The sequence below is a fragment of the Pteronotus mesoamericanus genome, unplaced genomic scaffold (assembly GCF_021234165.1).
Source record: "Pteronotus mesoamericanus isolate MK-2021 breed Mesoamerican mustached bat unplaced genomic scaffold, CSHL_Meso_final contig_246, whole genome shotgun sequence".
NCBI classification, from domain to species: domain Eukaryota; kingdom Metazoa; phylum Chordata; class Mammalia; order Chiroptera; family Mormoopidae; genus Pteronotus; species Pteronotus mesoamericanus.
Genome location: NW_026555104.1, coordinates 8578156 through 8642212, shown reverse-complemented (window position 1 = coordinate 8642212; position 64057 = coordinate 8578156). Strand labels below are relative to the sequence as shown.

General features: G+C 46.1%; 2 protein-coding genes and 1 pseudogene across 2 annotated transcripts; all 3 read left to right on the top strand.

Annotated features, from left to right (window-relative positions):
• The first annotated feature begins 6132 nt into the window (after window positions 1–6132).
• On the top strand, window positions 6133–32299 carry ADAP2 (ArfGAP with dual PH domains 2). Its single transcript, XM_054573153.1, has 11 exons — window positions 6133–6226; window positions 7097–7227; window positions 8949–9040; window positions 12953–13032; window positions 13913–14025; window positions 21891–22037; window positions 24275–24358; window positions 27194–27256; window positions 28548–28625; window positions 29284–29512; window positions 30513–32299. Exons 1-11 carry the CDS (start codon window positions 6133–6135, stop codon window positions 30545–30547), a joined length of 1146 nt encoding a protein of 381 aa, XP_054429128.1. The 3' UTR covers window positions 30548–32299.
• A 10138-nt stretch (window positions 32300–42437) lies between these two features.
• RNF135 (ring finger protein 135) lies at window positions 42438–55426 on the top strand. The gene is made up of 5 exons (XM_054572935.1): window positions 42438–42806; window positions 45859–46002; window positions 48666–48813; window positions 53163–53240; window positions 54207–55426. The coding sequence occupies exons 1-5, from the start codon at window positions 42438–42440 to the stop codon at window positions 54734–54736; spliced, it is 1269 nt and encodes a 422-aa protein (XP_054428910.1). The 3' UTR covers window positions 54737–55426.
• Window positions 55427–55806: 380 nt separating this feature from the next.
• LOC129070133 (NADH dehydrogenase [ubiquinone] 1 alpha subcomplex subunit 5-like) lies at window positions 55807–56481 on the top strand (annotated as a pseudogene).
• The last annotated feature ends 7576 nt before the right edge of the window (window positions 56482–64057 follow it).

The following is a 64057-nucleotide window of genomic DNA, read 5'->3' as shown; positions in this document are numbered from 1 at the left end:
GGGCTGGGCAGGAGGGGCTGTAGAGGAGGAGGGAGTTGGAGAGGGGAAGGGTGTGGCTTAGAATTGGACAACTCTGTGCTCCAAGGAGCTGGGCAAAGCATACCCAGAGCTCATTACCACCCCAGGGCCTTTGCACTTGCTGTTCCGTTTCCCTGGGACGCTTTCCTTTCAGCTAGGTGTCCAGTTGGCAGGAACTCTTCCTTCAGATCTTTGCTTCAGTGTGTGGGGGAGCAGGGAAGATCTGCTTCTCCTCTTTGTTCTTCTGGCTGGTCAAATAATTAAAACAACATAAGAGAGATTAATAAGAGACAATAACCAAATTTAATTACATATGAATGTGCAGGGGTTCCATAAGAATATGGGGTCCAGGGACAAATTGGGCAGTTAAGGTTCCTACGCCATCTTGAGCTAAGGGGAAAGGGGGTTGTGGTGTGGGATTTCAGAGGGGAGGTAGGCAATGCCCATGGGGAGAGAACACAAATGCTTAGTAAACAAATGTTTGCTGGGCCATCTTTCACAACAGGATGGGGAGGGGACTTTGATTTACTGGGACTTGCCAGGTTCGTAATCACACCTGGTTCACATTACACCATAGTTTCCTGTGATGATATTTACCTGTGATGATAGGTCCCTTCCTGGAGCAGGTCCTCCAGAATTTTTTAGGCAGCTGGGGGAAGATCAAAAGTTATCTCATTTTTTTAAAATAACTAGTTTAAGATAATCAATATCCCAAGGAGGCATATTTTGGGGTGTCAAGCCCCACTCCCCTTTAAATATCACCTCTTCAGGGAGGGCTTCCTTGTTCTCCCTGTCAGAATAGTATCTCCCTTCCTTCTCTACCCCTTCATTCTGTTTTCCTTTGTAGCATTTATCACTCTGATACCGTACAGTATGTACATATATTTGTTTCTCTGTTCATTTTCTGTCTCCTCCACTTGAAGCTGAGCTGCACAGAGGGAGGACTGTGTGTTTTGTTAATTTTTGTTTATCCGCAGCACCCATAACAGTGCCTGGCACATAATCCGTGCCCCGTAAATATTTAATGAGTGAATGAATGAGTGAATGAACAAACACTTTGGCAGTATTCCAGTGCAGGGGTGGGGTCTGTCTGGGCTCTGAGCTGGCTCCTGTTGGAGACAAAGTGACATTGTGTATATAAACTAACGGGTAACCTCGATCAGATTCTCCCGCATGGCTGCTGGATTTTCTGCTGTTTCCCAGGCCTGCCTGTTATTTCTTTCCTTCAATAAGGGGAACCCTCTTGTGTTCCCAAGTGCTTTGACTTTCTTGTTTTATTTTTTTTTACCCATACTCATTTCTTTGTTATTTAGCAAATATTTCTCTAATCCCTGCTTCGTGGCAGGCAGGTGCTGGAAGAATGACAGAGGGCGCGGCTAACCTGGCCCTGTCCTCGTGAAGCCTAGAGGAGAAAGGGAGACCAGTAAACCAGTGAGCGATGCCAGTAGACTTTGGTGCTTGAAAATACAGCGTTCAAGAGGGGGAAAGCTTTGGACACAAAGATCCTCTTTACAGCATTAGGTATGACAGCAAAAAATCTGTCATAAGTTATATATGTCCAACAATAGCAGGGCTGTCATGGAACTCAAAAATGATCACATGGTCCAACAAGGAAATGTACATATCCTTGCAATATTACATGGCCATTAGAATTATGTCATGAAGCATCTATAATGATACAAGAGACATTGTAAAGAAAAAAAAAAAAAAAGCCCTGGCTGGCGTAGCTCAGTGGATTGAGTGCCGGTCTGCACACCAAAGAGTCACCCGTTCGATTCCCAGTCAGGGCACATGCCTGGGTTGCGGGCCAGGTCCCCAGCAGGGGGCACGCGAGAGGCAACCACCCACTGATGTTTCTCTCCCGCTCTTTCTCCCTCCTTTCCCTTCTGTCTAAACATAAATAAATAAAATCTTTAAAAAGATATAAAATTATATGAGACATATGGCCCCAATCACATATAAAAAGATGTATTAAAAAAACAGAAGGCAATTCCATGAAAATGTGAATGAAAATTGATGGTGAGACTGTTAAAAGCATAGTATTAGGTTGAACTGCACGCCGTTGCCATTACAGTGGAACCTCGGTTCTCAAACCTAGTTCCTTGCGGAAGGCTGCCCGAGAACAGAGTTGTTTGAGATGGACAACCTTCAAGCACCAAGGTTTGACTGCACTGTTTTTGTAAATCAGCTTCATGCATTTCAGCCTTATGCATTGATGGAAAGAGCCCAATGCAAACTGGGAGTTGAATCTCAGCTCAAATGTATGTATCATTTAGTATACATCATCTCAGCTGGGTAACCTTGGACAAATTTACTAAAATTCTCTCAGGGTCTCAGTTGCCTCATCTGCAAAATGGGTATAAAAATAACCTACACCTCATAATTGTATTTAAGGTTAAATGGAATAATGCATATAAGGGACCTGACTACAGCAATCCCTGAATAAATGTAGCTCTCATTGTGGACAGTGTGTCCACAATTAGATTTTTTTTAAAAAAATTCTGAAACTAACAGACAAGATTATATAAATTTTCAAAGGAGCTGTGTTCTATTCCCCTGGATGCTGAGCGCAGTCCAGGGCTAGGAATGTTATTGAAGGCTTTCCTCCAGCCCTGGCGCAGCTGGGCGCAGCTGCACGCAGACAGCAGTCCTGAGAGCGGGCCTGGATGTGTGTCCTCTGAGTGACCCTGGGGACTTTATTTAGAGAGGACAGTCTGTCCCAGGGCCCAGACGGCCCCTCACCCCAGCAGCTGTTGTATGGACTGAGCCTGCGAGGGAGGCTTCCTCAGCCCACGCTGTACCTCAGACACGGCCGCCGACCCCGGTGCTCAGCGTGCCCCTTGGGGAAAGCAGCCTTGGCCACAGTGCTCAGGTCTCTTCCCTTAAGAGCCGCTTCTGGTTCCTGAACACAGAGCTGAGCTCAGCTTTGGTCATGTCCCCATGAGCAGGCTACAGAGTTTCTCTTTGTGGTGATAAAGAAGTTTCAGAAATAGATCATGGTGATGGTTGCACAAGGTTGGGAATGTAATTAACTCCACTGGATTGTACACTTAAAAAATGGCCAATTTTATGTTCTAGAAATTTTACCACAATATATATGATTTTTAGTCCTCCCCTGAGGATATGTTTACTGATTTTAGAGAGAGAAGAAAGGAAAGAGAGAGAAACATCGATGTGAAAGAGAAACATTGATGGGTTGCTTCCTGTGGGCACACCGACAAGGAATCAAACCCGCAACCTAGGTATGTATCCTGACTGGGAATTGAACCTGGAACCTTTTTTGGTGTGTGAGACGACACTCCAACCGACTGAGCCACCCAGCCAGGGCACCACAATATTTTTAAAAATGAAAAAAAAAATCCAGAAATTGGGAGGACTAAAGGGAGAGCAGACTTGTCCTGTGGGGTTTGATGACATAACCTGGGACTGAGGAACGCACGTTAGGAGGACTGGGTTCAGGTCCCTGTCCCACCCCTTATCTGGTTCTGTGATGTTGGTAACTTCTCCTCTGAGGATACCATGCTGCCCTCGCCCAGCTGGCTGCCGCGGAACTCCAGCGTGATCAAATGGTGTGGAACTCTCTGTAACACACTGGATACGAAAGAAGGAAACAAAGAAACCTATCACAAGCAAAATACAGTAGGACGGTTTCTTTTCCTTTGCTCTGAGGATGCCTGAAATTCCTCCCACTTTAAGGCTTGGGATAAAGGATTGGAAGAAGGAAAACTAAAGGAATCTCTCAATCTCTGGCTCCTCATGGTGAAGGAGGTGCCACATTTTCCCATGGGTTGATATCCAGGACTGTGGGACTCAGGTGCCAGAGGAGAGCAACGCAGAGGGACAAAGGTACACAGACCTGGAGGGCTGGTGTGCCCGGGACCAGCCCCCAACTTTGGTTTTTCCCCAGCGTCTAGCAGCTGAGAAGTGGTACCCTTGGCCTCTCCTCTCTTTGTCCCCCTATGTCCCCTGCCCCCAGCCTTCATACTCTAGGACACTTTTCCCATCCTTCTCCTGGGAGATTTATTTCTGTCCCTTTTTTCATCTAAAGCAGCGGAAATGAATCATCTTTCAGGCTGTTTGGTAAACAACCCCATGCCCTCTGACTCTCCGGGCTCCCTCCCTGGTTTCTCTGGAGCCGCTCCTGGGCTAGCTCCCCACCCTCACCCTGGTAAGGCACTCCTGGCTGGTTATTCTTGGTAATGCCTCCACCCTGGGGAGGATGGAGATGGCCTACAGCATTCTGGACCATCCCACGAGCTGACCCGAGGGGCAGTGGAAGCAGGGAAGCCACCGTGTTTTGAGGGCTTTGTGTGCCATGTACTGGTACATCTTGATGACCCTGTGAGGTGGACCTTGCAATCCTCACTTTACAGGTGAGGAGTCTGAAGCTCAGGGAAGGGAAGTGACTTGCCCAAGGTCACACAGCTAGTGAGTGATGGAGCCAAGACTCAAAGCCGGGATTCCTGGACTCATCCCGGCATACTGAGCTGCCCTGTGTGTTTGCGTGTGTTTGCATGTGTGTTGAATTGGGAATACAGGCAAGTCAGCTACAACATCAGCTGCCAACCGTCAGGATGGAAACCTAACATCTGTGTACATTAAGCCACATGCGTATGATGGATGGGTGTTTACCTATAGAGGGGATGGCAAGTGTGTGCAGCGTGTATCTTACTAGAAGCCTATGGGTCACTGAGGATGGTGTCCAAGAGTGACAGGCATAGGGATTAGTAAAATGCCCATATTCAAGACCATCTCGGCCTTGCCCACACCTGCTCACACGTGCCCACACTTCACGATAAAACTGTTCAGCGGCGCCCTCCCGGAGCAGCTCAGTTGGTTGGAGCATCGTCCAGATGCCCCCGGTTACGGGTTACGGTTGGATCCCTGGTGAGGGTACAGACAAGAATCAACCAGTGAATTCATCAAGTGGGTGGAGCAACAGATCGAGGGGTGTGTGCGCGCGTCTGTGTGTCTTTGTGTCCGTGAGTCTCTCTCTCCCTCCTCCCCTTCCCTCTCTCCCTCTTCCCCTCCCTTTCTCCCTCCCTTCGTCTCTCTAAAAATCAGTAAATTAAAAAAAATAACTATTTAGGGGTGTCCACCTTGGTAAAACCGCACCTCCTGGTGAACACAGTCATGCAACCATTTATTGGGTTTCTAAAAATATGCAGGTACTATTTCCAGGAGCTATGTGGGATTCCAAAATAAAACTACTGACATCAGAATATCATTCCGCGGCTGATGTGGCTCAGTGGACTGAGCACTGGCTGGGAACCAGAAGGGCGCGGGTCTGATTCCGAGTCCGGGCACAGGCCTGGGTTGCGGGCCAGGTCCCCCCTCGGGGGCGTGTGAGGGGCAACCGTTGATGCGCCTGTCCCACGTCTATGTTTCTCTCCCTCTTTTTGTCCCTCCTTTCCCCTCTCTCTAAAAACAAATAAAATCTTTTTTTAAAAATGTGGGTGTGTGTTGGAGGGAGGAGGGACTTACGGAAATATATAAATAACTGTTGCAAAGTAGATAGAAGGTGCTCGGGATTACAGGGGTGGACGAATTCTACACCGGTGTTCCCGGCGGACCACAAACTGGAGTGATTCCTCGAGACTGGGTATCAAGGAAGGCTTCCTGAGGAAGTGGCATTTGAATGTCTCTAAGTCTCTAAGTAGATGTAAAAGTTACGTCAGTAGCATGCTTTCACAGAAGTTAGATTTTGTTTGATTTTCCAAGGAGTCCTGAGACGCAGGAGTACGTCTTTATTTCCTTCTCCAGAGGGGTAAACTGAGGCCTAGCGAGGTTGACTAGGTTGTCCATAGTTGCGCAGCTTGCAAGTGGCAGGCCAGTGCTTGATCTCGAGCCAATGTGACTCCAAGCCCTGCGCTCAGGTCCCTCCCCGCCGGTGCCCGCCTGGCTGGGAGCGGAGTCCGCGGAGCCCGGAGACGGCGGAGACGCGGCGAGGGAGGAGCGGGAAGTCGCGGAGGGGCGGGGCTGGCGGAGGCGCGGCTCCAGCAGGAGACGCCGGGGCTGCGTCCCTCTCCACCTGCCCCGCGAGCGCACAGGCCATGGGCAGCCGCGGGCCGGGGGGCGGTCCGGCTGAGCCCCGCTGAGCCCGCCGGGCCGGCCATGGGCGACCGCGAGCGCAACAAGAAGCGGCTGCTGGAGCTGCTGCGGGCGGCGGGCACGGGCAACGCGCACTGCGCCGATTGCGGGGCCGCGGGTAAGCGCGCGCGGCGCGGGCAGCCTGGGACGCGGAGCCCGACCCCAGCCCGCCAGACCCCACCTCCTCCCAGACCCGGTCGCGCCCCGGGCCCCGGCTGGACCCGGGTGTGACCCTCCGACAGCTTCGGAGCCAGGCCCCTGCCCACCCAGAGCGTGGATCTCCGACCCGCGCCTCTGCCCGCCCTCCCCGCCGCTCCCGCTCTGGACCCCGACGGACACTCTGTCCCGACCCGGGTACCTTACCATCCTGCTCACCTCCCCCGCCAGGCGCCCTACCCGCCCGGACCTCGGTCCCTGCCGCCACATCCCACACTCTCGGTCCTTGACATCCCACGCACCGAGGGTCCCCAGACCTCGCTCCGGTGCCCCCTGACGGTGCAGTGCCGCCTGCCCCAGGAGCCCCCCCGGGTCTTGCCACCTTACGGCTCGGCATCCTCCACCACTGCCGAGGTGATAGCCTGGTGGGAAATGTCAAATTCGCGTAGGGTCGTCTCCTGACTCAGTCTGGGAGCCAGACTTCCCCACCGCGGCTCCCCCGACGGGCGCCTCGGTGCCGGTCCCTCCGTCCGCCTTCCTCTCTCGGTTCCCCTGGAGTCCTGTGGCTTCGCACCCGCCTGGGCCTCTTGCCCGCATTCCCAGAACTCCTTCCAAGATCTTTATCCTGGTCGCCAACGTGCCGTGGCCGGTGGGATGCTGGTATTCGTAGTTCACCCGGGGTGGGGACACCACGAGAGAAGGGGTTCCCAGCATGGGCAGAGCTGGACATCGCCCCGGGAATCAAACACCGCCTCCCCCAGGGCGCCCAGTCTAGCTCTGGCCTCCTCGCCCCGCTCTCCACCGGTCCGGCTCCCGCCCTCTCGCCCCGCAGATCCCGACTGGGCTTCCTACAAGCTGGGCATCTTCATCTGTCTGAACTGCTCCGGTGTCCACCGAAACTTCCCAGACATCAGCAAAGTTAAATCCGTGAGACTTGACTTCTGGGACGACAGTATTGTGGAGGTAGCAAGGGGCACACGTGGAGAGCCTGGGGACAGCAAAGCTGGGGTGGAGGCAGTGGGCGGGGCGCTCCCATCTTACAGGGAAGGCAACGAAGGCCCAGAGAGGGCCAATAACTAGGGACAGAAAACACAGCCTGTTAGAGCTGTGGCTTAGACGGAGGAACTGAGTTCAAATCCTAGCTTTATCACTTGTTCATTTACAAGCTGTGAGGCCCCGAGCTTGTTATTGAACCCTAGGTGTGGACCCTCAGTTTCTACATCTGTATTACAGGGATGCCCCCCACCTCTGGACTCCACGTGCCCCCCCCCCCCAGCCCTCGCCCCCAGACCCAAGGCTGCTGTAAGGATGGAGGCCTGATGCAGGTGCAAAATAAGTAGTCCATTAACAGCTGCTGTTCTCATTAACTGAAGTCCTGGGCAGAAACAGAAACCTCCCTATTCAAGTGTCCTGAGTCTCTTCTCTCCCTCCAGCCCCACTAGCCAGGAAGGGGGCCGCTTGGCTTTCCTGACCTCCGGAGATGGCGGACACCTTCAGCCCTGAGGAAAAGACCAGTTTGGCCAGAAAACCTTCAGATGGCAGGCAGTTCTAAACTGTGCTGTTGGCTGAGGATGCCAAGGGCTGTTGGGGAAGCAGGCCCGTGGTCCCTGAGTGCCCCCTCTGTGCCAGGCACTGCGCGGGGCTGCTGGGTTAGACGTGTTACTCCTCCATTCAGCACCTAGTTGTTGGATGCCTACTATGTGCTGGGTATTAGGAGAGAGCATTGAGCAACGTAAAGTCTCTGCCCATGTGAAGCTTGCATGCTAGTGTTAGAAGGACAGGAAACCAGCAAACCAACCCATAAACCCAAGGGTTATTTATTTGTGCCGTTTAAGTCCCCAGCTACATTTTCTTCAGTTTTGCAGGTGAAACCCTGAAGCTCAGGGTTAAGTATTGCCAAAGGGTCCCTGGCACTCCATGAATAAGTGGCACACCTGGGATGTGAACCCTGCTCTTCTGGGACCCAAAGCCCATGCCAGTCCTGTGACACAGCCCAGTGGTCCACGGGGAGGAGAAGAGGGTTCACAGTGTTAACCTGATTTTTTTCCCACGCTGCCCTCACCCCAGATATGCCACTGGTGTTACTGAGTGCTGACCGCTGCTCAGGGCCACTCTTGGCACATGTGCCTCTGGGTCTCTCAGGTGTCGAAGGGCCACAGCGGTAACCCTGCACTAGTACTCTACGGGGCCACCCTCGACTTCCATCCTTCACCTGCATGTATCACCTGCAGCCTTGCAGGGACTGTTGCCGGGGGTCCCGGCCACCTGCGGAGGGGGTGGGAGAAAGAACATGAGCTTTGGAATTAGACAGGCCTGGGTTCAAATCCCAACTCTCCACTTACTAGCTGTGCCACCTTGGGCAAGTCACTTAACCTCTCTGAGCCTCAGTTTCCTTGTCTCTACAATGGGGATTGTCATATTAAAATGGCTAAGGGGGTCAAGTGAACTAACGTGTGGGAACTGTAATGGGCTCTGCCTCTCCGAGGCGCAGTCGTTACAGCACCCCCTCGCTCCAGGCTAGGGCTTTCCAGCAGCCTGGTGGCAGCCTGAGGGGAAGTGTCGAGCTCCTCTGGGACTGTCTCCTGACTCAGCATAGGAGCCAGTGAAAACGATGGCCTTCTGGGTGGTTTCATTTCACATTTTTCAAGTTCTAATGTTACCATCAAGTTGCTGTTGTTTTGCAGTTTATGTCCCACAACGGGAACCTCCGTGTGAAGGCCAAGTATGAAGCCAGAGTCCCTGCTTTCTACTACATCCCCCAGGCGAGCGACTGCCTGTGAGTGCTTGGTTTCCTGGTCCCAACCTTTGTCTGTAGTGGTCTCAGCTAAGGACCTGGGCAGCAGGTAGATCCAGGATAGTGTTTGGTGCTGTCATGGAGAACATACAAGACCTGGTTTAAGCCCTTCTCTGTCTTCATTGCTTGGGTTGTCATTACCACCCTCTGGGACCCAGTTTTCTTTTCTTTTCTTTTCTTTTCTTTTCTTTTCCTCTCCTAACCCGAGGACATTTTTTATCATTGTTTTTTGGAGAGAGAAAGGGAGAGAGAAACATTGATGCAAGGGAGGAGCATTCATTGGTTGTCTCCCACACACCCAGACTGAGGATTGTATGTGCCTGGACGGGGCACAAACCCACATCCCAGGCATGTGCCCTGACTGGGAATCGAAGCTGTAACCTTTTGGTTATAGAGCAATGCTCCAACCAACTGAGCCACACCAGCCGGGGCAGGACTCAGTTTTCATAGCTATGAAATGGGGCGTTTTCTTTATTATCTGCCCCATTTACCTCTGATGTTCTCACAGGTGGTGGCTAACTTGACAGAGAAGAGAAATGCTGGTGTTTCACTAAAACAAATGTATTCCAGCTATTTCCTGTGGAGTGTTATGCTTAGGGCTGTCCCAAAGCATAAATAATAACCCAGATCCCTAAATAATCCCTAAATAAAAACCATAAAAATAATAGGCTGCTAATATTTCTTGAGCTTTTCCTATATACCAGATCCTGTGCTACGTAATTATGTGCATTAATTTGTTTAATTCTCTCAACTACCCTATGAGATAAATACTGCTGCTATCCACATGATATAGGTAAAAAACCTGAGGCTTATAGAGGCGAAGCTGGAACTAGCCCATCTGACTCTGGGGCCTGGGTGGTTGAACCAAGGCATTGGGAAAATCCAATATAATGGGGGTGCGGAGAGGTCAGGCTGTATCTGTGAAGTAACAAGAGGGTTCAGTTCACCTGATCACTATAACGCTGGTACCTAGTGATCCCAGACCTCTGCAGGTTGCCTGAGCCTGAGCCTCTGTCCCAGAGATGCAGCCTCAGCACCGGGGCTGCTAGACAGCACCTGTGTAAGTGGGGAGAGGGCACCCCTCTGGGCAGATGCAACCTCATGGAGGCATGGCCTGCAGGAAGCAGGCTGCATTTCAGCTACCATTGTCCTCCAGCCTCCGCAGGATGCTTTTGGACAATGCACAAACTACATGACCATTCCTGGCGGCCCCCCGAGTCAAAGACCTCAGTTTTGTTCTTTGAGTCTACCACGACCTCGCTGTGAGAAGGTGGACAAGGTACCAAACCTCTCTGACCTCTGAAATTGAGTTAATGATGCCTACGTCATAACATGGTGGTGGATTAAATGAAATGATTTATGTAAAAATCTCATAAGCCATGTGAAATGCTAGTTTTAATTCATTTCTCAGTGTTGGCTTCAGAATTCTGCCTTCCTGGCTCAGCTGAGGGATGTGCCAGGCTCAACTCCAGAGGGCCTGATCATCTTTATTTTTTGAATTTTTAAAATGTATTTAATGATTCAGAGACACAGCAAGAGAGAGCGAGAAATCAGTTTGTTGTTCGACTCATTTGTGCATTCATTGGTTGATTTCTTGTATGTGCCCTGACCGGGGATCAAACCGGCAACCTTGGTGTATCAGGACAATGCTCTAGCCAACTGAGCTACCCAGCCAGTGCCTAGGACCTGATCATCTTGCCTCCCCTCTGCCACTCAGCCCTTTGGTCTGAGGGGAACGGAACAAGCACTTGGTGAGCATCTACTATGTGCTAGGCTTTCTGCCCATACTACACAGACACTACTTGTCACTATTACAGTAATAGCTCTGCCCTCTAACCCCTTTTAGCTAAATACTAATGGCCTCCACCCTCCAATTCTGAAAGTCCTCCAAATTCCCGACCTCTGAGGACCAGGATTGGGGGCCTCAGCCTCCGTTCTCTCCCACATTGCTGATCCTGTGGCTCAGGGTGTGCTTGGTGACTCTCCTCTATGTCCTGTGTGAGGACTGTGCATTAGATAGGATTCTTTTTTTTTTGTTTGTTTACTTTGGCTGTCAAATGATCTTTAGATGAAATATTTCCCTTTGTGGTTCTTAACTAGCCTGGCCTTCCACTGCACTGCTCCTGATGTCATCTCTGATGTCACAGGGTGGCAGCCATCAACATTGCAGCCCGTAGACTGGGCAGTCTCCAGGACCTATGTAATGATTCCAGAGAGTTCTCTAGTTAAAGATTGGTGCTGCATCTCTGGGGCAATGTTGACAATCTCATAAAAAGCGATATTTCCACTGTGCTCAATGTTTTCTTTCTGCCTCCTGGTGGCTCTTTGAGGACTTGGATGATCGGGGCAGAGGCAGGAGGCACGACCTCAGTCTGGGCCTGTCTCTCCTGAATGGTCAGTTTCACTGCAATCCTCAGACCTTCCCATCACCGGTTGCCTGGGCAATGTTATCGCGAACATTTTCTGGAGACAGACCCAGGGGGCCGATCTGGGGGGCCAGGGCAGACGTGAAGCTGGCTTCCTCACCGGCGCGCCTCAGGTGTATGACTTGGATCTCATCAGGGTCAAACTTCGGCAGTGGCCTGGTGGAGGCGGCTGGTGTTGGATGAACCTGGGTTCAGGACGACCAGAGAAAGTTGCACCTAAGCCTCCTTCAAGCGGAAAGCCAAAGAGCTAGATAGGACTCTTGATTGGAAGTGACAGAAACCCAGTTTAAACCAGCTTAGGAACAAGATGTATGGGTTCTGGGGATCAGACTGCAGGAGGGACAGAGGTAGAGTCACCCTAGAAAGGACAAGCCAGGACAAACATTGTCAGGCCCCTCAGACCCTCTGTGGCTCTCAGTCTTGCTTCTTTCTCTCCGCTAGGCTTCTCTCATGTAGCTCGAGCAAGACCCCATCTAGGTCCCAGCTCCAGCTCCCAGCTTGACCCCAGAGAGGGCTGCTAATTCATCCCTCTCTCAGTTTTGCTCCTTTTGGTTCACGCAGCCCTGGGCAGGGCTCTGACTGACCAGTTTGGGCCAGGTGCCCAGCTCAAGGTCATTCCCTGTGGTTGTGGGGGTGAGGTCATATATACCTTGGAACACATACCAGGAAACTGCGAGAGAGGAGCAAACAATTGAATGAAGTCCAGTCTTGGCTGCGTGGTTTTTCTGCAGGGTCATGAAAATCAATACCTTATTGGGCTAACATTAAACACCTACTATGTGCTGAGCATGGTGCTAGGTCCTTCATATATATTTAAACCTACCCTATGGGGTAAGTAGGTGTAATATTATCAGCATATTCCCCAAGTTCAGAGAAGTTAAGTAACTTGTTCTTGGTCACACAGTGGATAAATGGTAGAATGGGACCAGTCCCAGAGAGTTAGACCCCAAGACCACTGCTCTGTCCAGCATAGCATGCCCAGAGTTCATGGGCAGGGGACAGCAGGAGACTGCTGGGCTCTCCCGGCTTAAGCTAGGAGCATGCAGGCAGAGGTAGCAGTTAGGGATCCAGAGGAGCTGGTATTAGTCTCACCAACATAGAGGGCAGGGCCAAGGCTGGGGTTGGGATAGCCCAGTGGTTTTCGTACGGACCCCTGGGGGATATACTTACCCCAAGGAGACTGGCAGTGTGTGAAGACATTTTTGGGTATCACTCGAAAGGGAAGGCTGCCGGTAGCCAGGGGGTAGAGGCCAGAGTTGCAGCCAAACATCCTACAAAGCACAAGACAGCCCCGCAACAGAGTCACCTGGCCCAAATGTTACCAGTACCAAGGCTGAGAGGTGCTGGGGAACCCGAGCCCGCGGGAAGGCTGGGGCCGGGCTGCCCCGGCCCCCACTGCAGGGCCTGCGAGCGCTGCTGCAGGCAGAGATGCACCAGACCCAGCTGACCAGAGCTTCTCTCTTTTTAGGGTCTTAAAGGAACAATGGATTCGAGCTAAGTATGAGAGACAGGAATTTATGGCTGATGGGAAAACCATCTCACCCTCAGGTACAGTTCATTTTCATCATCTTTTGAGGTCTATGTTCCAGGGAGTCCTAGAAAGTACAGGGCCTGATTATTAGGACCAAGGCCCCACCAAGAGGTAGCTGCCGCCCTCGCTCCGGCCCCAGAGGCCCAGGTGTGGGCCCCTCCGCCTCTGGAGCGGCAGCACCTTAGTTGGTGGGGTTTTATGGGCTGAGTGGACAAGCAGCATATTTGTCTCAGCCCATTGCAGGGCCCCACGTGTGCAGAGTCAGTATCAGTTGCAGGCAGACCCACCCACCAGGACCACACCCCTGCTCCCTGCGCTGTAACCGCTGGCGGGGCACCGGCGCGGTGAGGTGCCTGGGCTGGATCTGTGCGAGGCACAGCCCCATCAGTGGCCCTGGGCCTACGGCAGCGTCTGCCCAGCTGCTCTCTGAGTCTAAGCTGACACTGACCCAGAGAGCAAAGCATACGAAACCACTCTTTGAGGGCCGGAGGCAGCCAGCGCTCAGCCCTACGAGGAGCATATGGTATTCTTCAGCCAGCAGGTGCCTGAGAGTCACTCATTCATTATTCCAGCCCTCTGGAGAGGGTCACTAGGCTGATGTCAGCATGAAGTCACTGGTGCAGTTTCTCAGCACTTAGGCTACTTAAAGGTTTACGGTGTTTCCTTAAGAAATAGCCAAGGAAAAGAGTTGGGGGGAGCCCAACTGAAGTCATAAGACTTTGTATTAGCCCCAGATAGGACCCCCGTGTCCTGTATCTGAAATAGCTAAGTTAGATTCGAGACATTTTCGCAACAGGTGGGAGGTTTATTTTACTCTGAGACTCTACAGAGTTTGTGAGCTTCTTGTTTGTCTTAAGGCTGTGGGTGTTCACTCTTTCCCGTTCCTCGGTGGCAAAGGTAACCGAGAAGGGTTCCTGTGGAAGCGTGGCAAGGACAACGCGCAGTTCCTGAGACGGAGGTTTGTCCTCTTGGCCAGGGAAGGCCTTCTGAAGTACTACACTAAAGAAGAGGTAAGAGGCCAGACCGGTGAGGGGTCTCGTCTCCTCCCTGAGCACCAGGCTCCCACCTCACTGGGGTCTTCATTTTGATCAATAGTGCTTTGTCTGTGGATGACCTCAGCCGCTGAGAGTTGGGCGCTGCATTCTATTTTTCCTTGGTTAGACAACCAACCCAGTCCACCAAAAAACACACCTTCCGTTCACTTAGAATGGGCTTAGACTGGTCATGATTAAGCCTTTGATGACCACTTGATTTTAATTCATTTCTTCATACACGTAAGAAATATTTGTTGAGCACCCCTGCTAGGTGTTATCACAGGCACGGGGGAGACAGTGATGAATGAAACCAAGCTCCTGTTCTCTTGGAGCTTTCATTCTAGTGGAAGGAGACAGGTGGTAATCAAAACATGCATCCGTTTGTGATGTGTCAGGTGTCAGTAAGTTCTAAGAAGTAAAACGAAAGGGTGAAGGGCTAGAGGATGCCAGGGGTGTGGCAGGGATGCTAACGCCAAGTGGTCAGGGAAGGCCTCTGTGGTAACATCGGGGCAGAGAACTGAGCAAGTGTGAACGACTCACGTAGCTACGTGGGGAGAAGGGGCAGTGGGAACAGTACGTACAGAGGCCCTGAGCGTGGTCCTGACTGGCAATCCGCCTGTGCGCTAGTTAGAAAAGATGGCGCTTCTCGGGGGGCACAGCCCCGGTACCCACGTCTAGACCAGCAGAGGCCTGGATTCCAGTGCTCACTTGTATGCTCAGCAGGGGCTTTGTGTTCGGTGCAGCCCTGGCCTGAGCTGCCAGTGTTCGGTGGGTCTTCAGGACATCGGGTAGGTCACAGTCACTGAAAGGACGGAGGGAGAGGAACTCAGCGAGTGGAGGACCTCGCAGGCCATGGCAAGACGTGCGATTTTTTTGGGAACAGTTTATTGAGACATAAATTCACATGCTATACAATTGACCCATTTAAAGTGTACAGGTAATGGCTTTTAGTAAGTTGCAGAACTGTGCAGCTATCACTACAATCTATTTTAGAACATTTTCATAACCACAAAAAGAAACCTCACACCAGGTCGCTGGGGTCCTTCACGTCGCTCCACTCCCTCGCAGTAGCAACCGCTACTCTATTTTCTGTCCCTGCAGATTGGCCTATTCTGGACATTTCATATAAACAGAATCATACAATATGTGGTCTTTTGTAACAGACTTCTTTCGTTTAGCATTATATTTCTAGGGTTCATTCATCTGGTAGCATGTATCAGTACCTCATTCCTTTTTATTCCATTGTATGGATATATCACATTTCATTTCTTCATTCATCGGTGGATGGACATTTGGGCTAGTTCCACTTTTTGATGAGTATGAATAATGCTGTTATGAATATTCATGTATAAGTGTTCACATGGACATATCTTTTCATTTTTCTTGGGTACATACCTAGTAGTAGACTTGCTGGGTCATATGGCAACTATGTTTAATCTTTTCAGGAACTGGCACACAGTTTTCCAGAGTGACTGCTTCATTTTATGTTCCCACCAGCAATGTATGAAGATTCCAAGTTCTCCACATTTTCACCAACACTTATTATTATGCCCTTTTGATTATAGCCATCTGAGTGCGTGTAATGTAGTATCTCACTGTGATTTTGATTTACATTTACTTGATGGCTAATGACATTGAGCATTTTCTTCATCTGCTTGTTGGCCCTTTTTTCTTTGTAGAAGTGTCCATTCAGATCCTTTCCCCCTATTTTAATTAGGTTGTTTGTCTTTTTATTATTGAGTTGTAATAGCTTTTTATTCTAGATATAAGTCCTTTCCTGGATATATGATTTACCGAAAATTTAGGCTTTTGTATTTTACTCTGAGATGGGAAGCCACAGGAGGGTTTTGGGCAGAAAATGGTATAACTTGACTTAAACATTTTGAAAGGGGCTCCCGGCTGTTGCTGGGGTGAGGGCGGGGCAGGAAGGAGGCAGGAGTGAAAGCAGAAAGCCGGCTAGGAGGCCACTGCCATAGTCCAAGGGAGGGATAGTGTATTAGACCAGGTGACCGAATGCGGTGGTCAGAAGTGGTCACATACATTCTGCATACATTTTGGAAGCAGAGCCAACAGGATTAACTGAAGGACTCGGTATGGGGTGTGAAAGTAAGAGAAATCAAGGATGATTCCCCGATTTTTGCCCCGTACACTTAGAAGGATAGATTCATTTTTTGACGAGATGGCAAAGATTTAGCTCCCCGAGGGGAAGATGAAGAGCCTTTTCCACTTGAGATGCTCGTTAGTCATCCCGGTGGAGACGCTGAGAGAGAAGTCGGACATAGGAGTCCGGAGCTTTGGGGAGAGTTTGGAGCTGGAGTCACCGGCCTGGAGCCTGGGGTAGCAGACGACGGGCCAGGATCACCTAGGCAAGGAGTGAGGGTGGATGAGAAAAAGATGTCCGAGGACTGAGTATTTTAGTTAAATAATTAAAATTTGCTGAGTGGCAAACTACCATAAAACTTAGAGGCTTAAAATGTCCATGTGTGATGTCCCACGGTGCTGTGGGTCAGGAATTTGGGCAGGCCCTGGCTGCTCCGGCGCCCTCCCTCTGGCGCGCACTGGGTCCCTCGCCCCCGCTGGCCGCTGGGCTGGGCCACAAGGCCCAGGAAGCCCGCACCCACACGTCTGGTGCTCTGGTTGCTCCGTGGGGCCTTTCTCTCTCTGTGTGGTTGCTTCTCATTCAGGAGTCTAGCTTGAGCTTCTTTAGAGCCTGGCAGCTGCCTTCCCCCTAGCAAATGGGGGAGCCGCGGGCCATTTTAAGGCCGGGCCAGGAACTGCCTTCTCCTGACCAAGGCAAGCCGTGCAGCTAGTCCCAGTTCACAGGGAGCGGATAGAGAGTCCGTCTCCTGATGGCTGAGAGGGAGGGAAGGTGTTGGTGAGGGTCATCTTTGGAGATTATTTACTACCCCGAGCCCTGGGACAACCCAGTACTTAGAGGACAGAAAGATGAGACATGTCCAGCGAGAGAGTGCGAAGCAGTGACCAACAGAGTAAGGGAAGGACGAGCTGAGGACTCGAGTCTTCGCCTTCCCCTGTTTCCTACATGTAGGAATTATTACGTATTTCCCCTGTTGCTTCTGTAGATAGACCAGTGCAAGGCCTGATGGTCTGTCCCATGTGGCTGCAGTCTGGGGCCATATGAAAATGCCAGCGGACGAAGAGTATTAATCCTCCAAGTGAGAGGAGGGTTTCTTCTCGGTCTCCAATTTAAAGCACTGAGAAATGTTGCAGGCGCAAGAGGCAGGGAGAGAGAGCAGGGTGGGAGGGGCCCAGCATCTCCCCAAGTAAGTGGGCCTCCCAGCACAGCTCGTCCTTGGTTGGGAGAAGTTGATTATTTCTCTGTCCTCAGCCAGTGCAGCCTGAAACAGTCTAAAAATAACATGAGTTCCCTTTGTTCTTTTTTATTTCTTTCCCAAAAGGGAAATTAAGAAAAAAAAAATCCTTACCCAAGGATATGTTTATTGGTTTTAGAGAGAGAGAGAGGAAGAGAGACAGAGAAAAAGGAATACCGATGTGAGAAACAGCTCTCGGTTGCCTCCCATACACACCCCGACCACAGCCTAGGTATGTGTCCTGACCCAGGGTCGAGCCTGCAGCCTTTTAGTGTGTGGGACGGTTCTCCAGCCAACTGAGCCACCCTGCCAGGGGTCCAAAAAGGAAGTTTTTTAAATTATGAAATTAACTCATTTTTATATAAAAATTTGGATTAATACAAAAAAAGTAAATAAAGTATAAAGAAAGTAAAACTCAGAAGATATCTCAGCATAACAAAATGTTAATACCCAGAACACATTAAAAAAAAAAAAAAAAGCCCACAAATCAAGAAGAGAAAGACGATCCATTAGATGAGAGGCAAAGGAAATGGACTGGCAGTTCAGAAAAAAGGAAACCAAAAAGCCTGCTAAGTAAAAGAAGAGTAAAAAGTCTCTGGCAGTCAGGGAAATGCAACTTAAAACCACAGAGACATGCTACGCACCCACTATAATGGCTAAAATTAAAGAGGCTGACAACACCAACTATTGGTAAGGATGTGGAGAAACTGAAGCTCTCATACATTGCTGGTGGGACCATAAAGTAATACAATCTCTTTGGACAACAATTTGGTGATTTTTAAAAAAGATTTCATTTATTTATTTTTAGAGAGAAGGGAAGGGAGGGAGAAAGGGAGAGAAGCATTGATCTGTTGCCTCTCGCACGCCCCCAACTGGGGACCTGGCCCTCAACCAAGGCCTGTGCCCTGAGAGGGAATGGAACTGATGACCTTTGGGTTTGCAGACTGGCGCTCAATCCACTGAGCCACACCAGCCAGGGCACAATTTGGCAATTTTTAATAAAGTTAAATATGCACTTAACCACATAACCCAGCCATTCCATTCCTAGGTATTTACTGAAAAGGAACAAAAATATGTCCACAAAAGATTCAGCCCTGGCCAGGTACTCAGTGGTTAGTGTGTCGTTCCAATACACTAAGGTGGTGGGTTCCACCCTCCAGCAGGGCACATACAAAGAACAACAAATCAATGTTTCTCTGTCACATACTCTCTTTCTCTCTTTCTAAAAATCAGTAAATAAAAATTTTTAAAAAGATTTATATACAAATGTTCATGGAAGCTTTATTTGTAATAGTCATAACCTGGAAAGAACCCAAATGTCCATTCACAGCTGAATGAATAAACACATTGTAGTACATCCACAGAATGGACTATTACTCAGCAATAAAAAGGGACAGACTACCAAAAATTCAATGATGTGAATTAATCTAAAAATACTATTCTGAGCAAAAGAAACCTTATAGAAGAGTATGCACTATGTAATTTCATTTACATGAAATTCTACAACAAGTGAGACTGCTCTATACCAATGGAGAGCAGGTAAGTGGTTGCCTGGGGCAGGGGTGGGGTCTGCGAAGGAGCAGGAGGGAACTCTTTTGGGGTGATAGTGATGCTCCATATCTTGATTGTGGTGTTGGTTACATGGTAATATATGCTTGTCAAAAATCAAACTTTACTCTTAAAATGATTACCATTTATTGTTTGCCAATTATATCTCAATATAGTTGATTAAGTGAAAACAGAGGGATCCAATTTCAAACCCATCATATTGGCAAAAATGTTAAAAATTGGCAATGTCAAGTGTTAGTGAGGATAGCGGAAAAGGGGAAGGCTTCAATGTTATTTATGGATGTAAATTTTTAAAAAATCCTTGCCTGAGGTTACATTCATTGATCTTGCGGGGGGAGCAGGGAGAGATAGGGAAATATCAATTGGTTGCCTCTGTATGCACCCTGACCAGAAACTGAACACTGAGCCTAGGTATGTGCCCAGGAACCGAACCTGTGACCTTTCAGTGCACAGGAAGATGCTCCAACCAACCGAGCTGCACGGGCCAGGGCTATGGATGTAAATTTTGATACAACTGCTGCAGAGACCATTCAGCAAAATCACTTGGCAGTTTCTAGTAAGTCAAAGATATCCACGCTTGTGATCTAGTAATTCATTCCTAAGTATATGCTGCAACCTAGAGAAATGCTCACATATGTGTACAGGGGACACAAGCTGCCTGCAGCAAAAAATAAGATACAATCTCAGTATCTGTCAACAGGAAAAATTGCTAACTATCGGTGTAGTCATTTACAAGAGCAAACTAAATCAGTATATCTCAACAGAGATAGAGCTAAAATATATAATGTTGAGTGATAAATGCAAGATGCAGAATGATCCATATAGTATGATACCATGTATGTAAATTAAGGCCACATAAAACAATACTATATATTGTTCATAGATATGGGAATATATGTGTAAAAGTATGAAAAGTGAACTAGGAGAATAAACATCAAATTCATGACAATGGTTGACGGTGGGGAGTGGAGGAGGAGAAAAGGACAGGATGAGCAGCAAAGAGATCTGGCTTTCTTAGTAACATATTTCTTTTTTAATGTAAATATTTTTTAATTTTTATTTTTTAGAGAGGGGGGAAGGGAGGGAGAAAGAGAAGTAGAGAAATGTTGATCGGTTGCCTCTCTTATAAGCCCTGACCTGGGACCGAACCCACAACCCAGGCATGTGCCCTAACCAGGAATCGAACCTGCAAGCTTTCAGTCTGTGGCACCAAGCCCAATCAACTGAGTGACACTGGTTAGTGTGAAGTCATATTTCTTTTAATTAAAGGAACAATATTGACAAAAGTAGATGAATTTTTAAATTTTTTTAGTATTTTTCATATTAAATATTTTAAAGGGAAAGTCTCCTAGTAACCTTTCAAGAAATCCATTGTTAAGAGTGTCAGTGTAGGCCCTGGCCGGGTAGCTCCGTTGGTTGGAGAGTCCCTCTGAGGCACGATGGTTGCAGGTTCGATCCATGGTCAGGGCACATACAAGAATCAACTAATGAATGCATAAATGGGTGCAACAACAAAGGAATATTTCTCTCCCAAATCACAAAGTAGAAATTTTTTAAAAAGTGTTAGTGTAAATCTGTTTATACTTTTTGGGCATATTCAAATATAGATAGTTTATATAAAGATATATGTATAATGTACATATATACTATATATAATGTAGACTATGTATGAGTATATATTACACATATGCATTATATACTATACCTATACATATTTTTCACTGTATGTGTATATAATTTTTGTTTTAGTAGGTTCCTACTATACATCCGTTTTGGGACTTGGTACTTCTCATGGATATCATGAACATTTTTCCATAGTAGTAATATTGATGTAAACTATTCTTTTAAAAATTTTGTCATGTTTCCTTGTGTGGATGTAACATGATTTATTTACTTAACTCATGATTATTAGTGGATATTTAAATTTTTTTTTTTTTTACCATTATAAGCAACGTGGCAATAAACATGTTTTTGACATACACATTTGCAAAGTAATACAATTACTTCCTTGGATTCTTAGATGCAAAATTGTGAGTCACAGCAAAATACTCAACATTTTAATAAATATGGCCAAATTTCTCCCTAGAAAAGACAGTCCATCAGTGATGGACCTGTGCCGTGTCGGCCTCGTCCCATACCCTGGCCGCTGTCTCAAGCGGCTACTTGAGCATTTGAAATGGGGCTGAGTAAGGAACTGAAGTTTTATTTTTTTTCTTAATTTTAATTTTAATAGCCACATGGGTTAATGGCTAACACAGCTCTACAGTGTTTGTATAACTGTTCTCTGACCAGTTATGGAGAAAGGCCATAACTTTTCTCTTCCCTTCACAGCATTAATCAGCGATTGGACTGAGTTTCAGAGCCCTGAGAACCCACAGCACCCCACACCTGCTTTTATCTGCTTTGTTTTGTCTGGCTTCCATTGAAGATTTGCTTCGGAAAAAGTGCAATGGCTAAAAAGTTTGAAAAGTCCCGAGTTAAGGCCTTTCCAAGCCCCATCCCAGCCCAGAGGGGCCAATCGGATTAAGCAGGAATGGCGGGGTGGCTGAGTACAGGACAAGACAATACAGTACAATATCTGTGTCTTTTTTTTTTTAATATAGATTTTATTTACTTATTTTTTAGAGAGAGGGGAAGGGAGGGAGAAAGAGAAGGAGAAAACACTGATACGCAATGTGCGAGAGAAACATCGATGGGTTGTCTCTCGCATGCCCCCGACCAGGTACCTGGCCCGCAACCCAGGCACCTGCCCTGACTGGGAATCGAACCAGCAACCACGCAGGTCAGAGCATCTGTGTGTCTTGATATCAGAGCAAGAACATTTAAAACCCATGAAAAGTTACAAACCGGTTTTCTGTCTGCATTGAGACCTTGGTGAAGGGGATGAGGAGTCACCCTGCTGACTGTGGGCATCTTGAGTCTCCATTTCCTCTCTTCCAGGGTAAAGGCCCCAAAGCTGTCATCAACATCAAGGACTTGAATGCCACCTTCCAGACGGAGAAGATAGGGAACCCCCACGGGCTGCAAATCACCTACAGGAAAGATGGCCACATTAGGAACCTGTTCGTGTACCATGAAAGTGGCAAGGTGAGAGGGCGGGCCTGGCCACGTCGGGCCCCATCTCAGCGCCCTGGGTTCCACAGGTCCCGCTCACCAGCCCCTGCCTCTTGAGATCTGCAGCTACTATTTGCCTAAATCTGTTGTCACTCCCCAGTTAGAGACAGAAGTGTAAGGACGGCAGAGCGAGATCAGAGAGAGGAACCTGATGCGTACCCTGGGTGTGTCTGGACAGTGCGCGTTCACGGGGGGGGGGGGGGGGGGGGGTCCAAGGGGTGGCAAACCCAGGTAGAGCCGGAGATTCTGACGAGGGAGGAGGAACGAATAGAGGGTCCGGCAGCAGTGTGCTCTGGGGCCTTGCTTCTCGGGTGCTCCTGTACCAACACCTGAAAAGCTTGTTAGAGCCGGAGTCTCAGGCCCACCCTGGACCTACCAAATTAGAAACTGCATTTCAGTAGGATCTGCAGGTGATCCTTGTATGCATTAAAGTTTGAGAAGCATGACGTGAAGGTCCAGGAAATCAGATCCCTGGTTCTCAGTCCATGGTGGGCTCTCCACTGTTGCTCAGACTGGCTAGACACTGGTGGCCACCTCTCTGTGCCCGTCCCTGCTGTGAGGACTTTTGCGGAGGTGGCCAAGGTCTCCGACACTTAACGGGACCTGACTCCGTCCCACTTTCCCACTTGTTGAGCATCTGGCAACCTGGGTCTGGCCATTCCCCTTTCCCTTGATTCGCCAGCTTCTCCATTAGATGGGCGTATGTGAGGGGCTGCAAAGGCACGCCCGCAGGGGCCAGGTTGGTCATTGAAAAGTGAAGTGGACCGCTGTAAGGCTGTGGCAAGCAGGATAACCTGTAGAGAGGATTGAAATAAGCAAACAAAACTTCAGGAGCCAAACAGACATGAGTGCAGGTTGGATTTGGTTCCAAAGTTACCACCTTGTGACTGGAGAGACCTTCCAAAGTGAGGGCCTAGCTGGGTATTTCCTGGGATGGCCCCATTCCTTTCATGCCTGAGGCACAAGAAGGTTCTTAACTCCCAAGACTAGAGAGCTCGCAACGCTCAACACTAGGCCTGCGTGCTCAACCCGTGAGAGACAAAGGGTAATTATGCTTCATTCCTCCCAAACCATATCCAAATGAACTTCTCAGTCACCGGGTCACATCAAAGTGCAACACTGCAACTATTTGAACAAGTCTTTCTTCCTCTAAATTCCTGGGGGAAAGAATCTGATAAACCCAGTCCAGCCTCTGCACTGGTCCAGCCATGCTCCAGTTGCTGTGGCCGAAAAAGGGGTGGGGGGAGAGCAGCAGCCCACGTGGCTGCAACTGTGGGTGGGTGGTGGGTGGGTGAGAATGGGTGGGGGCAGTTCGCATAGAAGCAGAGCATGGGCTACAAAAATCTACTACAACATCTAAACTAACCTGCAGGATGAGTAGAATGTTCTAGGTAATAGGTATGTGTGGGGTGAGGGGAGTGAGGTGGGAAAGGCATCGTGTTCCAGGGGGAGGGAGCACATGTTGGGATTGTCAATGGCTTTGTACTGAAGGAGCTCAGAGGACAAAGTCAGTCATACTAAAGAGCTTACTCCGGCCCCAGGGTGGGCAGGGGAGGACCAGCTGGACAGACGAACAGAAGCAGAGCCCGCTAGATCAGCTGTTCACCTGGTGAGATGTGGCGGTGGCCCACGCGGCCGGGGGGTGCATTCTTTCCACAGCAGAAGGTCCAAGCCAGCTGTGGCCTAGGCTGCACTCCAGGAAGGAGCAGCCCCTTTGGAGAAGCGTCCCCGGGTGCATGTGTCCTCCCGCCCCGAAAACCGGTCTTGAACATCAAGTCTATCCTAGTGCCCAGCATCACATCATCTGAGAGATTGTTAGGAATGCAGAATCGCAGGCTCCACCCCGCGCCCACTGAATCCATATCTGCATTGTCAGGAGATCCTCGGGTGATTCATTCACACATGAGAAAAAGTTAGGGACTGTCGTAGGCCGTTGCATAACCTCCGTGCAGTTTGCGTGGGTCCTTTCCCATGACTCTGGGGATCTCCCTGCCAGTGGCTGCCCACTTGCTCAGGTGAGCCTCCCTCCCGGGCTCTGAGGTTGTTCCCCTGAATGCCTGTGATCAGGCGCCGGAGGGGAACCGGGGTGTGCGCATGTGCTGAGTGTGTGCGCCCCAACCTGAAGATGCAGCTGGCTTCCTGCCATCACTCTCAGCGCCCCTGACTCCTTCTGACTGCTGTCCCTTTGTCCTTTGCCTTTTTCTCTGCAGGAGATAGTGGACTGGTTCAATGCCCTCCGCGCAGCCCGCCTGCACTACCTAAAAACGGCCTTCCCTGAGCTCCCAGAGTCTGAGGTGAGCTAAAAGTGGACCCCAACTTCCAAGTCTCCTCTCTGCCACCTCCTCTCCTTGTCTGCTGACCTCGAAGACACTCAGAGGCCAGACTAGGTTGGTTTGTAGGGAAGACCTTGGAACACGGGGTTGGATACTTCAGAGGGAAGCCAAAGGCTCCCTCCTGGGGAGGCTGGGGGATTGTGGCATCACTCATGGCAAAGTGGCCTCCAAGGCAGGTAGGCTCTCCCTCCGGGGTGCCCGGCATCACCCACATGTCAAAGGGCTCAGGATTTGGGCATTTCTTCCTGACCCATCCCCCCTCTAAAAGATACAAATGATCCTAACCACACTGCTTACAGAGTGCTTTGGAGCCCATTTTATCTCGTAATTCCTTTTAGCTCGTGACCCTGCAGCAGGCAGTTGGGGGGATGGTCATTCCCACTTTGCTGATGAGAAACTGAGTCCCAGGGAGGTCAAGTGGATAACCAGAGGTGGTTTTCCCGCTCTCGCATCCCCTCTCTGCCCTTTTGGAGTCTGTTCTCGAGAAGGCGGTGGGACCTTCCCCATTACAATTCTAGCAGGAACAGCCTGCCTTTCATGGCCCAGGTAGAGGAGAGTCTGAGAACTTCATATTCATTGTCCTCAGGTGTCTGGGGCTCCCAGGCACATCGCTCGGGCTTGGCTGCGGAAGCCGACAGTCGGGCAGAGGATGCTGCCTTGAGCCAGGAGGCCTGGCTCTCGGGGATGCTCTGTTGCTAATTTGCTGTGTGACCAGTGCAGGTCACATCACCTCTCGGCATATCTGTTTCCAGATCTGTAAGGTGGCGGTTGATCGGGGCCATCTTCAGTGTCCCTGACAGTTTTGAGGTGCTATGATCTGGTGACTGTTATAGGCCCCACTCTAAGAGGATTTTGTAAGGGATGGGGGTGGAGAGACCACATTATTCCTGGGACTGTCTTATTCCAAACTGCTAGGTCCTCCTTGAAAGCCTGAAATGCCCCTTCATTCCAAAGTTTGCAGGGAGCCGAGGGCCTGGGCGGGAGCCCACTCCAGGCCCAGCGGTGCACCGAGATGGCACCCCTGCGACAGCGGCCCTGGCCAGGCCTGGGCCAGGGTGCTCACGGTCTGGTCTGCAGAGTCAGCACCCAGAACTGGTGAACGCGCGTTCCTGGGGGTGGGGGCGGGGAGTGCCGACTGCTGACCGGAGAGGACGGGAGGACAAAGTGCAGATGCTCAGCCTTGTTTATCTGGCCCGGCTCTCCAGCTTTGCTGACCCCTGCAGAGGAAATTGGTCTTTGGCCAAGATCCTCACTGTCCTCTTGCCTCACTCATCTGCCATCGTCACCCTTTCTCTACCCCCCTCCCCCCTCGCCCCCAGTCTCCTCCTTGCCTGCTTCTCTTCCCTGTCTTTCTTCTTCTGTGTCTGTGTGAGGTCCAGGGCAGTTACCTGGGTCTGGTTCAAGCATAGGGATCCAGCTGCCAGAAACCCGGGGAGCCCCGTGTTGAGGGGTGGGGAGTTGTTTCTGTGCTAAGGAGAGCAGGGACTCTGAAGTCAGAGAGGCTGATGTGTTCCCTAGGTGAGGCAAGCCACCTTACCTCTCTGAACCTCCGTTTACTCCTCTCTCACCAAGGGGACCACACCTACTTTCCAGGGCTATTGTGAGAATCAGGTGAGCCAAGGCCCCTGAGGCGCAGGACGCAGTGCTCCACCCGCTGGCTTTTCCTTCTTCCACCTGTTTCCCTAGGCCTAGGCTAGCCCCGCCTGGGCTCAAGCTGAGACTGCTGAGCCATAGGCACTCTGTATTTTCTCCAAATGAAGGTATGAAAGAACACGCTTTGGGGAAAGGGGAGTGGCATAGTTTGTATTTTTGGTGTGGGCTCACCACTGTCCCCCTTTCAGACTTCCCATTCCTGTTCCCCAGACCTCACTTCCCCTTAGCCTGTGCCCTGGGCCCTGGAGCTCGGGAGCATGCCCTCTGCCCTCACAAGGCTGAGCTGCCATTGGCAGCTCTAGGCTTGGCCGGTCGACCCCCTGGAGCACAGGAGGCCAGCATCCATCCCTGGAAACTTCTCTGGGGATAGGGTGGTGAGCTGGAAGGGATCCTGGAGATCATGTCATCCAGGGAAACAGGCTCAGAGAGGCTTAAGGTTTTACCAAGGGAACACAGCTACTTGAGGTCAGAACCGGAGCTAGAACCCAGGTCTCCTGAATCCTAGTCCAGAGCTTTCTTTACTTTCCTTCTGCTGTCACCTCCTTGGGGTTCTGTGTCAGCATCTCCACCAATGACCAAGTCTGGGTCAGGGGCTCAGTGAGAGGCATGTTTGTACTTTAGCACCACAGTGTAGTTGTAGGAGGACCAGCAGTGTCTGTGCAGTGTGCAGCCCCGGTGCGAATCCCAGAGCTCCATCCTACCAGCATCGTGACTCTGGGAATATCCTTGACCACGATGCTGCTCAGTGAGGATGGTAATAGCCACCACCTCCCGGGGTGGCTGAGAATTGCTCCCAGAACCTGATACACAGTAGGCCTGCAGGAGACCCTGACAGCCGGAGGGTCTCTCAGCACTTTGTCTTTGTCCACCTCCTGGGTTTATTGAAGTATTCCTTAAACCGGGTCCTTAAACCAAGATTCAGACATGCCGGGAAACCCTGCAAACATCTGGAGCGTTGTTGTCTGGCTCTGTTGAAATATTAATATTGCATCCATACCAAGTTCCAAATATAACCCTGAGAACCATGAGTGCACATCCTTCCGCATTCCAAACTTCCCCTTTTTGGGGGAGCCAAATTCAGTGGGGAACCTTGAACCACTGGGGTGTGAGTCAGGGGATCAGCGTATATTTCTTTTCCCCCAGCTCGTGCCCCTCATCACCAGGAACTACCTCAAACAAGGCTTCATGGAAAAGACTGGTCCAAAGGTACATTCTACCGGTCCCGGGGGGACTTTCATGACCCCTGCTCCAGAGGGCAGTAGGGCAGGAATTGGGCGGTGGGACAATGAGGAAAGGGAAGTAAGCCAGTGTGTGAGTTCCTGGGGCCAAGGACCAAGTGGTTAGCGGGCCAGTGTGACTGCAAGTGTGTCTCCCGCCCATTGGGCATCCTCCCTCCTTGCCCTGGCCTGGGGTCCTGCTGGGACCCTCGACCTGAGTCAGGGGCTAGAGGTTAGTCTGAGAAAGCACACCTGCACCCCCACGCTTGGGTGCCCCCGTGGGCACCCCCCTCTCAGCACAAACTCAGTCTCTGCTCTTATTTGCTAAACCCATCCTAGCCCCTCAGGGAGGATGGGGGACGGGATGGAGGCTCCTGCTGCCCAGGGGCATCTCGGACCCAGCCTGGGTACTGGGCGGGGTGAGGCTTGAAGTCAGAAGTTTGGCTGGAGAGGGTGCAGTAGTTGTGAGGAGAGAAAGGAGGGAAAGGAGGAGAAGAGAAAAGGAAGGGAAAAGCAGAGGGAGCTCCCTAAAAAAACTCCCAAACGGGCAACGTCCCAGTGTTTTTTTTTTTTTAATTTATTTTTAAGAGAGGGGAAGGGAGGGAGAAAGAGAAGGTGAGAAACATCATTGTGTGGTTGCTTCTTGTGCACCCCCAATTGGGAACCTGGCCCGCAATCCAGGCATGGGCCATGGCCGGGTATCGAACCAGCGACCCTTTGGTTCACAGGCCGGCACTCAATCCACGGAGCCACAACAACCAGGGGCCTTTTTTTTTTTTTTTTTTTTTTTTTTTTTAAAGGTGTAATATGTTGTCAGGATGGTTGTTAAGACTACAGGGAAAGGTGTTAGCAATCAGTGGGAAAGGAAGCCTCAGTTTGAAAACTAGTTAAAAGCTTGCATGGTTTGTATCCTTCTTTCATCAGCCAGGGCACGGTCCGGTCCATGGTTCTTCCTTGCAGGCTTTCGTTGCCCTGACTTAGGTTAGACTTTGGCCAAGGCCAGTGCTCTCAGCGTTGCTGAGTGGCAGCCATTTCTGATATCCCCAGCTTACTTTTTCTGAGATTTCTTGTTCACAGTCTGAGAAAGAGGAAAGCGCCTCTCCGACCCATGGCCGCACCTGAAGGCAGCAGGGTGAAGCTGAGGGGGGCGGGCAGGGCCTCAGAATTCCAGGGCCTCAGGGAGGGGCGCTGGGGTGCTCCCTAGGCTAGCGGAGGCTGGCCCTCTGACCTTCGCGCTTCCTGGCCTAGCCAACCCTGGTACAAGTTTCCCTCTTTTACAGCAGAGAGAACCTTTCAAGAAAAGGTGGTTTGCCCTGGACCCCCAGGAACGGAGGCTTCTCTATTACAAGAACCCCCTGGTAAGAGCCACGGCTGGCCCTTCCCCAGTTCATCCTGAGAGGGAGGTGGGGCCAGTGCTGGTCAGGGAGTGTGGTGAAGCCACAGGGCTGGAGAGTCCTGGCAGGGGACGCAGCTCCACCTTCGCTCGTCTCTAAGTCACCTCCTGTGCACCAAGCTACTCTCTCCTCTCACCTGCAGGAAGGCCTTTATGTGTATCCAAAATGCAGTTAAATAGGTTGTTTCTTGTCCTCTAGTCTCCAGGGCCCCACTTCTAACCAGAAGGCTGGGGCGTGCAGTGGTTAGGAGTGTGGGCTCTAGCACTCCGCTGTCCGGGCTCTGGGTTCGGCCCTGCTACTTCTAGTGGTGTGCCCTGGACAGAGTGCTTAGCTCTCTGTGCCTTAGTTTCCTCCTGCAGAAAATAGGCTTAATTACAATGCCTTCCTGAGAGGTTGCCACGAGGATTATAGGAGTTTCGGTCTGTAAAGCACTTGAATTCCTGGTGCATAGTGTGATTTCTTTCATAGTGCCAGCCTTTCAAATTCTGGGGCCCATGGAGCAGAAATCCCCAGTAGAGACATGCCCCCCTCTTTCTAAAATAGAGCTTGGAGGCTAGCATGGCTGCAAGTGCCCCTCTGACCCAGCTGTGGCCTCTGATGGCCACATGTCCTCTATTTTCAGGACCCCTTTGAGCTGGGCCAGGTGTTTCTTGGGAGCAACGAGCAGGGGTACGAGGTGTGTGCAGACCTGCCCAAGGGCATCCGAGGGAATCGCTGGAAAGCCGGCCTCACCGTGGTCACGCCTGAGCGCAGATTCGTCTTCACCTGCCCCAGCGAGAAGGAGCAGCAGGAGTGGCTGGAGAGTTTTCGGGATGTCCTCTCCCGTCCCTTGACACCCCTCAACCTCCTCAGTAAGACGCAGGGCCTGGGGGTTGTTCTCTGGGTCAAAGGCAAAGGGCGGACAGGGCTTCTTCACCTGGGTTCAGCTCTGAGCCCTGAGGTCAGGTTACAGCTCCTGACCGCGCTTGTTCCATTTTCTTCTCTTCCTGCCAAAGGAAAGTACGGACAGCGTACATTATTGCCAGAAAGCCCTCTCTGCCCACACGCAGTTCCTCTTTCAGGAGGCCTGCCCCAGTGACACCTGGAGTTGTGCCCTGGCAGAGCCTGGTTAGATCCCCTTCTCTACTCCGCTGAGTCCAGGGGCCTAGCAGCCTCTGTCTCCCGCCAGCCCCCGCCCTACGACCCTTTTCTCAGGAGCAGAGCCTGGTCTGCTACCATTGGCTCAGGTCACAGCCGCTGGGCCGCTCCCAGGATTTTGGTTTCTCCCCACTCACAGAGGCAAGGCTATTCTTAGTGCCCCTTTCTCTGGACCCTCTCTTCTGTCTGCCCTTCTCCTGCTGCCCTCTTCACTCCACATATTCCCGAGGAGGCTCCCCTGTCAGCCAACAGGTCTGTGAATAAACAGAAGACGTTCTCAGCCAGAGCAGGAACCTGCTGGCCCCAGGCCCCGGCCTCTGCGGCCCTAAGGAGGAGTTCTGTGTTGTGGAAAAGTACAGACTGAGCAAGTGACCCCACATGGCCCCTCGGGAGAAACCTGTGTGCCCTTTGGGTCTGACCAGTGTAAACACAAACTCTCCTCACTTTGCAAAATCTCAGAGCCAACTCGCCTCTGAAACAGACTCAGATGCTGTTCAGGAAGTGCATCAGCTGGTGCTTTTCCCTGGGGGCCTGTGTGTCTCTGTCTGCTTCTGTGCCGTTCACTCTCTTCTCTTTGCTGTGTGTGTCCCCTCTGCCTCTCACCCTTTCAGTCCTTTAAAAATTCTGCTTCCTCCCGTCCCCTGCTGTCCCTTTTCTCCGGTAGGACTGCATTGGCACAGCCACCCCCTCATCCCTCTTCCTTTCCCCTTGCAGCGGCATCAACAGAGAGCGGCCACAGCAGCAGGTGACCCACTGGCCAAGGAACTGGCTGGCCACGGGCCATGGGAGCTCTTGGTGGGAAGGAGAGCTCAGCTCGGCCTTGGTAACCCAGCAGCAGTGCCCTGCAGTTGGCAGCCATCGCTGGCTGTGAACTCTGCCGAGGCTAAAGCTTTGGCCTTTACCCGCCGCTCCCCGGGCCTCACCTCTGCATAGCCCTGGGAGTCGGGGGTCTGGCACAGGTCCTCGAGGCCCAGGACGTCTCCAGTGAACGCGCTGCAATGGAAAGACCCCCACAGCACCATACAAGTGACATGTTTGCCCCCCCCCCCCCGCCACACTGCAAAAAAAAAAGTTTAATCTTACTCTAACCACGAAGAAATAGACAAGTCTATATTTGGGAAATTCTGAAAAATAACTGGCCTGGACTCTTCAAAAATGTCCATATCATGACAGAAAAAGTAGTGTGGGGACTGTTCTAGATTAAGGGAGACTAGAGAGCAACACAAGGCAATTTGTGATTCTTGATTGGATCCTGGGTTTTACAAAACAGCTATAAAGGACATAAATTTGAATATGGATGTATATTAGCTAATAATATTGTAAGGTTGTGATAATTATATTGTATTTGTGTAGGAAAATGCTCTTGTTCTTAGAGCACATGTATTGAAGTGGTCAGGGTAAAATATAATTTTCAGTCCACAACTGACTCTTGAATAGTTCAGCAAAAAATAAGTGTATGCATTCATGTATATGTATAGGATATATACATATATAGACAGTATATACATATATGTACTATATATTCTGTACATATGGAAGACGGAATATATATACACACACAGGTGGAGAGAGACAGAGCTGGAGAGCTGCTGTGCAAAATGTGAGCAATGGATGAATGTGCAGCCGTGATTTCCAACCTTGGCCATCTCCTGGCACACACGAACTAATTATTAAACTCTGCTGCACACCAAAAATGTATTTTTTGCCAACCTGGCAAAAATTACGTGTAATTTTGATTCATTCATACCAGATAGCTATTGTGTCGGTTGCTGTTATTTTTTAATTTGACAATCTCAAGGAAAGAGGTCAGTTTAGCTCCTGACTAAATAGTCAGGTATTGCATACCAAACTTTTTAGTACCATGAAATCCATTTGTAAAATCACTTTAATATGCAAAGGCAGAGATATGCAAAAGGAGAGATGCTGTCCTTGGTGTCTTTGGGACACAGGCCGTGGCATGCTAGAGCCAGCTTATATGGTATTGCATGTTTTAAAATTTCTTTCAGCACAATAGTTGAAAATTGCTGATCTAGATGAGTATAAATGGGTCTTTATTGGCCTATTCATGCAAAACATATAGATTTGAAAGTCTTCAAATATAAAACTTAGGGGAAATTAAAAAAAAAAATCCACTTTCCTGCCCTGGCTGGTATAGCTCAATGGACTGAGCACTGGCCTGCAAACTGGAAGGTTGCTGGTTTGATTCCTGGTCAGGACACATGCCTGGGTTGCAGGCCAGATCCTTCAGTTGGGGACGTGCAAGAAGCAATCAACTGATGTTTCACACAATGATGTTTCTCTCCCTCTCTTCCTCCCTTCCCCTCTCTCTAAAAATAAATAAAATCTTAAACACACACACACACACACACACACACACACACACACACATCCACTTTCCACTACTGAAAAAGTGTTCTCTCTACATGAATCAAAAATGTTCCTCGGAGAGTTCCATCTCTGTGCACATTTTAGAAGAAATAAAAGCCTAGATAATACAAAAAGCCAATGTTTGCATTGATCATTGCTGGTTCTGGCAGGAAAGAAGGCAAGGAGACAGCTCCCCAGGACCCCAGGGCAGAGAGCTCTTTAACCCACATGCCAGGTCTGGCTTGGCCACGAGCTCGAGCCTGTTGGAAAACTCACTTCCCCATCTCTATGCCTTGGTTTTTTCCTTTCAAATGAGGAACTTGCACATACTACTGAAGTTCAATGAAGCAACAAGTATTTTTGAGCACCTCCAAGGTGCTAGGCTCTGTGCCAAGCCCTGGGAGGAGGCAGGGACCAGATGACGTGGCCCCTGCTGTCACCGATTACAGACGGCTGGAGCTGCCTTACCCAGGGCAGGACAATGAGGCGAGTGTCCACAAAGGGGAAGTGCAGGCTGCAGTGGGAGCATGTGGCATTGGGGTTTACCCTAACTGCGGGGCAGAGGGGGGCCTCTTTCTTCTCCAGAAAGTAACATTCAAATCAAAACCTTAAAGCTGTTCAGAGGTGAGTCAAAAGGATGAGGATGAGGAAAACACTCTAGATTGAGGCGAGAAAATGTTCAAAGACCCCAAGATGGGAAAGAGAACTGGAAGAAATCTCGGATGATTCAAACGCTACAGAAATCAATCACCAAGGTCTCTGCTTTAGGATTCTTTGTCTCTTCAAGTGATGTATCGAAAGATATTGGGTATTCTTTCTTCATTTTGGTGGACACCTAGAGGGTTGGGAGGTTTTTTAAGAGATTCTCTGCTTTTTGTGTTTTTTTCTTTTTCTTTTGGATTCCCTAATCAGAGGACAAGCGATACCATCGGGGGTCGTTTCTGAGTCTTCCTGACAGCTCAGAGAGAGTAGGGGCTGCTTCCTCCTCTGGCTCCTAAAGCGCCTTGGAAATGCTTCAGCACGTGCTGGGCTGTATATTAAAGTCCAATGTACTCATCTGTCTTTTTTTTTTTTTTTTTTTTACCTCCTCTGAGCTCTATTGGCTATATTCTGCAAAGTTCTTAGGATCAGAAAATAAAGGCATAGTTTTGCCCTCCGGGAAGAGAAGTAAAGCTACTTGAGAGAAACTGGGATTCTTAGGAGCTCCTCGGAGGGGCAGAGAACAGATACAAGAGACGGAGATAAAGTCCCAGCGAAAAGGAATGCCTGGTTGAGGCCTGGCTGGATTTCTGCCTTTAGGTCCCCGCAGGGTTTCTCTGTCCTCTTACATTAAATCCTCCTCTCCCTTTTGACTTATTAGCACAAGAAAGTTTCTATTACTTGAGTGAGGCCTGCCCAATAAAGCTCTCCAAAAGAAGTATATCTATGCTGAATTGTAAAAAATGAGTAGAAGGTACTTGGGTTCGGGTGAGGGAAGAAAGAGAAAGAAGTCTGTACAAAGGCCCACAGACAAGAGAGAACACAGCCAGTTCTGGAAATTTTAAATAGTTGAATAGGGCCAGAGCACAGGCTGCTGGGGAGAGGAAGAGTAAGAACAGATGACACTGGAAGAGGGTCTGCTTTCAATAGTGGTGGAGTAGCTAATTCAGAACAACCATTCCATAGACAGCAATTAGAAACTCTGTATAGGCTACAGCAACACAGTTAGCTGAAGGCCCTGGAAATAACCTCAGCAGGAAGACACTAGAGAGAAGTTGCCACTGGAAAGCAAAGAATGGCATGGGAGAGGTTCTCATTTTTTAGCTTTTCACAGGGGACTGCCAGTTTGTGAAACTGTTGAAAAATACAGAAAATGTAGTGATCTCATGTTCTTCGCCAATGATTTCAGTGGTTTGACAGGTGACAATTATTTACTGTACTGTTAATTTCAATTCAAGATTTTCTTCAAACTATAGGAATGCTTCCAAAATATCCAATAATGAAAAATACAAGACAGTGTGATTATGCTTTTTTCACTGATATTGCACTGCATATAAATGAGCTGATTTTGGAGCTCCAAAGAAAGGGAACGTTAATTTGCGACTTAGCTAGACTAGTAGAAGAAGTTATATTGAGGCTAGTTCTTCTTTTTGGGAACTCGTCTACGCTTTTCTTCCCTCTCAGGTTTGCATCTCCTACACCCCAAGGGACCCCGGGGTGTTGACAACCAGGGGAGCAATGGGCCGTGGCAGCTCACCCCGGGCTAACCTGCTGACCCTGTCTCCAAGGCCCGCTTTCCTCTGATGCCCTCGTGAGCCGAAGAAGCCCTGCTCACGCTCCCCGTGTTGCTTCTTCTGTTCTAAGCCCTTCCTTGTTTCACTGTCTCCCGCTTTAATAAATGTACTTTCAAATTTAAAAAAATTATGTTGAAACAAAAACAACAATACAAATCAATAATAATTTTATACATTTTTCTAACATGAATTAATATTCAGAAAATTTTAATTACCATATTCAAAAGCAATATATTGCCACAAAAACTATAAGGAAATTGTGAAGAACACGTATTGATGTTAAAGTTGCTTTTAGCCCTGGCTGGTGTGGCTCAGTGGATAGAGCACCGGCCTGTGTACTGAACAGTCGCCAGTTCGATTCCCAGCCAGGGCACATGCCTGGGTTGTGGGCCAGGTCCCTTGTCGGGGGCTTGTAAGGGGCAATCAATCTCTCACACAATGATGTTTCTCTCTCTCTCTGTCTCCCTCCCTTCCCCTCTCTCTAAAAATAAATAAATCTTTTTTAAAAAGTTGCTTTTAAGTTTAGGCACTATCCCTTTGAAATAATACTGAGTTCACACTAGAGTTAGTGAATTTATTAAACTTGAACAGGAATAGTTTCAAACCAGTAAGGTTTTGCTTCAGTGTTAAATTCATCTTTCCCAAAAGATGAAAAAGTGTTGTTAATGCAATTGTGTTTAAAGAAATATTTCTTTTTGACAGCTGATTCAATTATAGGAAAACTTAAGCATATTTGGAACAACTTGGGTATGTGAACCTACTTGCCCAACTGTAAATTTTATGAAATCTAATCGCAGATCAAGTATTTCCAATGAAAATTTAGCATCCAAATTGAGGTATGTTTTAAGTGTAAAACATGAACTTAGATTTCAAAGACTTAGTAAAAATTTAATGTAAATATCTCATTGAAATATTTTATATTGATTACATGTAGAAATGACGATATTTGGATATGTTGGTTATACAATATATTATTAAATTAATTTTATCTGTTTCCTTTTATTTTTTGAGATATGAGTACTGAAAATTTTAAATTTCATGTACGGTGCACATTACAGGGTAGGGCAAAAGTAGGTTTATAATTGTGAATATGCAAAACTGAGTTTATTCTTGTATATTTATTAATTATTGAATTCTTTCCCATATAAACAACTGTAAACCTAATTTTGCCCCAGCCTCTATATTTCCATAGGACAGCATTTGACTTTTGATTACACTTTAAGGAGGTAGAAAAAGGAGAGCAAAACAAACCCAATGTAAGTAAAAGGAAAGAAATAATAAAGCAGAATCAACAAAAGAAAGAACAGAAAAATAATACAGAAAGAGAGCAAAGCCATAAGTGGATTTTTTAAAAGATCAATAAAAATGAGAAACCTTCAACCAAAATCAAATAGAGAATAAGAGAGAGAGCAATTACTGATGTGACTGAAGAGACTGGCAGCAGACTAGGCAGGGCTTTACAAACCATTTAAGGCATTTGGACTTGTAGCACTGAAGACATTAACAAGAAGTCCCATAATCAGGTTTGAATTTTAGAATGGTAAGGTAGCAATGTAGAGTATAGGGTGGAAACAGACCAGTTGGGAAGCCGTTGCAGCAGATCGAGAACACTGTTGTAATATGCAATCGTGGCCCTGTGTCTGAGGCATCGTGCCAGCTCTTCTTTCCCACCTATTTTTCCTAAACACCCTTCTCCTATTTAGAAAAGAAAGGAATACCTCTTACTCATCCCAAATCTGGTTAGAGTGCATTGCTCTGAGGCTTAGAAATCACTGTGATGCCAAAGAAAGAAACAATTTGAAGTACTAATAAAAATTAAGCCTTTTAAAGAATTTATTTTTTTCATTATATAGTAAAAATTGATCTTTTGTACCATTATGTAAATGTTAATATTCAATGCATGTGTGGATTTATGTAACTATTACCACACTCAAAACAAAGAACAGTTATACCACCTCAAAACCTCCCTTGCATTCTTTATAGCCACAACCATCCCTTGCCCCCTGGCAACCACTGATCTCTTGTTTATCAGTACAGATTTGTATTTCTGAGAATGTCATATAATTGAAATCATTCAATATGTAGCCTTTTGAGACTGGCTTCTTTCACTCTGTGAAATATTCACCCAAGTCATTGCATGTATCAATAATTCTTTCTTTTGCTGTGTAGGATTCCATTGCATGGCTATACCATATTTGTTTATCCAATGGAAAAGTATTCAGCCACAAAAAAGAATGCATCGCTGATACACGTGACAGTATCCAGGATTGGGTCACATGGTAGGTGTATGTTTAACTTTATAACAAACGGTCAAACTGTTTTTCACGGTGGCTGTACCGTTACATTTCCACTAGCGATGTATGAGAGTTCAGTTACTTTGCATCTCCACCAGCACTTAGCATCGTCAGTGTTTTCCACTTAAGCAGTTCTAGTAGGTGTACAGTGGTATCTCCATGGTTTTCATTTGCATTTCCCTAGTGGCTCTGATAGTGAACATCTTTCCATGTGCTTATTTGCCAACCTTATATCTTCTTTGGGGAAGTGACTGTTTGTGTCATTGCTCATTTTTCAAACTGGATGGTATGTTTTCTTACTGTCGAGTGTTCTTTATACATACTGGATACCAGTCCTTTGATGGACACAGGATGTGCAAATATTGACGTGGGATGTACAAATATTTTCCCCCCAATTTTTCATTCTCTTAACAGTGTCAAAGAAGCCTTCTTTTTAAAAAGAGATTTTATTTATTTATTTTTAGAAAGAGCAGGAGGGAAGGAGAGAGGGAGAGAAACATCAATTTGAGAGAGAAACATCAGTTGGTTGCTTCTTGTACACACTATGACCTGGGACTGAACCCTCAACCCAGGTGTGTACCCTGATCGGGAATTGAACTGGCAACCTTTGACTTTGCAGGGTGATGCCCAACCAACTGAGCCATACCAGTCAGGGCCCAATGAAGCGTTCTTTAACAAAGGCATTGATGTCAAGTTTTATTACATTCCTTTAATTTATGCAGATTATTTTTGGTGACAAAGTTTGGCATTAAAAATGGAGTGTTTTGGCTTATGTTTGGGTATTTTCAATTCATATATTATAGAGTGGAGTGGAAGTAGGGATGTACCTTTAACGACTTTTTCTTCTCCCAACAAAATATGCTTTGTCTCTGAGGGAATCCAGCAAGAGCAAAGCAAAAAAAGCACTGGTAGATGTTAAGGAAAGTTGCACCTTATTTCGCTCAGCGCACAAACTCAAGGACCTTGTCCTTTGTCACCTAACTTAGCATTAGAACCCAGTGACATAGGGATGTGTATTAACACATCTACTTGAGCCCTAATGGCGCGGCTCAGTCAGCTGGACACCAGCCCGCAAAGCAAAAGGCTGCAGATTTAATTGCCAGTCAGGCACATGTTTGGCCAGGGCCTGAGGCAACTGACTGATATTTCTCTCGCTCTTTTTGTCCCTCTGTTCCCCTCTAAGGATAAATAAATAAAGTCTTTTTAAAAAATCTACTTGAATTGAACAATAATGTCAGACACTGTGACAGAAAATGAGTCTGATTTGACTGACTGGTTTGACTATGAGAAATGGCCTTCCCAATTAGGTTATGTGGCAAATTTTTGCATAAATTAAATCAGTTAAACCTGAAGCACCAAGTTTTTATTATTTATTTATTTTTAGAGAGAGAGGAAGGAAGGGAGAAAGAGAGGGAGGGAAACATCGATGTATGAAAGAAACATAGATTGGTTGCCTCTCGCATGCCCCCAACTGGGGCCTGGCCTGCAACCCAAGCATATGCCCTGACTGGGAGTCAAATCAGCTACCTTTTGGTTCGCAGGCTGGCACTCAATCCACTGAGCCACACCAGCCAGAGCAAAAGCCCCAAATTTTTAAAGAAAATGTATTTCAAGAATATAATGCTTTTTTTAAAAAAGATTTTATTTATTTATTTCTAGAGAGAGGAGGAGGGAGAAAGAGAGGGGGAGGATCATCAATGCGTGGTTGCCTCTCAGGCGCCCCCAACTGGGGACCTGGCCCACAACTGAGGCATGTGCCCTGACTGGGAATTGAACCATTGACCTTTTAGTTCACAGGCTGGTGCTCAATCCGCTGAGCTACACCAGCCAGGGCTATTTCAAGTATATAATATAAAAAGTACTTTTTCATAAAAATATTAGATAGAAAAGGTGTCCTGAAATGTACAATATTCTAATTTTCCTAGCCCGTTCCAAGTATATCAGGTTAAACAATGTGACTCTAAGTAGATGAGTAACTGTTATAATTGACAGTAATTTGATAAACCTTGGTAACATCTTTTTAGCATACCTCCGAGAAAATGAGAAAGTGAATACTTCCAGTGATTTTTGAACACAAGTAGTTTCAAATTCTTTGCTCTCAACAAAAATTAAAGGAAATATAATCAAGTTGTCAGCAGAGAGTTTCAGTAATTTCTGATGATGGATTAGTATGTAATTTTTTGGCATATATATCAGAAAATATTCAACAAAATGTATGACATTGATGTCATCTATTTATAAAGTGGACAAGGTTTCTCAACACTAACATTTATAAAATAAAAAAATAGGAATATAATTTATTGCTGAACCTTGTCTAATTCTGGTGCTAAGTTATGTTCCTCACTCATATATTCATAGCAAAAAAAAAAAAAAGAAACAATAAATAATACAATTTAAAAATGGGCAGAAGAACTAAATAGATTTTTTTCAAAGAAGACATGCAAATGACCAACAGGGATATGAAGAGGTACTCAATATCATTCATCATCAGAGAAATACAAATCAAAATTACAATGAGGTATCACTTCACTTCTTAGAATGGCTATTGTCAAAAAAGACAAGAGATAACAAGTATTGGAGAGGATGTGGACAAAAGGGAACAATTGTGCACTGTTGGTGGAAATGTAAATTGGTGCAGCCTCTATGGAAAACAGTAAGGAGTTTCCTCAAAAAGATAAAAATAGAATTACCATATGATCCAGCAATCCCACTTCTGGGCATATATCAGAAGGAAATGAAATTGCTATTGCAAAAAGATATCTGCACCCCATGCATTATTCACAATTGCAAAGACATGGAAACAACCAAAGTCTCCTTCAATGAATGCATAGATAAAGAAAATGTGAGATAGGTATATGTATATATAAATATTATTTGGCTAGAAAGAAGGAAATCTTGTCTTTGGTGACAACATAGATGGACTTTCAGGGAATTCTGCTAAATTAAATGTCAGACAAAGAAAGACAAATATGTGTGGATGATCTTTGTATGCGTATCATCTTTGCTTGCATGTGAAATCTAAAAAAGCCAAACTCATAGAAACAGAGAGTAGAAGTGGGTGATTGCCAGGGGCCGAAGGTTGGGGGAAATGGCGAGATGTTGGTCAAAGTGCACATATTTCCAGTTATAAGATAAATAAACCCTGGAGGTCTAATTACAGCACGGCGACTATAGTTAACTATACTGTACTCTATACTTGAAAATTGCTGAGAGAGTAAATCTTAAATTTTCTCACACCATCTGCTCCCCGCAAAGGTAATTATGTGAAGTGATGGCAGCGTTTGCAAACCTCTTTGTGGTAACCATTTTGTAATATATACATTATCAAATCATCATGATATACACCCTAAGCTTACACAGTGTTATATGTCAATTACATCTCAAACTAGGGAACAAAAACTACTGTTTATCCACAGAAAAATGCATTTCAAAAAGAACCAGACCATCCCTCTCATTGGGGCTATAATTCCAATAACATTTTTACTTTTTGTTTAACAATTATTTATATAAATTTACAATATATTTATGTTTTGGTTGACACCTAATAATAATTGTAATGATAATTTGATCTGAAAGAAAAATTTAACAAGAGCCTTTTGTCATAAGAAGTAAAACAGATTTAAAATTTCAATATGTATACATTATTTTTGTTTCAGAGAATTATTGCAAAATGATAAAAATGATTAGAATGTGATAAAAGGCTTTCATGCATATGTTACCTGAGAACATAGTTCTGTCGAGAAAGTGCAATGGAAATGTAAGTTCATGAAGATGAAAGAATGAGAACATTTCTGATGTAAATGAAAAACTTATTCACAAATTTTTACAGTGAGGGCTGACTACTCTCACCCTTTCCCCATCTCTTGTAACCACTGCATGTATTTGCCTGAAACTTTCAGGAGGTGTCCAAGTAAAAAGTTTGAGAATGATTGGTTAATCCACTCTCTCAAAAAACGTGGGTGTGAAGTGGAGGAGAGGCAGCTAGAGGGAAGCTCATAGCAAAGGAAATTTTATTTTTTTGATAGATTTGACCATACGTGTTTGGTGTCATGCCCATTTTTTCAGACGAGATCAGGTGCATTCAGCATCGTTTGGCAGTAGATAGGTATTGTGACTATTTTTTCAGAAAAGAGTGGCCCAAAGAAGCTATGAGTTTACTCCAAATGGGGAGACCCTGGAATTAAACCCAGGCAATAAGGTTGACCCTTGAACGATATGGGTTTGAAATATGGGGATCCACTTATATGGTTTCCTTCCTGGGAATCTGAAGATGCAGAGGATCAACTATATACATTGATCTAAGCCATTTTACATAGGGGACTTGAGCATCTGTGGATTTTTGTATCCTTCAGGGTCCTGGAACCAATCCTCCTCCCTACGGATACTGAGGGACAACTAAGTTTTGGGGAAGTCAAAAGTTATACGTGGATTTTTTGACTGCCCACGGGTCGATGCCCCTAACCCCTGAGTTGTTCAGGGGTCAGGATAGGCTAGGTTATGCTGCCGCACCACTAACTCTCAGTTAACTTATCTCAAGTTCATTTCTCTCCTACCACACGTCCTAGTGTGGGTTGGCAGGGGATTTGCTCATCTTAGCCACTAAGAGACCCTGGCCACCAGTTGACAGCTTCATTTCCATAGTCAGGGTAGCTGGCAGACGAGATACTATGATACTCACTAGCTTTTAAGCTGATGGGCAGTTCACAAGTATTATTTCTGCGTGTTTCACATGGATCAGCAAAGTGCCAATCCTACCAGGTGCCTAGAAAGGGCCAGAATTGGAAACTTCGATGAGCAAAGCTAATAGGTAAGCTTTATTGACTACTACTTGTCATTTCTAATATTGGAAATAGCCACAAATTTGTATTATCTGATCCCTACTTTGGGACCATGTGAGAGGAGGGTAAAATATAAGACATTGTTAATTCATTTCAACAGATCAGAGTGAAATGGGTCTGGTCTCTGCCACTCAGTTGTGGTCATGTCAGCCTGGAAGTTCTTTCGGCTCTTTGGGCCCTTGCAGAGGATTTAATGCTCTTCGAGCTCCAAGGTTTTCTGGTTGTAATGTGCTTAGGCAACATGCTTTCAGCCAGCAGAGTGCAGTAAGGAGACAGCAGGAAATTCTTGCATTGTTATATCAATTTTAAAAGTCTAGGGTCACTCAACTTTTAACGTTTGACTCATCTGGGGGAGGTGTGGCCGGGCTCCTTCCCAGACCCTCTGGGAGCGGAGCATGAACGGTGGTATTTTTAAAGAGCTTCCCAGCTTCGTGCCCTGGGTGTTCTTGAATCCCTTCCTGCCTGTTAAGGGGCCGTATGACACCTAGTGGACGCATTCTTTTAAAAGAGTCTGATATCGAATCCTCTTTTTTTCTCCCAAGAGTTGTCGAGGTTGCATTTTAAAGGGGAGACGTCAAGTTGGAGGAAATCTGTGGGGCCCTGGCGCACTCCTAACGGGTTGGGGCGAGCTGGTTTCCCAGCTCAGGTGGCTGCGGTGAAAGCCAGCTCTGCACAGAGGGCGCCGCACGCTGGGGGCCGGGTCTTCCAAGGGAGCTTTAGGCAGGACCAGAGAAAAGGAAGAAGACTGGGCTGCTACGAGGCAGCGAGAGGAGGAGCGAGGACGGGTTAGGGAGGAGCCGGAGGAAACGTAGCCGCGGGAGGGAAGGCCCCGGTGTGGCCCTGCTTCCGGGAGGCGTCCTGGTCACCATGGCGGGCCTGGACAGCGGCCCGACCGTTCCCGTGTGGCTAGCCGAGGACGACCTGGGCTGCATCATCTGTCAAGGGCTGCTCGCTTGGCCCGTCACGTTGCCCTGCGGCCACAGCTTCTGCCGAGGCTGCTTGAAGGGCCTGTGGCGCGCGGGGCCTTCCTGGTCGTGCCCCACCTGCCGGGAGGGGGACGCGCAGCCCCTGCGACTGCGCAAGAACACGCTGCTGCAGGACCTGGCGGACAAGTACAGCCGGGCGGTGGGCGAGGGGCCGGACCCGGCGGGCGAGGGGCCGGACCCGGCGGGCGAAACCGCGAGCCCCGCCCCCGGCCCCGCCCCCCAGCCCCCGCGCCGCGCCGCGCAGCAGCCGGTAGGGTGGCGGTTCTGGCTCCTCTCTGTTGTTCGTCCTGTCCGCGTCGTCTGCACCCCGGCTCTTCCTCCCTCATCCTTTCTACGTTCACATTCCTTTTCTCCATCTACAAGTAGAACCTGCTCTTTGGATAGGTCAGAAAAAAGCAGGGAAAAAAAAATTCAGATCTGAAATTATATCAGCCTTGCTGCTATGCTCCTCGGCACAGTTCCACTTCCAGTCTTTCCACTATCTGCCTCTCTGAGAATTGTTTTATTGTGATAAAATATATATAAAAAATTTGCCATGTTAACAGTTTTTAAGGGTATAATTTAGTGGCTTTAGGTACATATACAGTGTTTTACAATCATCACCACTATCTATGTCCAGAACTTTTTCATCACTACAAACAGAAACTTTGTACCCACTAAGCAATAACTTTTCATTCTCCCGCCCCTGCCCTCCAGCCTCTGCTAACTTCTAATCTACTTATTGCCTCTATGAACTTGTCTATTCTAGATATTTCATATAAGTGGAATCATACAATGGCTGTCCCTTTGTGTCTAGCTTCTTTCACTTACCATAATGTTTTCAAGTTTTGTTCATGTTTGACCATGTGTCCAGACTTCATTCCTTTTTGTGGCTGAATAATATTCCTTTGTATGTATATATCACATATTTAAAAAATCCATTCATACATCCATGGACATTTGGATTGTTTCTACTTTTTGGTTATCGTGAGTAATATGGTAGCGAACATTGGTGAACAAGTATTGAAGTCCCAATTTTCATTTCTTTTGGGTAAACACCTAGGAGTGTATCTGCTGGGTCATAGTGTCTTTCTATGTTTAACTCATTGAGGAATAGCCAAACCATAACCCAAAGCAGGTACACCATTTTATATTCCCAACAACAAAGTAGGAGGGGTCCAATTTTCCCCAGCTTTTGCTCCTGGGACTTAGGTGTTTCAACCACTATTGTTTGCCCCAGACACCTGCAAGTACAGGTCGGCTTGCAACATTTGTGAGCCATGCCCACTGCCTTTCCGGCCTGAGCCCCAGGTCAAGTGAAACAAAGATGAACAATGAACAGTCTGTGCAATTCCTTCAGGCAGCCCCCAGCCAGCTGAGAACAACATACATGACAATTTGTGAATGAGGTTTGCTCTGCTCCTTCTGGAACCAGGACCAGGGCCCCCTGCCAGGAATTGTGAATGCTGTTACTGAGTCACGGAGGGAGTAGGCGAAGGGCAAGTAAGAACACCACACACTTTCCCACTGCCAGGTTGCCCTTTTTTGATTCAGTGTTTTCCTGAGTTCTAACAAAGTTGGTTCTGCCAGTTTCTACTTGTTTCTCGATGTTTCTGTAGGGCTGTGGGTGAAAGCTTGGAGCTGCCCACGCCACCGTTTTGTTGTTCTCTGGAGGCCTTTTTAAAAAAATCTTCGCCCAAGGATATGTGTATTGATTTGAGAGAGAAGAAAGGAGAAACATGTATCTGTTGCTTCCCATAGGCACCTGGACCAGGGATGGAACCCGCATCCTAGGTATGTGCCCTGACTGAGGATCAAACTCACAACCTTTTGGAGCATGAGATGATGCTCCAACCAACTAAGCCACCTAGCCTGGGCTCTCTGAAGTACTTTTAAACAGAGTTGAGGTTATGTTGTATAGCCACGTTATGTCCTTTAAAAAAAATGAATTAATAGACTTTATTTTTTAGAGCAGTTCAAACCTTACAGAAATTTGAGCAGATAGTATAGGAAGTGCTTATATACCCCTCACAGTTTCCCCTATTAGTAACACCTTGCGTTACTGATATACATTTGTTACAATTGATGAACCAATATTAATACATTGTTATTAACTAAAATCCATAGTTTACATCAGGGTTCACTCTTCCTATTGTACAGTTCTATGGCTTTTGACAAATGTTTGAGGTCATGTGTCTACAATTTTAGCAATCATACAGTTTTACTGCCCTGAAAATCCCCTAAGGTCCTTCTATTTGTACCCCCGACCCAAACTCTGGCAACTACTCATCTTTTTACTATCTCTCTAGTTTTGCCTTTTTCAAAACGCCATAAAGTTGGGATCATACAATATCTAGCCTTTTCACACTGGCTTCTTTCACAAAGCAAAATTAAGTTTTGTGATGGAGCTCATTTCTTTTTCTTGCTGAATAATATTTCATTGCAAAGATGTATCCCAGTTTATCCATTCATCTTTTGATGAGCATATTGGTTGCTTCCATGTTTTGTTGGGTTTTTTTTTTTTGTCATTATGAATAAAGCATGTTCTCTACTTTAAATCATATAAAGGGTTATCCCTCCAGTTCTTAAAACTCTTTGTTAATATAGGTTATAGTGACTGAATATACTTTCCATTGGATGTTAAATTAAAATGATTGTCTTTGGATGGTAAGACATTTCTTCTTTTTCTTTTTCTGTATTTTCTTAATTTGCCACAATAGATGTGCGTTTCTCTTAGGGATAGAAAACAATGCAGTTATTTTTAAAAGTGTTCCATTTGCTCAGATTCCAGGTGCTTGAATCTTTAGGAGAGGGGCCAGGAGATCTCGGAGCAAAGAGTGTTATCTCTCTTTAAAGTCTCCAAGATCCTTTCACAGTGAACAGTTAAGTAGACCCCTTTCCCTGTGGAAGAGAAGGAGGGATGGTCACTTTCATTTTTGAAAGGGGTGGTGTGGAGGCGAGAGTGGAGCTTAAACTTGAGCCAAGTGCCTTCTGCTGTACCACTCAATTTATCAGCTGCCACCTACCCTGCCAAATCTCCAGGCTCATTCCCATTTCTTCTGTAACTTCCCTTGTTCATAATGACCCCTAGGCTTCACTTCACACTCCCACCCCCCCCCGCCCCCACCTTGGTCCTGATAGATGGACTTTGGTTTCCTGTTATGGCCACTGGATGACCATTAAGGGAAAAGGTTTGGGGAGTCTACCTCCTTGTCCTCTGAATATTTTTGTCACTTCCTTGCCTGTTCCATTATCCAGTCTTTACTCTCTGTCTAGAGCTGATTCCTGGGTCCAGCTTTGTGTTCTGGTTTGCTCTTTTAAAGGTGGTGGCATCGAAGAACGTCACAGAAGTAGGTCAAGAGCTGGCAAACCTGGTGGAACAGCTTGTAGACATTGTCAGGAGCCTTCAGAATCAGAGACAGCTCCCAGAATCTGGACCAGACAATAAACTGAACGTCCCAGGCACGGTAGGCTCAGCTGGGAGAGGAGAGGTTGCGGGGGCTGGGGGTGGGGACAGGACTAGGGAGAGCTTTCAACTGGAGCAACATGAATATGTTTGCAGTTGAAGGACGCACTGAGTCTCAATCTTTTGCCATTCTCTTCACTACCCAGTAGGATGACTGGGAGTTTGGAATGCTTGAGGTGAGGTAGGAAAGCTTCAGCTGGCCGGGGTTCCATCCTATCACTCCACCTAACCAGCTCTCAGATCGCCTGTGACCTCGATGGAAATCCTGCAGACCCCCTAGTCCTCATCCTAACTGACCTTGTGGCAGCCTTAGGCACGGTTGTGCCCCACCTTCATTCTCGAAGCTTTCTTTTCCCTCAGCTTCTGCGACACAAGTCCTCCAGCCTTCCCCTGTTTCTCTCTGGCTGTTCCTTTTCAGTCTGTTTTGCAGTCTCTCTCTCCCCTGCTTAGCAATGAAATGTTAGGATTGCTCAAGGCTGAGCTGCGGGTCTCTTTCGCTTCCCCACACCATGGCTTTAATTAACACAAACATAGGTCCAGCCTGGCCACGGCTCTGAGCTCCACTCTGGTATCTTCCTTCTCGTATTTTCCTCTTGGCATCTCAAAGGCACATCACATTGACGTGCCCCAAACCGCTCCTCCTCTGGAATTCCCCACCTTACTGGCACCGTTATTCTTCTGGCACAAGCCAGAAATCTGGGAATCATGGCACCTCCTCCCTCACCTGCTGAAACATCTCTCCTTTGACACTTCTCTAATCCAGGTTTACGACCATTCTTGCCTGGACCGCTACAGTAGTCTCCTAATTGCTCCACTCTCCTCCCTCTAGTCTGCTGTGTTCGTGGTCATCAGAGTGATCTGGTCACGTAACTCATCTGCTTAAAACACTCCAATGACACCTGTATGTGTAGGATTAAGACCCGCCCCACCCCCGCCCTCACAGAACCGACAGGGGCCCTGCAGGATTCTATTCCTGTCTGCCTCTCCCATTTCACTTTCCCCAGCTCTTCCTGGCTCTTGAACTTGCAGCCACATCGACCCACATCAGTCCCTCCAGGGTGTTGTCCCACATTTTCCCACCACAGAGCTCACTCCATGGGATCTTCTTTCACGCTGTCACCTAGGTAGTGCCTGCTCATCCTTCAGAGCCCAGCTAGACCATCACTTTCTTGGAGGATCCCTCACTGATTTCCTTGAACAAGTCAAATCCCTCTGTTAGAGGCTCTCATGATTTCATGTACCTTTCATTTAGAGCAGTTATCACAGCTGCAACTTGGTAATAATTAGTGCCATAATTTTTTACTGTCTGTCCTCCCTCTTCTCCTGCACTGGACTGTAAGCTTCACGAAGGTAGAGACCTTAATGGCTTTTGTTCTTTTGTTCACTCCTGTGTCCCCAGGCCTAGCTCAGCACTAGACACTTCCCACAGAATGAGCGAGTAAGGAGGTCTCCGGGGATGCAATATGTGGGGGGTGGAAGGTCGGAAGGTCTGCCACTCACTAGTGTTATGACCTTGGGCAAGTCATTTTGTCTTTCTGAATCTCAGGTTTCCATCTATAAAAAAGGAATAGTGAGGCCTACAGCCTCATTAATTTGATGTGGGGATTAAAAAGGATTTTGTATAAGAAAACACTTTAGCAATGTGAAAATGTAGAACAATAAAATTAACCAAGGCAATTTTTAGTTAAATTTCATGAACTTTAGCTTCTTTTGCAAAATGGGGATAATAAACCTACGTTGGAAGGTTGTTATGCAAATTAGATGTGAACAGTGGAAGGTACTCAGTACGTGGTGCCTACTCCTGTTATGATTGGTGGAAAAAATGGGAAATGGCTTATGGGAAGTTGGGGAGGAAAGGCTGGGGCTGCAGGTGGGGAGGAGCAGATGGGAGGCTGTGTTGGGGACTAATGGGACCTGAGATTAAGGGAAATCAATGTGTATGTGTTGGAGGCCCCAGAGCCCGGCCTGGCTGCAGACAACAGGGCTATGCTGGCTCTAGAGAAGCTATAGGTTACAGTGATAGCAGCCTGGGGGAGATTATTCCAGCCTATGTAGCTTATCTCAGTGACTTGACTATCTGTATTATTTATTTTGGAAAGCCACTAGTATATGGGCCTAAAAACTTTTAACGTTTTTTTAGTATTACTTAAGAAATTGATATTTATTATACAAAATACTAGAAAATACAAAGCAGTTTAAAGAAAATTAATGAAAATCATCCATAACCCCACCACTCCTTAATATTTTTGCTGCACTATGTGTTATTCCAAGACGTGTATTTTGAGGGCCTAATTATGTTTTTTTTAATATTTATTTATTTATTTATTTATTTATTTATTTATTTATTTTTAGAGAGAGGGAAAGGGAGAGAGAAAGAGAGGGAGAGAAACATCGATTGGTTACATCCTGTATGTGCCCCAACCAGGGACCAGACCCACAGCCCAGGCCTGTACCAGAACCGGGAACCAAACCACTGACCGACCTTTCGGTTTGCAGGACGAGGCCCAACCCACTAAGCCACATTGGTCAAGGCCTAATTATGTTTTTAAAAATTTGTTAGGATGTAAGTGGAAAATTATGAAATGGTTGCAGAACTGGAATATACTATTCGATGCATTCCTGGGGAGACTTTCATTACTTAAAAAAATAATTATTTATCAATAGGTGGACCATTCCTTAGCTTCTCCGAAGCTAGTGACTTCCAACACACCTGAGCAAAAAATGAGAGACATTTTGCGTGACCTAGAAGATATCCAGGGGAAATTACAAGAAAAGTTCACAGGTAAAGAGCGCCTTGAAGGACAAAGGCAGGGTGAGTTGATTTTATTTAGAGAGGAGAATTAAATACAGAATTTGGGGGGAAGTGGTAGAGTGTTCCATGTCTTTGTTTTTGGGGGACATAATCCCAGAGCCCGGGGGCATTGTCACTGTGGTGTTGTAAATGAGGATGGAACAGGCCGAGGTATTTTGTGGCTGGCTATGTTTTGGGGACTGACTGGAGGTGTGCTAGACCACAGGTCCTTGAAGAGATAGAAACTCATTTTCTAATACCTATAAACCGAGAATCTGGACCAGATTTGGCTAGCTTACCACTTACCTGTGTTACCTATTGGAGGAGATTCAGAAATAGGCGGCTTTTTATTTTTAACTAGTCAATGTCTTTATTAACAAAACATGCAACTTTGTAAGTAGTTCTTGATATCTTCTATTAAAATGTAATCTCTGGAGAGTGTGTTACTATTAAACAGTAACAGTATAGCAAAGAACCTTTCTGTCCCAGCTCTGTAGGTTCTCTGTCGTTCCCTGGTCCTTATAGGAAAGCAGCGTGTGCCTCTCCTGTGGATGTTAGCTCCGCTCGGCCTCCCTCAGCTTGGCCTCCTGCTCTGGCTACGGCCAGCTCTATACACTGTAGAGACGTACCTCATACTTTTTTTTGAAAAAAATTTAAACCATCTTAAAAAGTCTCTGCTTAAAAAAGTCATTCCTTATTTAACTGGAGAAACATGAGTCCTTGGAAAAATTTTCTTTGGGAAACCAATTAAGCACAGTTTATTAGTTGTTACAAAAATTATCTGAGAAAGAAGTGCCCTACTGGCTGCTGTGTACTCCTAAATTTAGGTTGGATTCCTTAGCGATTTTATTTATTTATATGAAATTTAAAATAATTTAAAAATTCAACTTATTATTTTGAACTTAAAATTTTAAAGTTAAATTTTAAATTCAAAAACTGAAACAATATAAAAAGACATACGACAAAAGTTTTTCCACCCTTGTCCAATTCCAGCTATCCCCCTTCTCAGTTAACCATAGTTATTAGTTTCTTGAATGTCCATTCCGAATTTATTTATGCAAATAGAAGCAAATATGAATTTATATTCTTAGCTCTCTTAATCTTTCTTCACACAAAAGATAGCATACTATATATACTGTTCTGCATTTTGCTTTTCTTCTTTACTTAATATACCTTGATACATATATGAATCAGTCAGTACCTTAAGCATTTTCTCCTTTATATAATGCGTGATATTCCAGCTTATGGATATGCTAACATTTATTTACCCAGTCCTCCACTGATGGCTGCCTGATTACTGCTGACTGCTGATCATTACAAACAATGTTGATGTTAGAAACTATACACACATCATTTTATATGGGTGCAGATAAAGTGCCAGTAAGGGTTGCTGAACTGTAGGGTAAATTCACTTGTAATTTTGATATCCATTGTCAAACTGCCCTCTGTTGTGTTGTGCCCACGCTCTCACAGAAGAACAGTGTATCCCCAGAGACTGCCAGCTGAGTGTGTTGTCAAATTTTGTGATTCTTTTTGCCAATCTGATGGGTTAAAAAAAAGTAATGTATGCGTGTACTGTCCTTTTAATGTACATTTCTTCACAAATTGTGTTTATATCTTGTGTTATATCTTTGAGAAATGGACTTTTAGGAACTTTTTAGAAATTTGCAAGGTTATCAACCTTTTGTCTACGATAAGAATTGCAAATTTTGTTCCTCAACTTGTCATTTACCTTTTCATTCTGTTTGACATGGATTTTAGACTACCATATAGATGCTTTCATATTTTTTTAAGTAGGAAATTTTACCAATCTTTTCCTTTATGGGTTTTAGATTTTAAATTTTAGTTAGAAAACTTTACTACCCCAAGTTTAGAAGGGAATTTTCCTGTGTGTGTCTGTGTTTTTCTACTTTATATTTTACATTTAAATCTTTGGTTTCACATTTTACATTTAAATTTTTGACCCATGTGAAGTGTATCCTGGCATGTGTCCTAGTGAATTTTAAATGATATTTACATAACTTCACTTTAAAGACATACCTTTTATCATGTTTTTATGTTTAATTGTGTTGCTCTGAAAGTTGCTTCTTATTTAACAGGAGAAACATGATTTCTTGGAAAAATATTATCAATTTCTAAATTATTTAAGTATGCATTTAATTTCTTTTAAGTTTTAATTGTGGTAAAGCACACATACCATAAAATCCACCATTTTAACCGTGCAATTCAGTAGTGGTAAGTACATTCATATTACTGTGCAACCAAGCTCCAGATCTTTTTAATTTTGCAAAACTGAAAGTCTGTATTGTTTAAACAGTAACTTCCCATCCCCCCAGCCCCTAGCAACCACCATTCCACTTTCAGCTTCTATGAATTTGATTGCTCTAGATACCAGATATAAGTGGAATCATACAGTTAGTGTCTTTTTATGACTGGCTTGTTTCACTTAGTGCAATGTTCTCAACGGTCATCTGAGCTGTAGCATGTATCCGAAGTTCCTTCTTTCTTAAGGCTAACATTCATTGTATGTACATGCTACATTTTGTTTATCCATTTAACCAACGGCAGTCGGTTGCTTCCATCTCTCGGCTATTGGGAATAATGCCGCTATGAACATGGGTGTACAAGTATCTTTTTAAGATCCTGCTTCCAGTTCTTTTGACTATATGCCCAGAAGTGGAATTGCTGGATCATATGGCAGTTCTGTTTTTAATTTTTTGAGGAATACGGTGTACTTCAGTATTTTTTAAAATTCAGCTTATACAATTTTTGTATGCCTTAGCAAGTATGGTGTACTTCTTTCTTTGTGATCGTGTTGTTTTGATTACTTGGACCCATCTAGAACATTTTTAAAACAAAGAATCTGGATATATCCCTATTTCCTGAAACACCATTCCCTGAAATTTTCACCAGATTGTTTATAAAACAATAAATGAGTTGTTCTTCAAGTCACTGTTTTCCCAGCTGCCAAGCAATTTGACTGCCACGTCACAATGATTTCCTCTGGCCCTGGGCAAACGCGCCCAGGAAATCACATTTTAGGCAGAGCCAGCCTCCCTTAGCAGAGTAGCTGCAGGGACCTGTTCCTGATGGTGTGATTTCATAGTCCCCAGGGATCCTGGCTGCTTTCTAACACACAAAAAGCCTCTATCCTTTTCATTTAATAGAAAAATGAGATTTTTTTTAGATTCTAGTATACAGGCATTTCTCAATAATTAAATTTATATGATAAACATTTCTGTAAAATCAGCTGCTTACTGAAGCATCATTTTTTTTTTCTTTTACAAAACCTATTATAACCAGTGGGTAAACAATCGAGGCTATAGCCAGAGAAACTGATAGATCATAAAACTTCCTCTCATGAAATGGTAACCAGTGTTTTATTTCATAGTTACTCAACATTTATGAGTGTACATCATATATCATTTTTTTCAAAGTATTCTTTAAGAACCAGTAAAGGGTAGCTTATTTTCCCCCATCAGTAGGAGGGGGGGGAAAAAGGCGACCGAAAGCTAAAGACATTTTTTAACACTATGATTAACAGTAAGTAAAAACCTTACCAGCTCAGCATAAGAACAGCGATGTCCACCGGAATTTTGATCATGGCCCCTTGCAGGGCAGCTCTCCTCTTCCCATCGCCTCACAGCCCACACCCCCGACGGGGCCTTTTGTCCGTTCGCAGTCTGACTCTTGGGTTCACTTTAAGCTGCTGTTACTTCAAAATACAAATGGGGGAAGATGTCACCTTCGTAGTCCATACTCTGACATGTCCTTTACTTTCTCTTCTTCCGTCTGGCAAATGAGCCCTGGAGGCAGACGGCAGCTTTAAGTTAGCAATTAAACTTCGGTCCGTCGGGAGGGAGGTGGGAGGTGTCAGTGAGTTGAGTTGACTCTCACACCAACCCATGGGCCCTGGTTTTCATAGCAGTTTAATGCATGGACATGGGGTTCGGGGATGTTCTGGGTGTCAGGGCACTGTCATCCCTGGAACCGTATGAGTTAATTTATCTGATGAATATACATCAAACACGTCCTATGTACCTGGCACTAGGCTTGGTTCTTAGGACACAGAGATGACCAAGGTGCCAGCTACGAGTTTAGAGGCTAGTGAGGAAGGAGTGGGCACGCGCATCGCGAGGACATGGGGCCTCACCTGAGCTGGCTGCGCTCCCCGGTCACGTCCTGACACGAAAATGGGCTGCAGCTGAGGAAGACGAGCCATGTGTCCTGACCATTATGTTCAGATACCTTCTACTTGCCTTTTTTTTTAAAAGCTTTTTTTAAAAAAAAATAATCTTTATTGTAGTTTTTTCCATTGCCTTGTTTAAAATAGGACTTTTCCCCCCTCCCAATTTTTTTTGATTCCTTAGTTAAAACCCCGGAAAGCCAGGCTTCCTCCTCATGCCCACTGACTGGCCGGAGCTGCCTCGCATCCTGGCTTGTTCAGCGTAAGTATGTGGTCTGCTTAAAACTCGGGTTTGGCTGGCGGCAGAGGGGAGCTGCGAGAGTGTGCAGTGTCCATCCCCCTGCTGCGAGGCCTGCTCACCCCAGACTAGGTCCCTCCACATGGGGGGCTGATTACCAAGAGAGGGGGGTTAAAGGCTCCCAATTCCAGGCTAAGCCAGACCCGTGAGCACTCAGAGCCCAGGCAAGCTGCGGGAATCCATGCTGGGGCGCCTCCTAGAGCCAACTGCCCATTGCCCAGCTCAGTTCCTGTCCCTGTACCAGTCTGGGGGAGCCAAGAGAGCTTGATTCTGGAGCCAGACAGCTTGGGTTTGACTCCCCGGCTCCTGTGCTCACGAGCTGTGTGATCTTGGGCAAACGGCATAACCTCCCAGAGCCTCAGTTCCATCATCTGTAAGATGGAGATAATAGTGCTTTGTCCCTCACAGGATTGTCACGAATGTTAGATGAGTGAATGTGTTTAAAGGTGTTCCTAGAACAGTGACACTATGTAAGTGTTATAATGTATTTATTCAATAGGAAACAGTATAAAATATATGAAAATGAATAAGCCATGATCCTTAGTCAGGAAGCTTACGCCTAAGTAGAGAGAGGTAAACAGCCGTGGTCATAAGTCACTGTACTACAGGTAGAAGATGATATATTAAAGAACAAGTAAAATCCTAGGGGTGTTGAGAAAAGCAAGAGGTCACTTTTTGCTGGGTGGGATTCAGAGAGGGCTTCCTGAAAGAAGGTTAATGGTAAGTAGAGATCAAGGAGGGAAAGGGGTATTGTTAGTAGATAACATCAGGGGTATTGACAGAGAGTTAGCAAGTTGACGTACCAACATTAGTGTCAGTGTGAGTAAAACTTGATCGCACCCACAGATGCAAAGCTGATTTTTACTCTTTGAGGCCCTCTTAGCATGGACAATCAGAGATGGTGGCCACATTCTTTTTTTTTTTCTTCAGGGGCCATCAGTCCAACCTTTGACCTGAGGAGCCTCTGCTGTAGCCTGGAGGTGTCCGAGGACTGCCGGAAGGTGACTGTATCTCACTTCCCACAACTTTATGATTGGAGCTGTGACAGGTTTACAACCTGCCAGGTCTTCTGTTCCCAGGCCTTCTCTTCCGGGCAGCAGTACTGGGAAGTGGACACTCAGCATTGCAGTCACTGGGCAGTTGGCGTGGCTTCCTGGGCGATGAGTCGCAACCAGACCCTGGGAAGGACCAGGGACTCCTGGTGTCTGGAGTGGAAGGGAACGAGCCAGCTCTCTGTGTGGCACATGGTCAAGGAGACTGTCCTTGGCGCAGAAAAACCTAAGGTGGTGGGCATCTTTCTGGACCTGGACCAGGGGAAGCTTGCCTTCTATTCCGTGGCTGATCAAGAGAAGCTTCTGTGGGAGTGCCCCATCTCTGCCCCCTTGCCCCTGCACCCTGCCTTCTGGCTCTATGGTTTAAATCCCGGAAACTCTCTGACTATAAGGCCAGTAAGGGCGTAAAGGTTAAAGCGCAGCCGTTTCCCATCCTCTCTCTCTGCCTTCAAGCAGGGTAGAAGCTTGACAGGAATCCCATTCTAAGGGGTGTGCAGTAATTAACTCTGTAGGTTTGGGACGTTCAAATTCTGCACATTAAAGAAAGGAAGGGCCCTTGATTGCTCCTGGGAGGAAATCTCTAATCCCTTGGAATATATGGCCTGATAAGAGTGTCATTTACCTGGGCGCCCTAGGCCAGGAGGTATCACCAGCTTGGCTTCTGGGGAGGCTGGAGGCCAAGGTCAGCCACCTGACCGGCGAGGCCTGTCTGCCCGACTGACTTCCTCCACTCAAAGCCCTGGATGCCAAGGCTTGGGTGAGTGTCCCTGGTTGACAGTACTCCTTGCACGTTGTCACACACGGTTGCTGGGAGAGTGAAGCATTGTTGCTGTGACTTCACTGGGAGAGGATTTGGGTGTCTCCTGGCTCCTGCACTAGGTGCCGTTTTTTTTTCCCCCTGCTGATTTTAATATGTATCTTTTCATTGTAACCAAGCACATACAAACTGTAACCAAGCACATAACGTGTTGCTGAGTTCTAGTGAATCACGGAAACTGAGAGTGGTTTTAGGGACCCCCCGAACACAGGGGCATGTTATGAATCTCTGTAATAATGTTTGCACAAATATAGTGATTTCAAACAACATGCATTCATTGTCTCAGTGTCGGTGAGGCAGGAGTCGGGGCACAAGGTAGCTGAGGCCTCTGCTTCAGCCTCACAAGCTGCGATCAGGGTGTGAGCTGGGGCCGTGGTGCCACCAGGGGCTCGGCTACAGGGGGATCTGCTTCCCAACTCACCGGGTTGTTGGCAACACTCATTTTTCTCATGGGGCTTCCGTTTCTGTTGAGTATGGGTTTGATATGATTTTAAATCTATTTCTTTATGACTTAAATTGTTTTAACCCTGTTTATAGCAAAGACAAAAAATGTTTTTAGAAAGAAAGTTGTTCTGATATATGAGAATGAAGTAAGTTGTGTCAGGATGTCTTGGTTTTGTCTACGGTGGTTGATAAGCTCTCAGTAGCTCAGCTGCTAAGGGGCCCTCTTGGGGGCTTATTGATAAGAACAAGTGGAGAAGCAGCTATGGCAAGAGGATACTTAGACTATAAATACTGGTACTTGGCCGGTGGGCTTTGTCATGGTGGGCTTGCTGAAGAGGACTACTGGCCTCGTGGGATTGGCTGTATGTAAGAGTCTGCACCAGAGACTAAGGATATTGTACACAAAGATTCTTCTTTTTTTTAAAGATTTTATTATTTATTTTTAGAGAGAGGGGAAGGAGAAAGAAGGAGAGAAACATCCATGTGTGGTTGCCTCTCATGCACCCCCTACTGGGGCACCTGGCCTGCAACCCAGGCATGTGCCCTGAATGGGAATTGAACAGGCAACCCTTTGGTTTGCAGACCAGCGCTCAATCCACTGAGCCACACCAGCCAGGGCTGTACACACAAGATTCTTGATGCTCATCAGCTAATCCCTAAAAATGCAACATATAGGAAGTCTACGGAACAGATTACAAATAAGAAGCTGGACGTGGTTAAAGGAGAACCAGGTGTTAAAAAATTAGTTGACCAACTTCAGGGTGACCAAAGAGAACAGGAGTTCTTCAGGTTGAAAATGAACTAAGTCTGGCAAAAAAAAATGATACAATGGAAACCATGGGATCCGTTCGTGGAGGAGCCTGCTGCCAGCCCATGGAAGTGGCCAATATAATCATCATCAAATGACTTGTGTGCCGATGGAAAACTGAGGTAATTAAATGTTCTGTTATATGAAAAATGTTTCCATATTATTGACATCTTATAAGAAAACGATGCAGAACCTATTTAGGAGACTTGTTTAAACTGATGATTATGGTAATAGGCACCTGTGAATTAGTTTTTGTTAAAGCATTCATTGAAGTTATTTCAAGATATTTTTTTAAATAGAGGTTCTGGGAAAATTTGACAGTTAATTAGAAAAATTCCTATATATCACAATGGAGAGGCCATAGTCAAAACGTGAAATATTTTTAGTAGTATCTTCAACACATTTAATTGTTTTTTTTATTTTGAAGAAATCAGAAGAGGAACTTATTATTGCTTAAACAAATGTGTAGGTCACTGTTCAAAGTGAAGTAGTAAGAGTAAAAAACATCAAATTAGAATTCATTGTACAGCTGAGAACATTGATTTTGTATTTGAAAGAAAGATTTCTTATTTACAGTTGTAGTTGGAAAAACTTTTTCTTTTTTGCCTCATTTAAGGAAGTTAGTTTTCTGGCCCTTAACCAAACTACATCAGGATGGAGAGAGAATTTCTGTAAAAGAAGAGATACTAAGAGTTCCTAAAGTTTATCTGGCTATGGATAGGATTATATTCAAAATATCTTCATTGTATGGTTATAAATTCCAAATGGAATCACTAAGTAGTTTTACTAAGTTTCTGATTATGATTGTAGCTGGGTATCAAGCAGAAGACAAAACTGTTCAAGAAAAGAAGTGATTGACAAGTTTAAGGTTAAACCAAAATAAAGTTGTTTCAGATGTCCTCACTTTTTCTTCCTAGCCCCCATCACTACTAAATACTTAGTTAAATTTGATATTTCTTACCCTCAAAGATAGTATTTCAGGGGTTTTTGGGGGGTGTGCATGTGCATGTGTGTTTTGCTATCTCTGTGGCAAAGCAGGATCCTTAGAATTTTCAGAATGAGAAAAAAATTGTATTTTTATTTTTTCCCATACATTTCTTCCCTTATAGAGCTGTAAATTAAATGCTAAATAAACATTAATTTTTAAAAAAGACTAACAATACTGAGAGCTTGCAAGGAATATCTGCGAGTTTCGGTCTGGGCAAGGCAACACTTTGCTGACCTAAATTAACTTCGGGGTGTTAGCCCCTACTGTAGTAAAGGTGACTCTTACAAGCAGTGGCAAAAGCCTTGCAGCAGCTTCTGGAAGGAGATCGTCTTGCCCACCACTGGTGCCATCGTTCCCTGGCAACGTGCTCTAGCAACAGGGGATTATTCCTTTTGCCCCGGCAGCTCTTGGTTGGCTAAGCCTTCTCTTTCAAGTATCAACTCTTACAAAGGTACATCGCAACTCAAGCTGGACTTTATTCCTTTCAACTCCCCTTGCTTCGAACAATAGGGTAATTAATCTATTGCTGGTTCAGAGTATGTTATTTCTTGATTGGCTTACTAAGCGACATTATCCTGTGTGCTTTTGGCTTCTGAAATTATAATTCCCACAGTGAAGCTGTGTTAAGTAAACTATTGTCAAAGACAAACTCAGTCTCTGAGCATAGTTTGCCCTCAAAACAAAACAGGTGGAGAGTCATGGGGGCTACCTCACAGTCTGGCCAGCACAGGGTACATCGTTTCGTACTCGATTTCTCCTATTTTTAAAAGTCATTTTATTATATATACCAGAACAGATACAGAAAACTACACAAAACGTGTGGAGCAGAGTGAATTGTTAGAAGGTAGACACCTTCAGGTCAAGAAATAAAAGCTTGCTCCCTGCCCCCGGAGCTCCTGCATGTGCCCCATGCCAATCACAAAACCCTCCTTCCACTCGAAAGGAATCCTGGCTTTTATAGTGATCACTTCCTTGCATTTCTGTAGAGTTATGCATCCCTAGCCACCAGAGTTTAGTCTTGCCCATTCAAAAAACAAACAAACAAACAAACAAACAAAACATTAAACAAGAAACGCATGTCTTTTTCTTAACAGCTTTGTAGAGAGGTAATTTCCATACCATAAAATTTACCTATTTAAAGTGTTCAGATAGCCCTAGCTGGCTAGCTCAGTTGGTTAGGGCATCCTCCGGATACGCCAACGTTGTGGGTTTTATCCGTCTCAGGGCACACACAGGAACCGACCAATGGCCCTGGCTGGTGTGGCTCAGTGGACTGAGCGCTGGCGTGTGGACTGAAAAGTTGCTGGTTTGATTTCCCAGTCAAGGCACATGCCTGGGTTGCAGGCTGGGTTCCCCAGTTGGGTGTGAGCAAGAGGCAACCAATCAATGCATCTCTCACACACTGATGTTTCTCTCCCTGTCTCCCTCCTTTCACTTCTCTCCAAGAAGTAAATAGTCTTAAAAAAAAATAGTAAACCAATGAATGCATAAATAAGTGGAACAAATCAATGTTTCTCAAAAAATCAATAAATCAAATTTTTAAAAAAGGGTACAGATCAATGTTATTTAGCATAATTACAGAGTTGTGAAACTATCACCATAACCTAATTTTAGAACATTTACATCAACCCCAGAAAGAACCCTCATACCCATCAGCAGTTGGTACGTCTTTTAAGTCCCCTAATCTGCATGCCTCCCCCTCCCTTTCTTTCCCTTACAATTCACCTGTAGGATGCCGGGCTGCATTGGCACCTACAACGAAGATGTGAAAATTCAGTTCTGCTGCCCTGGGTGGAGCTTTGTCACAAAAACCAGTTGGACAAACTTTGACAGTGCATTTAGCCTCTTTGCCTCTCTTTCTCCTGTAACATGGAAATAATAATTTTCCTTCCCCTACTTTTTTCCAAGCGTTGCTGAAAGAACTAAATAGGGTTGCTCAGGAACTGGAAAAATGCCGGGATGACCACAGCCACAGCAACAAGGACAGAACTGTATTTTAATATCACGCACCTTGGCCTCTAACATCTTGAGATTCGCACTTAATTTTGGTACATATCCCCAAAAACAGGGACGAGCAAAATTCTTCTGCATAATAATCTTCTGTGTAATTTGCTCTCTGAGCCTCACAACTGCCCTGCATAATGAATATTACTATTCCGTAATCATACATGAGGAGGTGGAGTCTAGGACAGGATTAGTGGTTTGTCCGGGGTCAAACAGCTGAGTGCGGCAGAGCCAGGAGCAGGTCCCGTTTTCCCCACTCTCAAGTCTCTAACCTTAACACTCTCAGGCATGGTCTGCTCCCATGCTGAGGCCAGGACCTAGTCTTCCACTCTGATAGGGCACAGTTAGCTCTAAAGTCTTGAGATGCTCTTTCCCTCTGCTTGTTGGTGGTGGTCCTCTCCTAGTAGAGTGGCCTAAGGTTAGCACAGCATGGACAGGGCTTCTGTGTTTGTGCCAGATGACCATTAAAGGGCTATGTGTGCCCTGGCCAGCAACGCTCATTTTGTTAGAGTGTTGTTCTGACGCTCCAAGCTTGTAGGCTTCGTCCCCCATCAGGGCACATACAGGAGACAGCAAATGAATGCACAGGTGGGTGGGACAACAAACAGAGCGCTCTCTCTCTCTCTCTCTCTCTCATATCAATGAATAAAATGAAGAACAAAACAGGATTTTTTAAAAAAGCCTCTGTGTGCTCACACTTTCTGCATTATGGAGCTTTTAATTTCTTATCTAGAGTCACCATGATGTTTGCGTGGTAAAAGTGCTGAGAATTTAGGGGCCAGAGTTTTAGCCACTTGAGGTCCTTTGGTTAAATACTTTCCTTTCAGGCGCCTGGATAATGGGGCCTCTATGAGCCTGGGCTTTATCAGCTGGTCACATGATTTCCCCAAGCTGGACCCAAAGCACGAGAATCATACAGGTAGAGAATGAAGGTTATCACTTCTGGTTTCCTTGCTTTTGTCTCACATTTTCTGTCGGTATATCCCTTTCTGTGCATTGTGGAAAAGTGGTATCCTTCCCTAGAATAAAACATACAATCCCCAAAAGGAAAACTGAAGCTGAAATGGCTCTTTTCAGACGAAGATGAAGGACCTTTCACTTGGGCCTGCCCTGTGTGGGGAGGAAAGACTTCCATGGGGAGCAAAGGCGCTTCCAAAGGAAGAACACCAGGGCCTCCGTGGCAGCTTCTCACCCTGCCTGGAGGTGTTTCTCTCAAAAGCTTGTGTTTTCTTTCAGGCCTTGTCTCTGTTCAGTGCTTTTTTTTTTTCTGGGGGTCGGGTTGGTAGTGGTGAGGGTTACCTCTCTCTTGCTCTCTTCTTTGCTTCACACACACTCATGCTCACCGGCTGCTGAGGCAGCTACTGGAAAGCCATGTTGTGACCTTCTTGGGGTCCAGGACTTTGGGTTCCTGGAAGATCCACCTGATGAGCAGGAAGCCACACCGTGTTTTTTTTTTTCAATTGCTCTTGAGAGAGAGAAAGTGAGATAAACATCGATTTGTTGTTGTTACACTTGTTTATGCATTCACTGGTTGCTTCTTGTCTGTGTTCTGACCAGACATGGAACCCACATTTTGGCATATTGAGTTGACGCCCTAACTCACTGAGCTCCCCAGCCCGGGCAGACACCATGTTCCTAAGCTCACAGCAAACTTTAAGACAGTTATATCAATCTGTCCCTGGCTTCTCTTCAAATAAATTTTTTCTGGAAAAGTTTATTTGAAGACTTTGTTTCCTAGCTGATTACAGAAACAAACCATAAAATGCAACTACCCTGCTCGCTGGGCGACGTCTCTGGCCCTCTTGCTCTGGTGGAGGGAGAAGTCCCTTCCCCAGGGGCACCTGGGCTTTTCACAGGAAAAGGAGACTCTTGCTTGGCACGTGCTCAGCTCTATCATCACCCACTGCTGCTGAGCCCGCAGCCCCAAGCCCCAGGTCTGTAGCACCCATGACTGCTCAGAACCCTAGTCAGGGCAGGAATTTCTTCTCCGTTTAGAGGCCTGCAGGCTTCTTTACTTACACTAGGTTAATGCTGAAGGTTTGTTTTTAATCTGGGATTTACCTTCCTAATGAGCCACAGGTTCCTTCAGGACAGGCTTTCTCAAGCTTCAGCCCACCCGTGCCCCGATTCCTGTTCCATCTGCCTACCTCCTGTGCCATTTTTTCCTAAACCAACTCACTTCCCCCACCACAGTACATTTATTTCAAAAGGAAACTTTAAAATTTTTATGTAAGTGGAAACCAGAATCATGTGTCTTAAACAGAGGGGTAACCTGAAACATATGTTTCAAGGAAAAGGAAACCAGGTGACTAGCTTGATACTGTCATATGCCTAAGACTCCGAACCCAAGGCTTGCTCAGGATCTCGCTCTCTCAAAAAAAGATTGCCAAGTATGAGAGACTTACTGAGGCTTTCGCCTTGACTTCATCAGGATGGAAACAACAGAAAAGGGAAACGCTTTCTGGCCATAAGAATCCCTGTTTCTGACATCCGCACACCATTTATACTTATCTCTTCTTCCACCACTTTAGGAAACAGGATCCTAAGAGATTGGTCTGGTGAAACACTGACGACTGGGTCTTCCTTCCCTGCACAGTGAAGGGCTTTCACCTTTGTTTTTCATAGTAAATACTCCCCGGGAGAGAAACCGTTTACGGCTTTGATCAGTGACAGCCTCCAGGACAGGGCGTCTGGGAGCCACCACAGGGTGTTTTCTCTTACCGCCCTCTGTGCTGTTAGCCACCAACTTCTGGCTGGATTCTGCTGTCTCAAGTCATCTCAACGCCAGCCCCTCCTCTTCCCTCTGCGTCTGCACTGTGGTTCAGCTTCTTATCACTTCTCTCCTGGATTATTTCAATTCGAGCCTCTTCCTCTAGTCTGTTCCCCCTTCCCATCTAATCCCATTCTGCTAGTGCGAGCCTTCCCAACAAGTCAGATCTCGCTGTTCCTCTGCTTAAAGCTCCCCGGTGCTCCCGGTGCCCACAGCAGACGGCGCCTCTTCCTTCCTCTACACTTAACCTTCCTTTCGTCCCGTTTCCTGTCATCCTCCCCTGCCCACCCTCCACCCCAGCCACCCTGCCTTGTGTCGTATCATGAACCTCTGCGCATCAGTTTGCTTGGCCTGGAGTGTCCTCCCTCCTTGTCCAGTGGAAGGCACCATTGAAAATAGTGCACAATGGGCTTAGAGCAGATCAGGCCTGACTCACTAATATACAGTCAGGCCACTCAGGCAAAAACCATGGTCGTTTTCCTAGGTGCCTTCTGGAGGATATTTGCATTTTGCTGGGTAGTGGAATTGTGTTGCGTAGGAGGTCATCTGTGAGCACAGAAGGAATGGGACAGTCCCACAAGTCTGGCCGGTTTCGGCTAGGGGTGGGGGGGGGGAGGAGGTAGAGAGAGATTTAGATTATGAGATGCCTCCTCTTATGGGACTTTTTTGAAAGGGGAGGTTTGGGTACGTAGGCAACAGTTTGGAGGATTCTGGTGAGACGATGGATGGATTCCTGAAGATGAACAGCTTCACAGCTTGTCTCCCATCATAAGCTTGTGTTGTGTGTTGCTGCACCCCTAGCACCCAGCACAGAGACTCACGCATGGTGAAAACAGTAAATATTTGTTCAATGACTTAAATGTGACATTAATGTCTCACTTAAAGCATTGCTATTCTTTTAAATATTTCTACTAACTTTACTTAAAAGATATAATTATTAAATTTGCTTTGACATTTTACAAAAGATGTTATACTAAAAATTAATTCATAATCTTTAACATTTTTCTTTGTACTCTAATATGATGTTTATGTACATCTGTTAGTTTTTAATTAACCAGTTAACACATGTACATGCTTGTAAAAGTTCAAAATTGCCAAGTATAGAAGGTAAAAGTTACATAAATGAACATATACTTAATTTTTATATTGTTGTAATTATAGATATGGTTTTATATTTCTACTTTACACTTATTTTGTAAGTACTTCTCCATATCTTTAATAGTTATTAGTTTCAATGACTGCAAAAGTTCCAATTATTTTATGTCATACCTAATTTAGCTATTCTTCTTTAATTGTATTTTTTTCATTTTTAAACCATTGTGTAAGGTTGCTATAAATAGAATATGTATAGGTATATATATTTCTTCCTTTGAATTATTTTCTTAGACTATATTTAATCGTAGTGATTTCTTTGCAAAGATAAACAGAAATTATATATTTACTATTCTATGGAATTTTTTATTTTGCAGAAATAGCCTGTGGCCTAAAGATGTTTGAAAATCACTGGTTGGTTTATAACTCAGCAAAGATTTTAATGTCTCTATAGTGATTAAAAATTATATTAAATGTGTTTTTGCCTTTCAGGGTTTTTAATTTGGGTGGACAGGCTAAGCAATTTCCCTTTTGAAAGATAATGCAGGTCAGCAAATTAATTTCAAATTTTAAAATGCAGCTGTTAAGGGTGATATGTGAGCTGAACTATGTGTTGAGCAATGTGATAAATGCTGTACCTGCATTATTTTATTTAATTATCAAAAGAGCCCTATAATATAGCTCCATTTTGCAGATGAAGTAAAGGTTTTTCAGAGAAGTTTGCTCACTCAATGTTTTACAACTAGCAACATATTAGAAATGAAATGTGTCCAGAGCCTGTGCTGTTTACCACTCCATAAGGGAAT

Bases quoted from the DNA above. Each gene is read 5' to 3' on its own strand.
- ADAP2 (XM_054573153.1), top strand. From the start codon at position 6,133: ATGGGCGACCGCGAGCGCAACAAGAAGCGGCTGCTGGAGCTGCTGCGG. The intron at 9,041-12,952 runs GTGAGTGCTTGG...CTCTCTTTTTAG, and splicing joins CCCCAGGCGAGCGACTGCCT to GGTCTTAAAGGAACAATGGA. The intron at 27,257-28,547 runs GTACATTCTACC...CCTCTTTTACAG, and splicing joins TGGAAAAGACTGGTCCAAAG to CAGAGAGAACCTTTCAAGAA.
- RNF135 (XM_054572935.1), top strand. From the start codon at position 42,438: ATGGCGGGCCTGGACAGCGGCCCGACCGTTCCCGTGTGGCTAGCCGAG. The intron at 42,807-45,858 runs GTAGGGTGGCGG...GCTCTTTTAAAG, and splicing joins GCCGCGCCGCGCAGCAGCCG to GTGGTGGCATCGAAGAACGT. The intron at 48,814-53,162 runs GTGAGTTGATTT...TTGATTCCTTAG, and splicing joins CCTTGAAGGACAAAGGCAGG to TTAAAACCCCGGAAAGCCAG.